Source organism: Amphibalanus amphitrite, unplaced genomic scaffold (assembly GCF_019059575.1).
Source record: "Amphibalanus amphitrite isolate SeventyFive unplaced genomic scaffold, NRLGWU_Aamphi_draft 000052F_arrow, whole genome shotgun sequence".
Classification (NCBI taxonomy): Eukaryota; Metazoa; Arthropoda; class Thecostraca; order Balanomorpha; family Balanidae; genus Amphibalanus; species Amphibalanus amphitrite.
The window spans coordinates 817,143-889,231 of NW_024881548.1; the positions used below are offsets into that span (position 1 = coordinate 817,143).

At 46.0% G+C, this 72,089-nt stretch overlaps 1 protein-coding gene across 1 annotated transcript; it reads right to left on the reverse strand.

Annotated features, from left to right (window-relative positions):
* Nucleotides 1-31,573: 31,573 nt before the first annotated feature.
* LOC122377864 (FMRFamide receptor-like) lies at nucleotides 31,574-32,918 on the reverse strand. Its single transcript, XM_043358379.1, has one exon. The coding sequence runs from the start codon at nucleotides 32,789-32,791 to the stop codon at nucleotides 31,574-31,576; it is 1,218 nt and encodes a 405-aa protein (XP_043214314.1). The 5' UTR covers nucleotides 32,792-32,918.
* Between the last annotated feature and the right edge of the window lie 39,171 nt (nucleotides 32,919-72,089).

The window sequence follows — 72,089 nt, forward strand, 5'->3', positions numbered from 1 at the left end:
GGGGGGTCCGTTCGACCCCCCCCCCCTATACGGGCGAGGGTTAAGGCTCGACATTGTGTTGTCTACAATTAGACAGCTGATAACTCATTCCCGTACGTCGTAACTCTATATTGACCTTTGTCTTCGCGATTGTTGCCGACGCCTGTTTGCAGGTCAGCCCACTACAGTTGTTATACATATCGAAAAACCGATAAACTTTTAGGCGAAAAAGGCACTATTCCTGGCCCATTTTTTGATTTTTTGCGATATTAGGTAAAAACAGAAGCTTCTTATCCTAGGAAAAATAAAATGGGAAATCTTTCAAAGGTGGCACACTACCTTTAAGCTATCGGGCGAAAACTTTCCAGAGTAAGTCATCGGTATGTGTTTATCCGTATATTCCGCTTGTTTGCAAAAAGTCAAAAACTATAGGGAAAAATTCACAAACATAATTTATGAGGTTATATTTATATGGCTTTCAATTTTTTTTTCTTTTAAATGAAGAAAATCCGAGATCGTGGTTTCATAGCCATATGTATTTTGAGTCCTCTTATGCAAATATATTGCATCTAGCTTAATTTATGCTGAGTTCTTGAGAGCGATTGCCGCAGTTCAATGTTCCGCATCAAAATTGGCCGAACATTAAGTCACGTCATTTCCGGCCGACCTGTGATAGCTACAAAATTTTGATTTGCACAGAAGTATCAAATTGATGAAACCGAAGGTACTAAAAGCTTTGTGTTGAATGTTGATTAGTCCAGCGGTTAAGTAGATATTGCAGAAAAACGGGAGGGGGCTCTGCAAGAAAGGCTAATACAGGCAAAAATAAAGAGAAAACGTCTCTAAGCAGACAAATCCAATGAGCAAAACAGCCAGTTTTCAATTTGGTTAGGTAAACCAAATGTATTGCTTGTTAACACGCGCACTGCAGCGGGTCTGAGCCGAACACGAACTGCAGGGGGGGGGGGTTGAAAACAACCCCCCCTGAGATCTCGAAAACGGCGCAACGTAGCGACAAGCGGTAAACGGCGTTGGATAGGTTAAGATGAGATCGACAAGAAATACTAAGATCATTTTTGGGTCAGGTCAAAAACGAGGTCACCAGAGGTCACCGAAGACAAAATGTTACGATTTTCACAACAGGAATTTCGCGGTAGTTTTTCTTGAATAACTTGTCTTGCACACAAGACAGAGGATCAATTCGAACGCCATCGTTCTTAGCTCGTCAAGGCGCATCGAATGATATATAATATGACCTCGAAAGGTCAAGTTGAAAATTTGACCTCAGGTCAAGGTCATGACCTGACCGAAATAGGTCATGTTGCATATCATTCGATCCGCATTGACGAGAAAAACACGATAAACGTCGAACGGAGTCTCTATCTCTACTCAATCTCAAGTTATTGAAGAAAAACCGCTGGTGACCTCAGGTGACCTAAGATGACCTGGAGATCACCTTCCAAAGGTCATAAGTGATATGTTTCGGTGAAATCACCAACAGGGACCTGGCTGCATCGAATCGATACCCATTTTATGCAAAAATATCAACTTTAAAATTTGACCTAATTTGACCTGACCTTGACCTGACCTTGACCTGACCTTGACCAAAACGTGACCTAAGCTGGCCCTAAAGTCTGTCTGACCCACATAATCGCATTTGTCATGTAAAATGGACCATAAAACATGTATCACACGACACTTTCATATTGTGACCCCCCAGTGACCTGACCTCTGTGACCTGACCTGGTATCAGTGACCTCAAATAGCAAAATATGTGTTTGAAGAACATTTCCCCATCGATGATTTTCAATGAAATGCATTTTACACGATTTTACAACGCATTTCTTGAAATGCCTGTAAACGGTGAAAATTCGACCTTTGACCTGACCTGTGACGTCATCAGTTTGACCGAGGTCAATGAAATTGGGTCACAAGGTAGTTCCCCGTTGGGGCTATCCAACACCGTTTACCGCTTGTCGCTATGTTGCGTGGTTCTCGAGATCTGAGGGGGGGGGCCAAAATGGCCCCCCCCCATCAGACCGCGTTGCTCGGCAGACCCCATCTGGGCGCGGGTTAACTGTAGGTAAAACATAAAACGAAAGACGCCGCAAGCTAAAGCTGATTCCAGAAGCCATGCGATGGGCTCATTCCAGCATTCGTACGTGATAGTTGTACACAAACAAGGCTAAGGCCGCATGACGACCAATATGAGCTATTCAGCATTTTATTTTGGTCACCAATAATCCCTCGCCCTGGCAGGGGGGGGGGGGTTGATGCAACCCCCTAAGGTTTTTCGAAGATAACGTAAAAACGGCGGCGCGCAGCACCGCCAAATTTGGCACAGCATATGTGGCAACCTTTTTACATATGACCTGAAAAGGTCAAGTCCGGGTGATTTTGGGTCAGGTCACCAGATCAGAAAAACCGGTACAAGGTCATGGTCAAATTTCAATTTTCTTTTTGCACCTGTCCAACTCACAGTTTTAGACTGATTTCCTTCAAACTTTCAGGATGTGCTAAGTTCACCGAGTTGTATAACGTATATAGTTCGGGTTTTTCGATGTCACTGACCTGAGGTCAGTTAGAGGTCATTACGTTGTAATGTTAAGGCTATGGGAAAATACTAAATTCGGATTATACTGGAGATATCCACTTCGTTCTATCACTTTTGTGCTTTGAAACCATAGTAATTAACAGCAGGTCACTTGGTGCTCCTTTGTTTGGTGTACTTATCCATGGGTCAGGTCAAATGAGGTCAACTGAGGTCAAATGACGTTTTTGCCAATAACTTGGCACATATGATGCTAGAGCTTAAAAAATGGTGTTATTGTGTTCCTGGTGATCAGTGGAATCGAAAGATATGTGATATAATGCAATTTTATTAACTTGAACTTAATTAGTTAATTAAAGTTTACTTAAAAATTAATAAAAACTTTCAGTACACTTAAGCAAGCAAAAAGTATATAATTCGACGTGCCTTGACGTGCTGAGTTCACTGGTGCTTTTTTTCTATCTTAATTAGATCAAAAGTTATAAGCGAAACACTTTTGACCTGTTTTTAGCAACATTTTTACTATTATGCCCCCCAAAGTCAAACCCCCCTAAATATTGACCTAGAACAACCAAATTTGCACAGGGGCGAGAACTCTAGGAGGCCCACCTACCTACTAAATTTGGTGTTTCTAGGTGCCATAGGAGCCAATCGCGAGGGGGGTCGCATCAACCCCCCCCCCCCCTGCCAGGCCGTGTTATGAAAAATGCCCTGCCAGGGCGAGGGTTAAATCATACCGGGTGGCCCAATAAAAAATAGCAGCGTAACACCCAAACCGGACGTATGTCAAGGACTGTACGACATAAGTACGTGTCTACGTATCTACCAAATCATTTCCTGCACATCTTCAAAACATCGACGAGCAATCCTAAATATAGCAAACCAACGATGGATCAGCTTTAGGACAATGCACGTCACAAGCCCTGCCACGTCAAGGACCTGAGCGCCATGACAACAGGCCCGGGTACGCCGCAGGGTCAAACATGTTATCGTGATAATATCCCAGGCCGGAGATGAATTTACGACTCAAAATCTTTTGTGTTGTCCCGAAGCCTTTACCGCAAAGACCGCAGCATGATGGACAAGCGGAACCGTTCCGTTCTTTACCAGAACATGGAAAACTTGCATTCCGTCCTCTGAGAGATCTCTGCGCTTTGCATGTTTCATCGTCGGATTTTTATCAGGCGGAACTTATTGTTTGTTGGAGTAAGCACGTTTGTAGTTTTTGCTTATCCGTGGCGATGTTTGTCCCTGAAATGCCGCCAAGTCATGACGCTGGGTTAAACACGATTCGGTGTCAGATTGGATTCGCGGCGGCTGACTCAAGTAAAGCATCAACGGTACCCACGCTGGCCTCCACCAACGGTGCGCTGAAAACCGGCTCAGTGCCGGGGCACTCGTATAGGTACTCTGTTTGACGTATCGTGCAGCGTTGATAGCATCTTTAACGCATTTAAATGACTTCAAAGCATAATCAGGCATAGGCTTGATGAAGCTGAAAACAAACATCCCTTTTTACTACAAGCCTATGATCCTATGGAAGTAATGCATATAATCCTTGTTCAGTTGCATGATTATATAATGTTATAATGTAAAACAGCTTCATTAGGCTTACATTTAAACCTCCTGGGATTTAGCAAATGCTTCTATAAATATTTGTTTTGATACTTTTCCTTGAATGGGAATCACTTCTTTTACCATTCTGTAAAAGCAGGCAGTAGCGGCGGAACACCTTCAACTAAGGGGGTGGGGGCATTGCCGACTTTTGGTCCCATTCTTTCCATGCAACGCCCATAGGCCTAATGTTAAAATGCCTAAATCAAAGGGGGATCCACGGTGCCCCGGTGCCCTCCCCGTTCCGCCGCCTATGAAAACAGGCTGCACTGTTGAAATTTGCAATAACCAATATTTGTGAAATGATTTGAATGAGTTATCTCAAATTGACGAGTAGACAAGTTTACGCACCTCTGTCTCGAAACATTCCAGATTTCGGTCAAGGTTGCATTTAACAAGTCAGCGTTCATTCCTCTTACCTAACGAGCGCGACATCGTAAGCTGAGGTCTACACGGGTAAATGATGATGCAATAGGGTTCACAGCTTCACTGGGCCACTGGTGAGGAATAAGCACCGCCTGGGCCTGAAATTAAGACCAATGACACTTGATGGTTATTGCATTGCTCTTTCGAACTGTCTGGAATAGTGCGTTAGTCCATCTTCATGGGCCGGTCTCAGTGGTAGGTCATTCTGTGTTTCTAGTTCATTCATCACTTCTTCGTTCTTCCTATCTTTTTGAACATATTATGTCATCAGGAAATTTGCTTAAACTTGTTGAGATTTCCGCAGTCACACCTTCCTTCAGGTCAAGGTCAGTGTAGTGACCGAGTTTTTGACAAGGGTAGTCGTCGTGCACGCTGCGACTGAAAAATACACGACCCCAGATAACGACCAACAATCGAACTTGCCCTGCCTTCTATCCAGCGTGGAGTTGGATCGCGAGATGCAAAGGCAGCTTAAACAGGCATTGATGCAAAACTCGGAGTTAACTTTCAAAACAAACTATCTTGTTTATTCCCCATTTTATTTAGCTATTTTTTGAAGAGCTCCGACAGTAGTCTTTTCGAATCTGGCACATAAAAACAACAATTCAGAATACCTATACCTGCAGTGCTTGTGGAAAAGTTAGTCAGCCCTCATATCGGGCCTGCTTGTTTATCATTCTAGCAACAGCAAAGCAAACCCACCAACATCAATAGTTTATTAGAAAAGTTTCATATTTCATTGGGGTTGTGGTTACTGAAGCTTTCAATAGCAAGACTTCGGTAAAAGCTTTTGACATAAGAGCACATAATAAAACAGTGAGCATTACGTCACTCCAAACAGCGAGGATTACATCACCCTCTACTGGATTGGATTTGCAGTGATGAGTGAACACTGAACAATGCTATGAGTCGGGGCCGTCTATAGCGACTCCCACAGAGGAGGAAAGTGGAAAGACAGCGAGAAATCTCATCAACCGGTCCGGTGACCGTGAAGATCGCATATCGGCATATCACTTGGCTGGTGGAGTTTCACGACCAGCGGGCGTATCGAGCCGATTAGAGATTTCCTAAATGCAACGGAAGCAATAGATGCTAACTTTATGATAAGCTGAACGTGTGCGCCATATGGGATGTGCACGGTGCAGCATTGTGACTACCACACCTTTAGCTGATGTAGGCTAGGTATATGCGAACATAGTTTCCGTGAGGGCGGAAGATCGATGAACGACCTAGTGTGGCGTCACTAGTGGCCAAGATGTTAACCCTTGGCGGCGGCGCGGCGACCGGCGCTAGCCGTTACGCGCCGCCCGCATTGATAGACTGAGCTGGGGCGGGACGGTTCCGTCTGGCGTCTTAACATCGCGCTCCCTACCGCTGATTATATTCGATTCGCGTCAAATTTTGTGAGAAGACTAAGAAATGTACAGGCAATCTTATGGTCAAAGTATTTGGATCAAAGAATTTGTTGTTTTTATCCACCCCTCAGGTGTTTTTTGGGGAATGTCTTCGAAACGGCTGGAGCTTGGATGCTGAATTTTTTTTTCTGACTTTTCCTAGAACTAAACTGGGCACATTCCCTGAAATTTTCAAGCTGATACCTTTATCAGGGGCGGTTCCAGGGTATCGGGAGGTCCTATTCGTGAAGTGAGTCATTTAGGTGAACATAGGCGCGGGAGCCGGGGGGGGGGGCAGTGGGGGCAGCTTGCCCTCCCCAACTCTGGGGCCGTGGGGGCGGTGCCCCCACAGCTTTGAGACGGAATGCCACACTTTTTCTGCAAATGTTTTCTTTTTTTGTTGAAAAAGCCGAGGGGTGAAAAATAAGTGGCCTAAAACCGGTGAGAAAACTAGATTTGGGGGTACCCTAGGTTAATCTCTATTATGGTGTGCCCCCCAGTCGGAAAGTAGTTCCCGCGCCCCTGTAGGTGAAGATCACGATGCTGGTGCATTATAGCTGTAGGTATTCATTCTGAAGGCAGATCAACATTATATACATAATTATATGTAGGTATTACAGGCTTACAATAGATGGATCACAGGCGGTTCCAGGAAAAAAGAAAGGGAGGTCGATTTCACCTCCTAACTTCGGTGACCTGACGCCGCCTGTGAATCTATTTTTTGTCATTTTATCACACATTTTGTAAAATCATAAGACCATTGCCAATCAGTTTTGGTAATGCCACAGCCCACAACGTACAAAAGCGAGTTATTAATGTATTTTAAGTACCGTTCAAATACATTTACCTGTATCCGCCTATGATTTTTTAAAAGGTCCATTTTTATGATGCATTTTAGTTGTTACTTTTCGGTTCATTCTGCATCGATTGGCAGTAGTTGCGTCAAAATTGGTTGAAAAACATGGCCGTGGTGAGCAGTTAAAACTGAAATTTGCAGTTTTTACCCCCCCTCCCCTACTGTCCCCCTATTTGCTTTTTTTTTTGGGACTTTTTCAAAGTGTCGATCACGTTGAGGGGAATCGAACGACGTTTGGGTTTAAAAATCGGCCAATTAGATCTCGAGATATCAAGGGAGGTGCTAAACAGCCCCCTGCCACTAACAGGGGTAGCCAGGAGCATGACACTTATTGGGTTAAAGAGGAAAAAAACGGTAAAACAGGATCAAAATAAGGTCGAATAGTCTGCAGCACTGCACGACTAACCCCACGTTCGGTGTCTCTCGGACGACAAAGATTCTACGGCGTCCGACCAATCACGTTCCATAACCGCAGCCGAGCCCCCGCTGACCTTGAACGGGATTGGCCGGACGACGTAGAATCTTCGTCGTCCGGGAGACATCGAACACGGGGGTATAAAGTCTGTTAAGTCTGCATGATAATAACACGCAGCTTAACAGCTACGCAGCATAAATGACACGCGGCTACTGCTACTGCAATGCTACTGCTGCTACTGCTACTGTTACGGCTACTGCAATTATTCGTTTGAAGGCATGATGTTTCAGAACATATGCGCGTTATATAGCGAGTGGGCACTGGGCAGTGGACCGGCGCTGCCGGAGCTCGGCGGCACAGCCAGCTCACAGGGGCAGCCGCCTGCAGCGCGGCGGCCATGGCCGGGCGGCCGCGGGCGGGCGGGCGCGCGGCGGCGCAGTGGGGATTCGCCAGCAGTGTGCTCAAAGGCCTGGACGTGCTGTTACAACCTATAGGTATGCCTGTACTTTTACTTTGAATTGTCAATTCGGATCTCTTGATCAGTTTTGTGTATCAGGCAATTTCTTCATAAGCGGCTGCTGACTGACGGTAAGCGATGCTGCACATATCGATATATAGTATGACAGAGGACGACAACACAGTTTGCACGTTCTCTACAATAGGTACCTATCTGCAAATTGCGACCCATTTTATTTATTTAACCATCGCCAAACCAAGGCCCCGCCAAACCAAAGGCGAAAATGGCCAAGCCTTGGCCAAACCGATCAGTTCTCTGTTGTCCTTCGAAGGTAGCTTGCATGTTTATTGTTTTTCTTATCATCCGTCAAAGCGCCTGTAAATGCGCCTGGGAAATTGTTATCGGTTGGTGAAGTACCTACGCTGCTAACAAAATATGCAATTATGCATGCATACCTTGCTAATAATCCATGCGACGGTGCATGCATATATGTGCTAGATAACGCTTCCTCAAATTATTTATGAAGCACTAAGCAGGCCTGAACCAAAAATTTTACTACACACTTCCGCCTGCCCTTCTCCGTAATCGTAATTATCTCTGTATAACAACCCTGGGTTTGGATGGCCAAGAACATCGTACGTATCCACTACAACACAAAATAGCCACCGTAAAACTATCCCGGGCTCACGGTCCGCTGCTGAGAATGGGTTTGGGCCGACCACAGCGGCCTCCGCCGTCACTGGGCGCTAATCTGCAGAGCGGCAGCTGGGCGGCTCGCTGCAGACCTGTCTGAAGAGATGCCGTCCTTCCGAGCGGAGAGCGGCGCCGCAGTCGGCTCTTGAGCCGGTCGCCGCCCGGGCCGCACCGCAAGGGGCAGCCACGTGACTCGGCGGCCGGCCCGCGGCGGCCCGCTGGACGGAGCCAGAGTCATCGCCTTGGGCCAGATACCGGCGGCCCCGTGCCAGTTCAATTGCAGGCGCCTCCAGTTGCACAATCACTGGTGATAATTCGGGGTAAAACGGGATGTAGGTACTCCCGCGACTGGACCGGCCTGAAGACATGGGTGTCGCAACACCAGCCGCGGGCTTATCAAAATGAACAATGTGGCCAAACATTTTAAACGCATGAGACTAGGTCATCAGCAGATAAAGCAGCTACATTTGAAATCAACAATGCATTTACACGCTATTTGACGCCCCAACGCACTAAGAATCGGGCGCACTTGGATACGTCTCGCAACATACATTAATCTTACATACTATTGCGCGAATGAGGGCAATGTTGCAACGATCAAAATAGCAAATTAATTTAAATTTGTGTACAAGTTGTGAAAAACATTTTAGGATTCAGACGAGACAACTTTAGTTCGTGCGCGACAGATCACCACCGATGCAATTTTTCAACACCATGCCTTATCTCCGACATTTTCACCGAATTCTCGCCGAATATGGAATGTATGAAATGGTCCCGTCATGCAGTCACGAACAATGCAATGAGCGCGCACGAGCAGCGTGTGGTCAGATTCCTTATTATTGTTTGACAGATAAGCTTGAACATCTCGTCAGTTTTGTTTCAGTTAGATGTTCCGTCCCGGTTGGTATAACCTATATATACGGCCTTGGGTATAACCATAGTGTAATAAACCAGTAAAACGCCTTTTGGGCGAAGAACGAGCGAGCGAGATAGTGAGCCCTGCACGTGCGGAAGGGCGAGAGGGTGCTTCCAACGGGCTTGCGCAAAGCACCCTTCTAACCGGTCGCTAGCGGTGTGCCAAATTTGAACGCAATCGGCCCAGCCGTTCCTGAGATCTGGAAGCGGCATTTTGCACGTGCGCACGTGCAAACGGGGTCCAAAATGACTTTTGCACGGCACCCTACTAACTGGTCCCCAACCGTGTACCAAATTTGAGCGCAATCGGCCCAGCCGTTCTCGAGATCTGGAAACGCCCCCTGCACGTGCGCACGTGCAGTAGCACCCTAACCGCAACACATGGGAATGCATTGCCTGGTGGGTGCCTACCTGTATGCCAAGTTTCAGCGAAATCGCCCCAGTAATTACCGAGTTACTGAAATGGGAACAAATTTGGCACCTCTTATTGTTGTATTTTGCACGTGCACTGGGGGTGACCCATATGCATCGAGACTATCCTATTTTGGGTAGAAGGGATGCTGCTACCCTACAAAAATTACCGCAAGTCAATCGCCCAAGCGGCTGCTGAGATATGAGCCTCTCAAAATCACTACTTTTGCAAAACAGCTTGAACACCCTTGACTTTTCACGTGGCACGTGCCACGACGGTCACTGAGATGTATCAAAAGTAGTCAATTACGGGGTAGAAGGGATGGGGCTACCCAACAAAAAAGACTGCAGGCCAATCGGTCCAGCGGTTGCTGAGATATAAGCCTCTCAAAAGCGTTACAGGCCGGGCCGGGCCGGGCCGGGCCGGGCCGGGCCGGGCCGGGCCGGGCCGGGCCGCTCATACTGAGATTTTTCCGTTATATTGAAAAGACTCACTTCGCTCGCTGCGCTCGCTCGCTCGTAATAAGCGTACTGTAATAAACAGTATGATAAGTTGAGTATAATACACATGAAATAGCCTAAGGGGACGGTGGATCCCTATTTAGTCAGAGCGTCACAGAAATGGCGACTGTTCGGGTCGCAGAGAAACAAAAATTGTTCCATTTTTTTAGGAATCGGGTCAACTGGTGACCTCAGAGATCATGGCACCTCTTGCCCTAGCCTGCAAGCTTTGTGAATGGCATGACTTTAAATGAAAACTACGAATGAAATAATAGCAAGCTATTACTAAAAAAAAAAAACAAGCACGGGCTGTAAACCTATTCTGCGAGCAACCAATTGCAACATTGTGATACGAAATTATACGGCAAGCAATAAAACAATGTTTGGCTACCACAGACATATGTAGATGGTCCACCTGTTCTGCCTCTATATAAACCAGTAAAACGCCTTTAGGGCGAAGAACAAGCGAGCGAGATAGTGGGCCCTGCACGTGCGGAAAGGCGAGAGGGTACTTCCAACGGGCTTGTGCAAAGCACCCTTCTAACCGGTCGCTAGCGGTGTGCCAAATTTGAACGGAATCGGCACAGCCGTTCCTGAGATCTGGAAGCGGCATTCTGCACGTGCGCACGTGCAAACGGGGTCCAAACTGACTTTTGCACGGCACCCTACTAACTGGTCCCCAACCGTGTACCAAATTTGAGCGCAATCGGCCCAGCCGTTCTCGAGATCTGGGAGCGCCCCCTGCACGTGCGCACGTGCGGTAGCACCCTAACCGCAACACATGGGAATACATTGCCTGGTGGGTGCCAACCTGTATTCCAAATTTCAGCGAAATTGCCCCAGTAATTACCGAGTTATTGAAATGGGAACAAATTTGGCACCTCTTCTTTTTGCATTTTGCACGTGCAGTGGGGGTCACTCACATAGATCAAGAGTATCCGAGCTTTGGTAGAAGGGATGCAGCTACCCTACAAAAATTACCGCAAGACAATCGCCCAAGCGGCTGCTGAGATATGGGCCTCTCAAAATCACTACTTTTGCAAAACAGCTTGAACACCCCTGACTTTTCACGTGGCACGTGCCACGACGGTCACTGACATGTATCAAAAGTAGTTAATTACGGGGTAGAAGGGATGGGGCTACCCAACAAAAAAGACCGCAGGCCAATCGGTCCAGCGGTTGCTGAGATATAAGCCTCTCAAAAGCGTTACAGGCCGGGCCGGGCCGGGCCGGGCCGGGCCGCTCATACTGAGATTTTTCCGTTATATTGAAAAGACTCGCTTCGCTCGCTGCGCTCGCTCGTAATAACCTGCTCTTCCCCTAAATAACCTGCTATGTTTCTGAATATCCTTTGACCTGTGTAGTTGAGCTACCACCGCCAGAGGGCCTCGGCTGCAGAGTGTAGATGACGCCACCATCGGGGGGAAGACGCGATCTCTGTAAGTACTGGCCTGCGACAGTGCCCCCTTCCAGTCTCGGGACTACCTGTCACATAATAATTCTGGGGCCGTATTCACGTCGATCATTTTCGTAAGAATTTTCTTAAGTTTGACCTACTTCTTAAGTAAATTTTTTAATCACGTGAATTCCGTCGATAAAAACTTTAGAAGTGTCGACGTGAATACCAAATTATACTTACGAAAGAAAATCGACTTACGAAGTCGACGTGAATACGGCCCCTGGCCTCCTATGTCATAAGCTCTGTCCGAGTGCTGCTATAAGGTAGGGGCCGGGAGGGGTGGGAACTGTGTACGTAACGCACCTGCTGTCTGATTACTGGGGTCAGTCAGGTCAGGTCAGATCAGGAGGCAGGTAGATGATCAATCTCGACAGCTGGAAACAAGCCCGCAGCTGCTCATTGTGGGATACACAGACCACATTCAGAAGTTTTCACTAAGCGTTTCATTACGTCGAACGCATTTTTATTCCACAAATCGTGGACAATCTCCCATAAGCTGTGTTGATTGCTGATACAGAGTCTTATGCAATGTGTGCGCTATCCCCTTGACGCAGGCTGCTAAAAGCCTGGGGTAAGAGATGCGAAGTTCACAAAGGGCTCCATGCTAATTGTTGTGTAACTTGGGAAGAAAAGTTTTACATGAAACGTAATGTGCGAGAAAACGACAACGAGGAACGTTAATGGCCGTATCCCTCACTGTGTTAGTTTTTGTTAGCTTGTGTCGGAGCGTTATCTCAATTCAATTTTAGCAGCATAGTTCGCCTACCTAAGTTAGCTACTGGCAAGATAAGCACTTTCATATTGGGAACATGAACATACCTGTCCCGTAGCTCAGTTGGTAGAGCAACGGACTTCCGGTTAGTGAAAGCCCGGGTTCGCGACGCTCCGGCGCTCGATATTTGAGTCTCCTAACGGGGATGATCTGCGGTTGGTGGGAGCAGCCGCAGCCAGTTGAAGTCAGCTGAGTGGGACAGGCCGTGTCCGACTTTGAAGGGCACGGTAAACTTTGGCATCTAAATTCTCCCGTTACCTGGAATTGCGCGATCGGACGGTAGGGGTCGGGGTCTACGCAACAAGCTCTGCTTAGCGTGGGCCCCGGCTCTGTCAGTTAGCGAGACAAAGTGGACACGAGTCCCAAGAACCTGACCCTTGATTTGGAGAACGCCGTTTAGTTGGAGAACGCTCCTAGATTTCCTCGGTATAGATAATCCACTATTCTTATCAGAATGCGCTTTTTTTGTCTCTTGAGCTTTCCATTCGACTTGATCCAACAACCTTAGCTTTATTTCTATCCGGAGCGATGCTTCCATTAGTTTACTGGGCTCACTTATACCCAATATTGTGACATGTTTACGTCCTCTGGAGGAAAACGCCACGTTCGCCGGTCTGCATCTTATGAAAGGCGAACGGTTTTGTCGATAAAGTCGCCAGACGGCAAAACACAGGATACAAGAGCATATTGAATCGATGAAGAGGAGAGAAGACCCTTGAGCAACGTTGGAAAAGAAATATATAGCTATTGGACTCGGTGTAACCTTCAGTTTATTAATACAGCGTAAGGCAATTCGATTCTTTCAAAGCGGTGCACACCCGCCGTTTAGATGCCATTATACACCAGCTTGGTGTCTTTGAGATAGCCACATAGCACACAACATCTGGCCGCGCTTCGTGTAAGTAGATATGTACTATAAGCTCCAATCATCTAATGGCTCTCGAACTGTTAATTTAAATTGGCACTTAACCCTCGCCGGACCTATTGGTTTTCTACATACACGCCGGCCGAGGGGGGGGGGGGCGGGTACGACCCCCCCCTCGCCGTTTCGCCCCTGGTGGAGCTAGCGCGTCGCGGAAAAAAACGAGCGTATGCGCCGTTACGAGACGCAGAGATTGGTACCCGATTTTAAGGTCCTAGGTCAACCGGTGACCTCTGAGGTCAGGTCAAGTGCCCCAGGGTACGGTTCAGTTTTTGGTGAATAACTTCGCAAAAAACGGCCGCAGAGCGCCGATTTTGGCAGCATCGTGTTCGCCTCGCTCAGGCGCGTCGAATGGTATACTTTTTGTCCGGGTCAGGTCAACTTGGGGTGTTGACCTCAGGTCAAGGTCAGGTCAGCACCCCCAGGTCACGAAGTTGGTCGAAAGAGGTCATGTCGCATATCATTCGATTCGGCAGGCCTTCCTGAGTCCATTGGCGGCTTTCCCGACTCGCTAGCTCAATTTGATCAAGAGTTATTGACGAAAAACTAATATGACCTTGATGACGTCATAAATGACGTCACGCAAGGTCAACATTGCAAAAGTGACGCATCTAACCTTGCAAGGAGTGCATCAAATCACGATTCTGTGTGCTTGAGATAGTTGGAGATCGTTCCCGGCGCCAGAATAGCAGTTTTCATTTTTCCCCATTGACTTATAATGGTGAGGTCACGAAAATGACCTGACCTCATATAACCTTTAGGAAAAATCCAAGATATACAAGTTGTGGGACTCATAATGCATACTAGATCCTGCAAGTTTCATTTCCCTGTGACATCTCCTCTGGCAGTGAGGGCGTTGCGAAGTTGCGACATCTGAAGACCGTGCAGAGGTTCACTTATGACGTCATAGGTCAGTGACCTGACCTGACCCAAAAATGCGGTTGGTGTCAAAAGATGCGGCTTGGATCAAAGGTCAGGTATGCCAAGTTTCAGCTCTCTATCGCCAGCGTGTTCGGAGCTATCGCGAAAAACCCCTATGGGGGGGCGGCACCCGCCCCCCCCCCTCGGCCGGCGAGGGTTAAAGAGCTAGTTGCCACGATAAGCAAATAGCATGACTCCTCTAATTTACATAAATGTCACTCGAATTGAGAACTGTGCTTTCAGCACCAAACCATTATCCACACGCTAACATTTGCGGATGGACACGTAATGGATTTAGGCCACTTCTAACTTTTATCGACTCGGCTGACATATTAATTGAGGCTATCATTCGACCCCAACGTATCTTCTGATAGGGGATTCGGATATTTAGCTGGCCACATTGTAGCATGAAAACATGATTTTGTGGATTCGAACAAGCAAATATTTATCGAGTTGTGGTTAGAAGGGAGGGCAACAAACGAGCGAGTGTTATGAACCTGCCAAGCTCAGAAAGCACCACTCAGAGCAGTAGAACTTCAGCAGCGAGAGCGCACGTGAAGTGAGTGGTTACTGGCTTTGGCGTGGTAAACAAACCAATGGAGGCGCAACTGAAATGAGACTCCCCGCCTTCGGGCACTGCCGGCCGCGCAGTTTTATTCTGTTTTCTCTACAGACTCGATGAGTTCGTGTCAGAATATGAGACCGGTGAAGAAGGCGGTGGACGCACAAACAGCGGCAAACCGCGAACTGGGGATTTACTCAGAACCTCTCATCCTCGTGGAGTGTGGAAATATTGCAACGCTCTATAAAAAAGTTAATTCCTAAGCCAATATCGTAAGTGCTTACATAGCTGCTAGTGGTGTCAATCGGAACTTTAATCTTCGGAATTCCGATTTTGTCCAATGTCCAATTCGGAATTCGGTTGGACAATGACAGCAGCCTTTGGACAACTTCGGACAATCGCTTGCTACACCTCAACATTTTTATAAAGTAATCGTGTTTAACATTGGTTGGCTATTACAAAGCTCAGCTTTCGATAAGATTAACACTTTTCAGCTGATAATGGTACGTACATTAAAAGCAAATTAAATAGCAGTAATGAGCGTAAACTGTTGCGTAGGTGTTGGACATGTTTGGACAAATGGCTGGCTTGGACATTTTTGGACGGACAGTCGACGTAAGTATTGGACATTGGACGGACATTGGACATACGTTTTCTGAAATTGACACCTCTAATAGCTGCTGAGAATCGCTAAATCCACCAATAGTTGTGTGCTTAAGGTCACTGCTGCAAGTCACGTCCGTATGCTCATTTATAATTATGATATCGCTTAAAGCAAGTTTTACTTGCTATATTAACCCGCGCCCCTAGGGCTACCGGCGGACCCTACCACCCGTAGGGGGGGGGGGGGCGTTTCGGCCCCCCCTAAGATCTCGGAAAGTTACCGGCCGATTTTCAAAATTCAAACGGCGTTCGATAGCCCCACCCGGGAACTACCTTGTGACCAAATTTCATTGACCTAGGTCAAACCGATGACGTCACAGGTCAGGTCAAAGGTCAGATTTTCACCGTTCACAGGCAATTCAAGAAATGTGCTGTGAAAGCGAGTAAATTGGTAATTTATTGAAAACCATCGATGGTACATTGTTCGTCAAACACATACTTTGCTATCTGAGGTCACTGATACCAGGTCAGGTCACCGGGGGTCACAATATGAATGTGTCGTGTGATACATGTTTTATGGTCCATTTTACATGACAAATGCGATTATGTGGGTTAGGCAGCCTTTGGGGCCAGCCTAGGTCACGTTTTTGTGAAGGTCAGGTCAAGGTCAGGTCAAATTAGGTCAAATTTCAAAGTTGATATTTTTGCATAAAATGGGTATCGATTCGATGCAGCTCGTCACGGGGAGTCTAATGGTGGTCTTCGTTTTGCTCTACGAGTTCTAGAATTGCCAAAAATTGAGTTTGAAAATTTGACGTCATCATTTTTGAACAGTTTTTTTCGCTATAACTTGGCCAAAAAACGAGGTATCAATCTGAAATTTGGTATGTAGATAGAAGACGGTAGGCACTATCACATATATTCCGGTTTTTTCGAAACTCAAAAACTTTTTGGATTTTTTGGCGAATATATCCAAAAAAATGCTTTTTTGATTTTTGGGGGTCAAAACTCAAAAATTTCAAAAATTCGAGATAGCAGTTTTGTAGCCCTGTTAATTCTACACCTTTTATGCTTTGATCATTTTTCTGTATCTTCAAAGCTGTAGTCCTGACAGGTCTTCTCGCGAAGGTCTTTTTTCGGTCGAAAATGACAGAACATGACGTCACTCTGACGTCATTTGTGGCCAACCTATCATAGCCTCTAGAAAAATTTTTGGTCACAATGTGTAAAATTGATGCCCAAAGGGGTCCTGAAAGTTTGGTGGCAATATCTCTACCCGTTTAGGAGATATCGACCGAAAAGGACAGGGGGGGGCCGTTTCGGCCCCCCCCCTACGGGGCGCGGGTTAAATAACATGAAGCGGACTATTGATCAGGCATAACTGGCATGATGGTGCATGAAGGTGCAAGGAGTGTTTAAGTGCATCGGGCTATCATTTCGTCATAGGCCATAGCTGCACTTATTCAAGTTTCGTTGCCGCTGAGAGGACCAGTAACACCCCAAACGCACGTTGATAGTCCATAAAGCGCACCCCGGCAGCTGAGCAGTATGAGTTACGTCCCATCTGGCTAGCAATGTCCTCGTAAGGTGTCTCATACTCCGAGACCCGAGCTGCATCTCACGGTCCACACAGTAAAGTACTCCTTCAAACACTTATATATTCTAGCTTAATAGTTGCAACAGTGTATGTAATGTTAGACTGGTGTCTGGTGTTCAACGAAAAATAGCAATAAAAATATGCAAAAACAAATGCAAAAGAATCGAGTTTCATGCGTCGTGACCTATGTGTGTCACCTTCCCAGGTTCCCGTGCCGCTCCCATGGAGACGGGTCCTTTGGTCTGTCGCTCCGGCCGGCCGATGGTCGGCAGACCGGCTCTGGAACGGCTCGGACTGTCCATCGGCGTCCGCCCTACATCTCACTGGAAGGTATGTATGTTCGTCCATTCTGGTAACTCGGTTTGGAATGTATCGAGGCTCCGACTGCCGCCGTGCAGGGCAAACGCCAAATGAGGGCTGCATCTCACCCCGCTGCAACACAGCGAGAGGCGGTCGACGCCATAGTTCCTCTCCAGAATAGGGCGATATAGCCGACATATGCAGCCCGGACATGGTAAATGCTGATGAGGCATGAGATCTATTAGAATCTTCTTAGGGTCAGGTAGACAAATTGTTTAATTATGTACTAAGAGCCACAGTACAGAAAAAGCTGGAATCATTCACTTGACGCTAACTATCCGTCCATCCGCCCAAGCCACATACATTCACCTTTACGTTTCCTAGCCTCCTATCGAGCGGCGATTTAAACGCCATCGCCCCTCAGCAAACACGCTCGCGAATCCTGGGAGTGCTGATTGTGAAGGCTTTCAACCGACGGTGAAAATATCTGCAGGGAGCGGCCGTCAAAGGTGCTGCGAAATGCGCACAATCCCATTCCAGTAGTCCCACGACCCGTTGCGGTCGATAGGTCCACTTCAGAGGGAGATCAAGTCATCCACCCCTGGAGTACATATATTGGAATTCGTGGCCGGCGATGGTTCCAGTTCCCGTAATGACGTCATAAATGATCGATAGCCAACGGATGGTTTAGGCTGCATGAGAAGATGTGCAGCCGCAGGCGGTCACATTTATCAGCTGACAGTGATAGTACTCCTTCGGATGGGTTACTGCTGGATGCCAGTTTGATTCCTGATATCAATACCCAATTTGTAATAGAAAAGAGTCGTAAACACAATAGTGACAAGGTGAAAAAGAAGTGACGATGCTGTTGAAGGCGCTGTGTCACTCGAAGCTCTTCATCTGACCGTTGGCATTCTTTCGACAATTCAAGCTTCGTTTTTCAAGGTTCGTTTTCTTTTCTGTATTTCCCATGGCTTCGGTTGGTATTTGATTTGATTTTGGTTTCCAAATCATCTCAAATTGACATCAATAATCTTACCCTTATAAGCGGTAACTTTGTTGAGCATGATCTGCGAGGTATCAAGGGAACATTTCCCTCCGACGAATGTTTTATATTGACCAGATTCCCGCCAGCCCGCTCGCTATATTTTTTTCCGAAGCCAATCTTAGCTCCGACGACGGCAGATTCGGCATTCAGTGATGGAGCGGGAAGAGGAACGGTGACTGTAAAACTGGAAACGCTGAAATGTTGAGGGTGAAAAGACATTACACATAGGTATTAGAATGAAGCTGCACTTGCTAGACTCGATAGAATGCTCTGAGAATAAGCGAATGCTCTAAAGAGTCGGAGCGACCAGCACGAGACAGGAATCAGGGAGCGACTGACATATGAAATGAGTGAGAGTGCACTGTGCATTGTGCAATGTGCAATTGCACATTTTGTGTGAATCGTGACTGCATGATATTTGCTTTTAAATTCACCCAGCATTGTTTTGTAAGACGTTAAGAGATCGAAAGATTTTGAGGTTTGCTGTGGAGTGATATACGCACTCACTAACGGCGATTTTGATTTACATACCTTCCGGAAAGTCAGGTTCTAAGAAAACGACTGTCTTTGTGCCGTCTCATAAACAAATTCGAACTTCGACCGATATCTCAGATGGTTGATACTCCGCCGTAGTCGAATCATTAGAAAGGGTTCAAAGTTCCGTGACGCTATTTTATCTTGATTTGCTGTACGAGTGGTGTTATATAAACATTGAAAGAGTGGGACTTTAAAGTTTCATCGCCTTCAGCGTCGAACAGTTGAGCGAGTGCACCTGTCAAACTGAGCAAAACGCTAATTAATCATTGCCGTTTAGGCCTTACCGTAGGTTGAAAAAGCTCCTAAAGAATCTTCACCGCTTATCATTGAGCAGGACACGTCAAAATATGATAATAATTTGGTAGATAGACAGACAAACTTGAGCAAATAGGGCAAAAATGTGATTTAAAAAGAAGAGACAGACTGCTCTTAAAGTGAGCAATTGATCATATTCACATCAAAATCATTGATGACATTGTATAAAGTTAAAAAATCGGTTATGCAGAAACAAATTTACAGCGCTACTACATTCTAACATTTCTATAGCTCCTTCCGACGTAAGGAGAGCGAAATATCTTAACACCAATTTGGACGGCTACATAACCAGCGCCTTGTGAGCACAATCCACAAATCTCTGTTGTGAAATTCAGCCGGGGTTTAATATTCCGCGCCGCTCAGCGAGCGGCCAGATTTGAGAGTGGACTCGTCTGATGGGTGAAGCACATATCACAGAAGTTATTGTAGCTAAAGTGGCTTGCGACCACCCCGGTACCGATGCTGCTCGAGCGAAACTGGGCACCGGCCCTAGTCGGAAGGAACACGGTTAGATCAAGACTCGACACAGAGGCTATAGGACGCCGGCCCTTAGGACAGAAACACGGTGCGCCAACCCTTAGGACAGAAACACGGGGCGCCGACCCTTAGGACAGAAACACGGGGCGCCGATCCTTAGGACAATGACCACAGAATGTCGCGTGTCAAGACAACTGTCGCAAGGTCAAGGCCATTGTAAAACTAGGACACAAATGATTATTGCAAACAAAGAGGATGTTTGTTTATGGTGCCATATGTACTATATGTTCAATTGTTCACACAAACGGAAAATAAAAGCACTCATTCTTCTCTGCGTCACATACGAGTATTACAGACACACAGCATCCTATATGTTGACTTGAACAGCATCCATGAAAGGTCAGCCTTGTGTGAATCGTGTCAGCCTAACATTCGGTCAGTTAGCAGGAAGAATTTGTGCGCGCACGACCTTACTATAATATTGTTTTTTTTTCAAGAGCCTTCGGGGATATTTGAATGACTTTTAAATAAAGCAAAGGAAGAAGTCATTTTTTGCGCCTAATTTTCACCAGACCCTGAATTGCGCTAGTTATGTAGCTTCAAACCAAATTGATGCGGAGAAGAGTGCTTATCAAAGCTGTGCTGACACTCAAATTTAAATTCAGGGGTGGCTCAGAATGGACACGGTGCAGTGGGAAGGTTGGAATTGATTGATTGCAATTAACCGCCAATTGATCAAATCACGCATAGTTATTCATCGGCCATCGCTCATGCCGAAGCGGAGTTAGTGATGACTGACGAAACTAGTGCGTTTAATACGAAAGTAGTAACTGAATCCAAACATGTGACTGTGGATGATAAAGTACTGGCTCCTTTAATATCAGGTTCAATAATGAAGGCTCCATTCATGAGATATTGACACGTCTGCAGGGCATAAATAAATGCAATTACTCTACTAACCCATGCAATTCCTGGAATGTTGGAACGACTTTTAGTAGGGACTGGTAAGTTGAAAAATGCCGAGCTGACTGACTGGCATAATTATATGTTGTCTATTTTCTGGTAGGTACATGTATGCATGTAATGCATCGATCATAAATTGCATATATCTACAGTCTACACCCAGTTGAGCTCGTCCTGCCTCAAAAGCTGATCGGCCTGCTTTTACGTGGCTGCTTTGTGCCACCACAATGCCTATACCCCGTCTATTTTTTTTCATGTCGGCTCTTTCTAAAAAAAGCGCAGCACGAAAGTACTTTGATCTCAATTGAATAGTGGCGTATGTGTTCCATCACGATGTAAGCGGAAGAAGTGAAAGGGACTTCTAAAATTGAATGACACGACATCAAACAGGTGTTTTTAGAGAGACCAAAGAGATCACAGAAAAAAAATACACCAGCTACTTGTAACTACTCTCAAACATAGCTGGTGTGCCTTTCGATATTTCACACTATCCATAAACAAGATGCTGTACTACAGCCTACAATATGCCAATCTATTCTGCTGCCTGCAGAAGCGAGACCGCGGAACTTCTTCGGGACAAGGCAGATGACCTTCTCTGCGCTGTAAACGTAGTTGGCGTTTCAGTCGGCTCGGGTAACGCTTTGTCCTGCCGTACCAGCCTGCACCCAATGCACCCAACTCAGCCGCCTCCGTGCACATCTCCCCCCCTCTCTCTCTCTCTCTCTCTCTCTCTCTCTCTCTCTCTCTCTCTCTCTCTCTCTCTCTCTCTCTCTCTCTCTCAAGGCGCTCTCGGTCCCCCGAGCTCCAGTTCGACAAACAGCAGGCAGGCATCGATGCCCACCCCCGGGGACATTGCGCTACACACAACAGACACAGACTACCTGGGTTCCTTGCAGGACATTCCCGGATCCAGCTAGATATTCGGTGGGTCCCTGTGTCAACCTGGAGCCGACCAGACACACACATAGCACGTTTGATGTCACCTCATATGACCATGAAGTGCAATATAAGACTTCTCGTCTTCTACAGAAATACACAACAAAGGAGGGGCTGTATGTTTTATTGGTCAATATACTCGTACCTACGAGATACAGCACACTGTCCTCTTCAAATTGCCTCCGGATAACGACCAATAAGAGGCTTTAATCACCACTTACCGTTTTTATAGCCCTGTTGTTTTATCACCAGCAGACGGATGCTATTTTTGGCGCCGTGATATGTCACCGTATGCTACATAAGTGAGATTAAGTCGGGAGTCGTTATGATGTTGGTGCTGTGGTATTTATACGGTGGCAGATAACGACGGCCCAGGGGACTGCAGGGTATCTACGGCCAGACGACAGCCAATACAGTGGCGCGTCTATCTACTGGGCGCCCACTTTCCATCTTCTATAGAAAAATCTGTATTCATTAACTTCATGTCAAAAAGACATGCATACTTGATACTTGTACGAAAAACTAATAAGTGAAAGAACACTTTGTGATGTTACATGCATGCAAAACACAATGCTTTATCACTGGGAAGCCCAGAAAACAGCCGGTCACCGCGTTGTTCATGATTGCATATGTTTTACATTGTCTGTCCCGTAAAGCTCGGTTTGGGTTGCAGAAAAATCATAATTTCTGACGAGAGCTCTTAGCGAGGATTCCGGGCAATCAGATTATTCAAGACATGCAGCCTGAATCAATCGGGGCAAAGTATCTCATAGAAATATTGAATATACTAGGCATTTGTCTTTATTTCTTCGATACGTTGCGTAAGAATTTCATACGCATGCAGGACGTGGGTAATCAATAAAATCAACTGGTTATGTAAGCATATAAACATAAACTAAAATAGAGCACCTCAGTGTAGAAGTAAGCCAGTAACCGTCATAATACATCACCGCATAAACGACATTGGGACGAAAGATGCTTCAAATATCAAGTTTTCCAGCACTTTCGCTTTAGTAGCTGCCATTCCAGTATCCAGTTTGACCCGTTTGACCTTTTCGCAAATCGGGTGTTCCGGACGGGCCGATCGCGTGACATGACAGCGTTGTTCAACCGCACAGAATGTATACGCCAAAGCGTATCGATTGATAAATGGTGTTTCTGGATACTAATTCCAGTTCGAGCAGGAAGTAAGTTTGGCGACTGCGGAAATGTATGCGCACTGACCGCCTGGATTTGTGACAGTTGCGGCCAACTTCCAGCTGTGCCGTCAGATATCATCCGACAAAATTTATGGCGAGATCGACGACACATATGACCGTAGTATCTCGACGCATTACTTTGGAGGCTAGCAGAGGGAAGTGAATGTTTCATAGAGCACTCAGAAACGATTTCAGAGGCTCAGTGAAATCGGTGTCATAACCCGCGACCGCCTGGGGGGGGGGGGGTCGGATCCGACCCCCCCCCCCTCCGTTTTTCTTGAATAACTCATGAACACTTTCGCTATCTACTTGAAACTAGGCATACCTTCTCCCCCATCAATTTGGCGTCTCCTGTGCAATTTTTAAGAAAAAATGTCCAATAAAATTTGAGATATATCGATTTTAGTGATGTAACTACATGGCGTTTTTAGTCAAAAAGTGGTAAATGTTTAAAAATCGCCAAAAATCAGAGTTTGAAGCAAATTGCAAATGAAGGACATGAAAAGACGCATCTCAACGAGTTCTTTAAAATGGCTATCTCGGATTTTCCATAAAATGCGTTTTTTACCCCTAAAAATTCAAAAAACTATTTTTTTGGAAAACAGCTAATTAAATCCAAAATTTTGGGAATTTCCAAAAAACCGGAATATATTTTGTAGAGCTCTATTAGAACATTAGTTGCCCCAAATTTCAACTTTCTATCTTGATTTTTGACCCCCAAATTGTAAAAAATAGCTCCAACATGCATAGGGCATGGTGACGTCACAAACATTTTCGTGAATTAGAGGCACTTCTGAACATCGCATGTGAAAACAAATGGCACCACTAGATTCCTGGGACAAAGCTCGTCTAGAAAAGTGCATTTTTATGTCAAAAATAAAAAGTTGAAAAATTGACTTTTTTTCTTAGACCTCGTTTAGTTATGTATAGTATAAACGATTTTTTATGCTTTCAATGCACACTTATCACCAGCACAGTGACTTGGGGTCATATATACCCATTACCATCGGATTCGGCGTGAAAAATAAGCCATAAAACATGTGTCGCACGCCCATGTAGCAGAAAGTGAAAACCGTGACCTTTCGTGACCTGACCTGACCTTGACCTGTACTTAGTATGACCCCTATACGCACATGGTACCTTCACTAGGCCTTTGAGGTCATTTTTGGTGAGTTTCGAGCAGCAGCTATCGATTCCGCTGTCCGTAAGCCGATTCATGCAAAACCCCTGAATTTGACCTTTGACCTGACCTTGACCCGACGACCTTGACGACGACCATTAAGTCACAACAACCAACAAATAACCCAATAGCCAAACATAGCCTACTAACTTTGCGGCTCCTGCATACCTAAAGACGCTGGAGAGAAACATAGGATTCCTAACATGTGACTGCTATTTTTTTATTATAAACAGAAGAAGGTAAATACAAATAATTATTTCTTTTTTCTCACATGCAGCACAAGAGAAAACAATGAAACTAGATGCTAGAATATATAGTTTGGCACGATTCTGATGGTCGTAAGTTTACTGAAAAACTTTACTCCACTGAAAAAGTGTAATGACGCCAAGAAGTAATGCTTAACTCAGAGCTGCTCAGAGCAGACACTTCTAGCCTTTCGAGAGTTTCTGCAACGTCTATGAGATAAGCAACAGATATATGTTTTTCAGCAGTTAACTATACCAGTAAAACGCCTTTTGGGCGAAGAACGAGCGAGCGAGATAGTGAGCCCTGCACGTGCGGAAGGGCGAGAGGGTACTTCCAAGGGGCTTGCGCAAAGCACCCTTCTAACCGGTCGCTAGCGGTGTACCAAATTTGAACGCAATCGGCCCAGCCGTTCCTGAGATCTGGAAGCGGCATTCTGCACGTGCGCACGTGCAAACGGGGTCCAAACTGACTTTTGCACGGCACCCTACTAACCGGTCTCCAACTGTGTACCAAATTTGAGCGCAATCGGCCCAGCCGTTCTCGAGATCTGGAAGCGCCCCTTGCACGTGCGCACGTGCAGTAGCACCTTAACTGCAACAGATGGGAATGCATTGCCTGGTGGGTGCCTACCTGTATGCCAAGTTTCAGCGAAATCGCCCCAGTAATTACCGAGTTATTAAAGTGGGAACAAATTTGACACCTCTTATTGTTGTATTTTGCACGTGCACTGGGGGTGACCCACATGCATGGAGAGTATCCTATTTTTGGTAGAAAGGATGCAGCTACCCTATAAAAATTACCGCAAGTCAATCGCCCAAGCGGCTGCTGAGATATGAACCTCTCAAAATCACTACTTTTGTAAAACAGCTTGAACACCCTTGACTTTTCACGTGGCACGTGCCACGACGGTCACTGAGATGTATCAAAAGTAGTCAATTACGGGGTAGAAGGGATGGGGCTACCCAGCAAAAAAGACCGCAGGCCAATTGGTCCAGCGGTTGCTGAGATATAAGCCTCTCAAAAGCGTTACAGGCCGGGCCGGGCCGGGCCGCTCATACTGAGAATTTTCCGTTATATTGAAAAGACTCGCTTCGCTCGCTGCGCTCGCTCGCTCGTAATAATCCGGCGTTTCCCTTACTTTTAACACCATACCGTCTCTGTTATGGCATTATCAACTTCTTTTTTTTTAGAAGCAGCGTATCACTTTATCTTCGGGATTGAAAGTGGCACCTTTCATGCTCTGATCCATGAAGAACGTTCTATGTACTAACAAATACCAAGGCAAACACGGACGCGTGCTGTTATTTAGGGAAAGGTTTGTCCGGGTCGGTATGAATAGTCCCTGTGGATGCGTTTTAGGCACAATACATACTCCAGTGGACATATATGTAGGTATTGCAATCTGAGGATCCAGCATGCGGATGCGGATGGCATGCGGATGGCAGATTCGTTTCATCAGTCTTATAGCTGTCTCACTCAGAGTGGCGGATCCAGGGGGGGCAAAATGGGCATTTGCCCTCCCCCAAAAAACGGCATAATTTTAACATTACGCCATGGACGATGCATGGTAAGAATCGATAAATTGTTATGGTTGCCCCCCCCCAAAAAAAAAACTCTGAGCTGGATCCGCCTCTGCACTCAGTAGCTAACGGGTGTCTACTAATTAATGAGAAAAAGTTCAGGTAGTAAATACGAACCTTTAAAGGTAATACATAATCTGCATATCTCACATGCTGAAAGACATGTCTGTTGCGAATGTCAATCACGCAAAACGAAAACTTTAAATACCATGGTCAGTCGCCATGAGAACGTTAAGCAAACAACGGTTCTAAGCAATCTTCGCCAATTTTAAGAAAAATTACCTTTCTACAACGGAAATGGCACTTATGGCTCTCCAAGTGCAAGTTAAAGGTTTTTAGCCAGGTGCCAATAGCATGCTTATAATATTTGAGATAAGAGGAAACGTTCAGCATGCTGGAAAAGGTTTGAAGTGGCTGCAACTCTGCGAGTTTCGCTACAGAAACAAGGTCCCCTTCGATGGGGTGCGAAGGGCAAGGTGAGGGGTGTCAATGTGCCTGCTGGTGTGACGCCACTATATTTGCCACTATTATGTCGTAATTTTTGCTGTAGAAAATGTGCAATTGAGTACCGGAGGTGCATACAGGCACCTGAGGTCACTCAAGCGCAGCAACGCAGAGAATAACAGCGTTTGCGTCGGCTAATCAGGGACAAGCTGTCAACTGGTGAGAACGCATTGATATGATAATGGGTGACGAGAGCTGTTTGACTTACCCAGGAACAGATATGTCATATATTGCCAGTTTGTATGATACAGTGAGGGGGGATACAACTGCAACCTGTGGACACGTCTCCTTACCGGTTTCCAGCTTACTGATGCGGCTAAACGGCCTCTCCGGAAGGGGAGGTGCTGCCAGTCATGTGTCCAAAATGAGTTATCATTGGGAGGATGTTCTGGAGTGCGAGGGACGGCAAATAAACGCGTTGATTTCTTATCTTTTAGGGCACCAAGGTAAAAAAGACGAATACTACCCAAATGGCAACTATGCACTCTGATTTGACCTAGTTTTCGTCCATTATGCAATTAAAACCATCGCAATGTTGGAGGGGGTCGGCGTACCCATGAAAGATCGAGAAGACAATCCACCCTGCGTGTCGCAGCTGTGGCCGATTGAATCTTGTGAGGCTTTGTCAAGAAAGAAATATATCCAGGGGACAAGACTGTAGCTTTGGACCGACATCTGAAGACGGGAAGGCGGGAATTATCGGTCTCGTTTGACGTGGAGGTGCCGCGACGTTCGACCACGGGGGTCGGGTGGCGCGTGCGGCGTGACGTGAAACATGGTGTGATCAGTGCGCTGCGCTGAAGGTATTTGATAACCAATAGAAGGATGCATAAGCATGAGAATTTTCGATTATCTAAGTTACAAAATACACGAGATATAAGCCTTTAAACTTTTTCTCATTAATTAGTAGACACCCGTTATCATGCATTCATTATGGTTTCGGGCAGGTCGTGTTGTAGGCTGTGCAGCTTTGTACAGGTCAACGATATCCCTTCCTTAGATTTTGGCGAGAGCAATAGGGCAGTGTCAACATGTAACCTGCAGCCCAGCTATACTTCGTGTGTTCGGTTCACACTGCAGATAGTTAAATGCTGTTGATTGTTGTCGAGCTCACCAGCGTTTCGACCTATTTGTCAATGTGCTTGGCTATCGCTGCTGACCACGCAGCGTACCTACACAAATCCCGCCAGCAGCTCGGGGTCAGTGTAGGTTAGCGTTCTCTGACGGTGATAATATCGGCTGAGTCAGTAGGTACTTTCAAACAGCTTTTCACAAGAAGCCGACACAGTGAACCGAACTTCTGTTCATTAGATGAGTAAATTAGCATTCGACCAACTCTTAACGAAGAAGCCGATTAATTCTTAGAAACTACTCGCATTAGTGTAAACTAATTAGCTCAGGCATTACGAGAGCTCGTGGTACTCACGATTCATGCCTGTCAGTCGTCGAGTGGCAGGTCACGTGCTCACTCCCAGCCTCTGTGTCACGATGTGCTAACGTTAACCCGCGCCCTGGTGGGGTCTGTTTATAACCCGAGATGGTGGAGGGGGGGCTATTTTTGCCCCCCCCCCCCACGTATCTTCGAAACTGCTGGACGGATCCGCAAAATTGAAACGGCGTTCGATAGTCCTGTCAACTTTGTCAAGGGAACTCCAATTTCATTGACCTAGGGGTCACCGATGACGTCACAGGTCAGATCAAAGATAAATATTTTACCGTTCACGGGGCTTCTAGGGAATGCGCTATAACATCGAGTAAAACGCATTTTATCGAAAATCAGCGCTAGGGCGTCAGTTGCCTATAAGTACTTTGTTGCGGTCACTGATAATACCAGGCCAGGTCACAGAGCAGGTCACCAACGGTCAGCAGCTCAGCACATGAACCCAATTTTGCTAGGGCTGGGCGATGCATGTCCTATCACCAATTTTCATTTCTAATTCAATGGTGTTGGTTATAAAACCATCAGGAACGGTTTAAGTCACTTCCTGGTCACTTCCTTCCTGGTAAGTCACTGACGTCACTCTGACGTCATTTGAGGCCAACCTATCATAGCATTTGTAAAATTTTGGTCACAATGTGTAAAATTGATGCCCGGGAGGGTACTGAAACTTTGGTGACGATCGGTGCTTCGGTTCTGGAGATATATTGAAGTCTAGAGGTGGGGGGGGGGGGGGGGGGGGCAAGGAGAAGCCCCCCAGGTCGCGGGTTAACGTGCTGCTCATCGATCCCGCATTCGAAGAAATGATGAGTAGAATCTAATGCCGTTACCTTTTTATTAGATACAAATAGAAAAAAATCATTAAACATTTTTGTATCGCAAAAAATTGAAACATTTCTCGTTATCAAGTAATAGCAAATAACGAAGCTATATATAGCCTCAGGGTGATAGGAGAGGGTTGCGAGATTCAATATGCTATGTTCAAGAGAATGACAGATGAGGTGCTCGAGGCCACTGACGTAAATGAAAGCAAAACTCAACGATATACCTACATACTGAAAAGGCATAATGCTCATCATGATGTAAAAAACTGCAGCAAAAAAAAAAAGAAACGACAAAGAAGATTGCATTAGATACAGGAAGAAGCATCTCCAGCACCGGAAATGAGTGATTCCTCGAATGACCCAACGCCATTGTTCTGATACGCACTAGCTTGACCAGTCGGGATTAAAGTTTTTTTTCTAAATAATTAAGTTACACTCGAGAAAGTCTTGAGCTTGACCGCCGGCTTCTGAACAGTATTAATTCAGCACTTAATCAAAGAATGCGGCAAAGCCATGTGCACAAAGCAAACAGTATGCAATGATATAAACTACGTGAGCATACATGTTGCATACAATTCATTCTCGAAAATATGTAATCTAAAATAATTGCGTTTTAGGCAAGCTCAATTTACTTTTCGTGAAGTGTTTTTTTTTTGGTAAAAGCTTCACCCCATGTGCGTTCAGGATGGGAAAATGGCATGTGCGGGCGAGGAATATTGGGCCATTTCGACGCATTTTAGTGAGAAAAAAAACAGGTGGTTGATTGTTCCCCCCATTGACTTATAATGGGAAGGTCAAGAAATTGACCTGACCTTAGGTCATCGATATCAAAATTCCGAGATATAACAATTGTAGCTATCAATGATCTCATTACATCCACGACTTTCAAAGGCATCCGTCATCTACTGTAGCTCTGACACGATGACAAAGTTGCAAAAAGTTATTTGAGGTAGGGTCATTCGAAGTGACCTGGTGATCTGGCCTTGAAAGGTAGGAGGTTCAAACCTGCACACCATGTGTAAAATTGATGAGCGAAAAGTCATACCAAATGTCGTGGCGCTACGCCCGCCGCGGTTTTCCCACTATTCACGAAAACCTCAGGGGGGGGGGGGGGGGCGGTTACACGCCCCCCCGTCGGTGCGCGGCTTAATTAACTTTATGCTTAGCATGACTTGTGCCTTGAGTGCATTGTTTAATGGTAAAGGTGCGCGCTCATCGGTCCATATATTCTCGTCACCCATGTGTGGGCATGCAGTCAGTGAGGGCAGAGCAGCGTCGGCCCCCGAAGGACTCGGTGCCACCATCTATTTACGGATATGCTGACTTTCCATCTGCGACCGGATGCGGCGAATGAAGTCGGATGGTGGGTCGCAATGCTGCACAATAGCGGCTGCTTAGCAGGGATACGGTACCTGCGACGGCTTATTCAACATTCGGAAATGGCTGAGTTTTCCTATGCCTGAATAAGAAAAAAGCAAATAGTTGCAAAACAGCGCAACCAGGCTTGACTATATTGACACAGGGATGAGACGGATGCAAAACAGTGGTGTATGTGGCAAGTGTATGAAAATATGCCAATTATTGTCTTAATCTATTTCCCCATTCTGTCAACGAATACACTTATTATAATGCCGCCAACGAGGTAATTAATTTAGTTAGGCCTCTGCGTGGTCCACCCCCGTTCCCTATATTACCGTGGACACCGTATGGGAGGCGTCTTTGACGCAGCTGGCTGGCCCTGCTGTCCAGTCAGCTCCTCCTATATACGGTATTGGGTTGGACGTGTTCTGTCGTTCTGTCGTTGGTAACCAGGAGGAGGGCAATAACGGCGAACGACGGCAACAACGTACGACTGACAGCCTGACGCTTGGCACCGGAAAAGAGTGCAAGAAAGTCACTTACTTGAGAAGCAGAGGCTTCCTTTTCTTTCAAACCTAGTACCCAAGATATTAAAATGCAAGTGACGTTAGATAAAGGCTGTAAATGATATCAAGGCTAAATGATGTTTTATCCGTTCAATTCACCAAAGCACGTAACATCAAGTGATGATGATAAATATATATTTCTGGTAGTCCATTCATGAATCATCCACATGTCTACGTGGACGTTGACGTCTGTTGTTGAATTTGCTGAACAACATCCAAATGCTGCTGAGAGTGGATCCGTTAGCTGCCAATGTCTGTAAAAGTTATGAGACCGTAACCAGTTGAACACTTAAAACTCACTGAAGTATTCAAAAGTGCATTTGGGTGCCACGATACATTGAGCTCTCGGGAGACATTTGAAATGGTCCCACCCACACCACATGCTTACGTCAATAAATAGGTATACATTGAGCGCCTCGCCATTGCGAAATTATACTAGAAAGCACAGGAAGCAGCAAACATCATCACAGCTATCACCGCCACACCAATGACAAAATATTCCTAACATTAGGAAACTGGCGCAATAGTTGAGGAAAATGCGTACCAAAATATGACTTGTTAACTTCTCAGCATTAATACATTGTGTCAAAATTCAATGGATGAGCTACGTTTATGGAAACATGCTCGTTGCTAATTATCTCACGGGCCAGGCAGTTCAGTACCAAACGAACACTGCTGTATTTAGCTACTGGTGCACTCTGGCACATCGACGCTCCATTCGTTGCGAAAATTGCTTGCCCATGATCCGGAGCTCGGCACCAGAGCCGTGAACTTATCTAATGAAATCCAATCTACGACCACATATTTCTAACAGGGTAACATATCGCACACAGAAAGCATCTACACAGAAAATATAAACACACTTCTCGCTGAGCCATCTGAGCTAGGACCGGCGCGACAGAACGAGGAACATGAAGAACAAAAGGCCAATCTGTGTTGCGCCAACACCAGACATCTATCTCTAAGTCCACATAATTGCGATGTCTCTTCAATCCATGCCACCACCACAACAATTCACTCTGGGAGGGGTAGGGGTGCGCGGTGGGGCGACACTCAGCGTTGTCCGTTACGCATTACCCTGTGCGGCCCGGCCGCGGCCATGGTCACGGCACCGTCTGCTTCACCTGTCCGCGTCACAGCCGTGACACGGCTGTTTCTCTGGGCCATTGGCAGCAGCACCTCCACACCCGCTGCAGTGCCCTCGGCCGCCGTCGTCGTCAGCTCGCCGTTCGCGGCGCGCCACTGACGAATTTTACGCCGCACCGCGCCACAGAAGATGCGCAGGAACAGGCGGCGGAACTTGCGTCCAAAGATGCAGTAGAGGAAGAAGTTGCTGGCCGAGCTGATGTTAACCAGCAGGGTGCTGACGTCTGTGAGTACAGCGAGGGTAGCCCCGTCCAGATCGAAGCTGCTGGTGCTCCGAGCCAGCTCGATGATGTTGATGACGAACGCCAGGCTGTTGCACGTCAGGAAGAGCAGCACGATGGCGAAGAGCAGCGTGGCCAGGCCGATCTCGCGCTGCTGCTGGCGGCTGAGCAGCTGGCGCGTCCGGTTGGCCACCTGCACGTGGCGGTAGATGAGCGTGTTGAGCACGAGCAGGGTGCCGAAGGGCAGGCAGTACATGACCAGCAGGTACAGCCACACCACGTACACGGCGATGTAGACTGGGTGGGCACGCAGCGCGCTGGCACACACGGTGTACCCGTCCGGAGCGCCGTCCTGTGCCGGCAGCGGCCGCAGCTCCGCCTCCAGGAAACGGGGCACGTTGTAGAGCACCACCAGCGCGCTGATGATCAGCATATAGAGCCTGGCGCGGCCGTACGTACAGACACTGCGTGACCGGAGTGGATGACACACTGCCACATAACGCTCCACGGTGACAGCCACCGTCACATACGTGCTACCCGTGTGAGCGATGTTGGCCAGCGGAAAAAGCCAGGGCGTGGCCGCCGGGATGGCTCCCTCGGTGAGCGACCTCCAGTAGCCTGTGTACCCGGTGATAGCCGGCACACCCCAGATGAAAACAGAGCTGGCCAGAAGCAGCATGTCGTAAACTGCCAGTCCGATCAGACAGCAACTGGTAGATGAGCGCATCGGCGGACGCGACAGGATGTACACGGACGTGCTGTTGCACACCAGACCGACCAGGTTCACAGAGTTGAGCAGCACGCCGCGCAGGAGGAACTCGGAGAGACTGGCGGTCCGCGTGCATCGCTCGGTGCACGGGTCGCAGTGCGAGAGAGTCTCGTTTGTCGCCGGCTCAGACGTCATTACGATGACGACTCCTCACTTCCTCGTCACCGGAGTCACTCTCACCGAGACCACATCACCACGGCGCTGCTAAAAAGAGTCCCACGGGGCGACCACCGACTTGCAGATGGTCAGGTCTGTCAATCCCTGCACTAGTCCGTCGGGCAGCAGAAAGGTTATCAGCCCAACTGTGCACAGCTGATTCAGCAGGTACTCAGAGTGTAGGCGGGGGAAACTCTGAGCGTTGGCGACGATTACGAATAAGCGCTGTGAGGTCAGTGAGGTCGCAGTGTGGTGGCGACGAACGATACTTCTGAACCGGGCCGGAGCGTTCACCTCACGAACTTGCCGCAGGAGAGTCGAACTTGGATGGCACTCGCTGACAAATGCAGACGTACCGTTAAACTGTAAAAAAATAAACGTGTATAGTTAGTGGCTGAATGATTTACAATGTTTTGCATAAGGATGCATATACAAATCTTATGCTGGATACAAAAAAAAAAAACAGATAAAACAACAGTAGTGAAATTTGGTTGTTGCGTTATTGTGTATATTGCGATATTTTCTAGCAACGAAATAAGGATAAAAAATAATTTCCCAGGTGTGTTCTCATTTCAAATAGTCCCAGTGTGTGTTCTCAGGAAAGAACACACGAACAAACGCTAAATTATCCGGTCTAATTTATCTATGTAGTCTAAATTATCCGGGTCAATAGATTTATCGTCGGGTTCACTAAGCCACGCCATTCGTTAAAGATGGTTGATGGCTTGTTTTTGCAGAGAAACGCAGTTCAAAAACATATTCTTAGCCTGGCTATCACTTACACGTCATCTCTAATGCCTCACAAATGAAAGACGAAGCTGAATTTGAATTGGTGGAAAAATATACCTTCTAGGCATGACGGCGAAATAAACATGAGCTTATCCTAATTTGTAACGGAACATTTGGCTACGATTCATCTGACTATCTGTCATTTATAATTATAATTTCTGCTGCTTACTACCTACTTCATATAGTGCACGCGTTTTGTTGAACGATGCTATAATGAAAATTGTGTTCTGTTTATGTGGAGCGCATTTTTATTCTTGTTTGTGCGTACCAGCTAACATATTTTGGACTAGAACTACATAGCTAATAGCTATGCTCGTATATCCAGGTGATATCATCCGCTTCTGATATATCACGAAATGCTTTCTATGCTGATTAAGTACGATGGTGTTGTATAGTGCTGCACTTCAATGAAATTGGGTTGTTGGAGTTCTCTTGAGCCTAAAAGAAGTGGCCTTTTAAAGGGACACTCCCACCTTAACATTAGTTTTGAGTTGAGATAGCCAAATTGGTGGCCATGGCCTGCAAATACCGGTTTGGGCACTCACAACATCGACAAATGCTTTAATTCGGAGATATGGAATTTCAAACTTGCAGTTTTCGGATTCTAAGGGGCTATTGCATTGGTATGCCCCCTTAGAATTTGTGACGTCAGCGGAGATCTAACGATTTTTAAATCTTTTACTAAAACGTTTGGTAGCACGCGGTGGTATATGCTGCTTTGCGCGCAACAAATGCCGCACTTTCAAATAAAGTCGCTAGGAACAGCGGAGATCCCAAAAAGTAAACAAAAGTAAAAGTCTAATATCTTGAAAACCGGTGAATATTTTTCGATGAAATTTGGTAGATATTCGTTTTCGCTCTTTCTGAACCGAGCGACATCACTTTCGTGCCAATTCATTAACTTTTTTGAAGGTGGGAGGGTCCCTTTAAAACACGTTAGTTCAGGACAACGCCCGCGACTAATGGTGTTCAAATCTCTTTATTGTAAGTGATGCCCTATAGCTAGCAAGATATACTGACCATCTATCGCCCCAGGGAACAGAGACTGCATTTGCAGGAAAACACCTCGGACGCAAACGTCGGAGAGCGGCGGCCGAGTAGGTCGTTGGGCCGGGAGACGGAGCTCGTTTGTCGCCGGACGTGGCCCCCATACGGCTGTATGATGACCCGACTGGGCCCCCATCAGCGGCCAGAGCCAATATGGGCCGCAATCGCCGCCAGCACGGGCGTGCCTACGACAGCGGCTCTTATTAGGTCGGAGCGCGTTGACGCACTTCGCGCAGCGTCCTCCGCACCACGGCTCTGTTGCCGCATGTGACTGAATTGGGTGGCTTTGGTACATACCCGGCCGCGTGGGCTGAGGGAGGCGGCCGTTCCGCTACGCGCCGACTGCACGGTCATAAGGACTTTGTAAGCTCATTGGTTTTCAATAGAGTGCCTACTCTCAAACTCTTTCTTATTTGCGCTCGCATTCATTGTTTGCATTGCATACAATTGATTTTTCAATATGGGGGCATTCCAGGACAGCTCAACCACAGCCGAACACCCTCATATTTTTAAAAATTCTGAAACTTTGTGAATAGGGTAATATGACACGCTGGAGACGGCTCTGCCAATATTAGACCTCTCCGACTAAAGGTCACAGAGTTATAGCCTCCGGCATTTTGGAGAGGTCACCCTAAAGACCAATCTTTGAGGGCATATATCTCAAAGAAAAAATATTTTATATATGAAAAATATGTACCGATGGACTCAAAATTGATCAAAAAAGATTTTGGCTATCTCGAATTTTTTTTGGAAAATTTTTCAAAATTTTTGATTTTGTGACCAATTTTTCAAAGACCTGGCTCGACCTTTTCCTCATCGAAATTGTACTTTTCGTCTATAGACAAAATGTTTCTTGATCAATTTTCTTTCGATAGAAAAAATAAAAAAAATGGGTTCTGCCTTTAAAATATATTTTTCGCCACACATAGATGGCGCTGCTGACGCTGTTTTTCCTGAATTATTACTCAATTGAGATAATAAGATGCAGATGATGATCGAAGTGTATTTCCCAACAACAGCTGAGTCACTGTGACCTAATGAAGAGTAATTAAGAGGTTTTTCAGCAGGGAAAACTGAACCCTTGACAGTGGGGGGTGGGAGGTTGAGGGGACAAAATTACTTCTTATGCTTGTTTTGCGTATTTAATGTTACTTGCGTGGTTATTGTATGCAATATCAACATTTGCAGCGTGAGATTTTCCACACTACGCTATAAGCTTTCCACGCTACGCTAAGCTACGCTACGCTACGACCCTATGCTCAAAAGCCGGCGCTAAAGCTACGCTACGTCGATAGTGTAAAACTGCCTGCAGGAATGTATTTCATCTGTGAAATACATTCCTGGGAAACGACCGTCAGTTTTTGTACTCGAAACTTCGCCGATTATCTATTCAGTGATTTAGTGACATTATAGAGCTTTTGACCCTCGCCAGTGCATGGCCTGCTTACTACCTCGCCAACGCGAGGAGGGAAAAACGACCCTTTCGACGTTCAGGCCATGATACCAATTGAAACTTTCATGGGAATCGACCGGTTAACACGCGAGATATTGGCGAAATAAAAACAGAGGGGTCATTTTGACCCCTCCCCCTTTCAAGGGTTCAGTTTTTTTCCTGATGAAAACACATAAATCCGCGCACCGACGGGGGGGGGGGCGGATATCAGCCCCCCCCCCTGAAGTTTTTCGCAGATAGCAGAAAAACCGCGGCGCGTAGCGCCGCGAAATTTGGTACGACTATTCTGTCATCAATTTTACACATGGTGTGCAAGTTTGAACCTCCTAACTTTTAAGGTCAGGTCACCAGGTCACTTTGAATGACCCAACCTCAAGTCACTTTTTTGCAACTTTGTCACCGTGCCAGAGCTACAGTAGATGTCGGAGGCCTTTGAAAGTCGCAGGGTGTTATAAGGTCATTAGTAGCTACAATTTGTAGATCTCGGAATTTTGATATCGATGACCTAAGGTCAGGTCAATTTCTCGACCTCCCCATTATAAGTCAATGGGGGAAAAATCAACTCCCTGTTTTTACCACTAAAACGAGTCGGAATGGCCCCATAAACCATACATGAATTCATATACGATCAACCTTCACTACCTTGAGGTCTGTTTTGCTGTTGGGCAGCTGTAAGGTCATGTGACGTCATCAAAGGTCACCAAAGGTTTTTTGCCAATAACTCCGTACAGGAACAAGATACAGCCGCGCGGATGGTCTCATTGTGTTCAGCTCGTCAAGGCGCATCGAATGATATACATGATGACCTCGAGGTCACGTGACCTGAGGTCAACCTTTGACCTTGACCTTTCGAGGTCAACATATACATATATCATTCGATGCGGATTGACGAGAGGATCACGATGATGCCCTTAGTTTGTTCCTATCTTGATTAGTTCGAAAGTTATTCGAGAAAAACTCCATATCTAGCGCCGTCATTTTGACTTTTTTGACCTCTGTGACGTCATCTTTGACCTGACCTGAAAATGACCTTGGTAAAAATTGTAGACCTTGTCCGTGCGTATCCCATGCCCTTTACCGCTTGTCGCTATCTTGCTTCGTTCTCGAGATCTCAGGGGGGGGGGCGGTCATCCGCCCCCCCCCCCCCCCCCGTCGGTACGAAGTTGGCGCAGACCCCCGTCGGTGCGCGGGTTAAATAGCCACTCAAAAGGGTCACAGTGTCTTATTTGTTGTTAGAAAACACGTATCTGTCATGAACTGTAGCTTATCATCTAAATTCCGTAATAATATAGGAAAACAGCGTCAGCAGCGCCATCTATGTGTGGCGAAAAATATATTTTAAAGGCAGAACCCATTTTTTTTTATTTTTTCTATCGAAAGAAAATTGATCAAAAAACATTTTGTCTATAGACGAAAAGTACAATTTCGATGAGGAAAAGGTCGAGCCAGGTCTTTAAAAAATTGGTCACAAAATCAAAAATTTTGAAAATTTTCAAAAAAAAATTCGAGATAGCCAAAGTCTTTTTTGATCAATTTTGAGTCCATCGGTACATATTTTTCATATATAAAATATTTTTTCTTTGAGATATATGCCCTCAAAGATTGGTCTTTAGGGTGACCTCTCCAAAATGCCGGAGGCTATAACTCTGTGACCTTTAGTCGGAGAGGTCTAATATTGGCAGAGCCGTCTCCAGCGTGTCAGATTACCCTATACACAAAGTTTCAGAATTTTTAAAAATATGAGGGTGTCATTTTTTAAAAAAATTGGTCGTTTTGTCCTGGAATGCCCCTATGTTGACTGTTGGCTCACTATGCGCGATGTAAAGCGCAATATTTTCTTAGGAAAACACGCAACGCTTCAGCGAAGACAAACGTAGACCAAAGGTCGCGACTCATGACATCTCTCCTCACGGTCATAGTTCGTGGACCGTGATTTAATGATTTAACCCTCGCCGGGCGGGGGGGGGGGGGGGGCGGCGGGTGCCGCCCCACTCATAGGTTTTTTCGCGATAGCTCCGAACACGCTGGCGATAGAGAGCTGAAACTTGGCATACCTGACCTTTGATTCAAGCCCGATCTTTCGACACCAACCGCATTATCGGGTCAGGTCAGGTCACTGACCTGACGTCATAAGTGAACCTCTGCACGGTCTTCAAATGTCGCAACTTCACAACGCCCTCACTGCCAGAGTAGCTGTCACAGGGAAATGAAACTTGCAGGATCTAGTATCCATTACGAGCCTCACAACTTGTATATCTCGGATTTTCCTAAAGGTCATATGAAGACTGGTCATTTTCGTGACCTCACCATTATAAGTCAACGGGGAAAACTAAGAACTGCTATTCTGGCGCCGGGAACAATCTCAACTCTCTCAAGCACACATAATCGTAATTTGATGCACTCATTGCAAGGTAAGATGCGTCACTTTTGCAATGTTGACCTTGCGCGACGTCATTTATGACGTCATCAAGGTCATATTAGTTTTTCGTCAATAACTCCCGATCAAATTGAGCTAGCGAGTCGGGAAAGCCACCAATGGACTCAGGTAGACCTGCAGAATCGAATGATATGCGACATGACCTCTTTCGACCAGCTTCGTGACCTGGGGGCGCTGATCTGACCGTGACCTGAGGTCAACACCCTAAGTTGACCTGACCCAAACAAAAAGTGTATCATTCGACGCGTCTGAGCGAGGCAAACACGATCCTGCCAAAATTGCGGCTCTGTGGTCATTTTTGCGAAGTTATTCACCAAAAACTGAACCGTACCTTGGGGTACTTGACCTGACCTCAGAGGTCACCAGTTGACCTAGGACCTTAAAATAGGATACCAATCTATGCGTCTCGTAACGGCGCACACGCTCGTTTTTTTTCCGCGACGCGCTAGCTCCACCAGGGGCGAAACGGTGAGGGTGGATTCGTACCCGCCCCCCCCCCCCCTCGGCCGGCGCGTATGTAGAAAACCAATAGGTCCGGCGAGGGTTAAAGTAGGACCGAGTGTATAATTGCACACTAGGGGAAGGTGGGGTAAGACGGCCCAGCGGGGCAAGACGGACCACCAGCCCTCCCGGCTGAACCGCTGCTGGTATCTACTGCTTTATGCACTCACTGTGTTTGTCTTCCTTCGTAACAATGGCCACCTTGAGCTCATGCTGCTAGGATGCATAGCTTTTGAGTTATTGAGAAAAATGTTGCTTTTCGTCAAACCGATCTAATATAGGTAAGAGGTCTACGGGTGATTCAATTACGGCGCCTTTCTTGCATGATTAGTTTCTATTTTGCACTTAACTGTGAAGAACAAAGTTATAAACTTAGTTATAGTCACACTTTAGGAAAGGCAAGGTTTTGCAATGTTGGGCTATTTGACATATACGTCATGATAATGACAGAATTTAGATTTGGGGCAAGACGGACCACTGTGGTCCATCTTACCCTGTGGTGGTCCAGATTGTACCCTGCATATGGAAAGTTCTTTTCCAAAACATTGACACAAGTTTAAGTAAGCTATTTTTTCAGGAAGGAGTCTTTGTTGCATGTGAGCCATGCATGCAAGTGCTCAGTTAGCATGCATTCATGCCAAACGACAATCAACACATATGTTCCCAGCTTTTAGCTGCACTTCCATCACACACGAGTAAAGAATAAAGGCTCATTTTGTTATTTTACCATTCTGGTTACTTTTTCTTACAAGAGTACAGAGCAGAAGTGCAACACACATGAACGGATAGCAGGCACTGCTGGGTGGTCCGTCTTACCCCACGTTTTTTCTTGTCTGAGTTTTTGACGTGTCCCTCTTTAAGAGCATCCACCACCTAGATGTCTTTAATTTGAAATTTAGTCTTTACACATATCAACAGAGGAAGGATTGAGCATTCCGAAGACTATAAATGATATGAATTACGAGAGCAGTGTAGCAAGATATGCGGCCTCAAACCTTAGCTGGTCCGTCTTACCCCACCTTCCCCTACATAGTACTTCCAGGTCCAGCGTTCACGGCTGCAGCACTGTCAGCTGCCTCGTGACCGTGCTAAAAACTTAAGCTCGCTGATAGAACGCAACCACAAAACACGCAGCCAATCGGCGTGAATAGGAATGCTCTTAGGATTTATGAAAGAGAATATCTACATGTAACATCTTTTTTCCTTTACGATATGTTGGCGCTTAGTGTGGTGAAATACATGAGCCATTTTTCACATAATATCTTGATGAAATCAACATACGATGCGTCTAGGATCATACCAGTCTGGGTGGAAAGCTTCCTGCGTTGACATATGTAAATGAATAAGTTTCTTTTTGAAAAGTGAATATAGGTACTACATAGTTAATGATTCTATCATACTTTCAAGAAAAATCCCTAACCAGCTGGATCTGTTGATATTACCCTTCCAGTGCTTGGGAATGGCTCTTCCAATGCTATACCGTCTGTAAAGCAGGTCTAGGTATATCAAGCCATTCCAGTGGGTAATCTGAAAGGACGTTTTTCCGAATTGCGCATCTATCTTTCCGGCAGCGGTGATGCATAAGTGATGCCGCGATCGTTTTCTCTCTCCAATCTAACTGCAGGTGCAGCCAAGCTTCTGCACAAGTTAGATTGCAGACACACAAACACACTTAGTGGCGCCGTCCTGCAGTATGACTTCCCGAAACGAAGTCTGCACAGCACCTAGTCAGCTCCAACAGTGGCGCAAAGCTCGGGAATCTCGGGCAAAGAATGTCTAAATCCTAAATCGGGGGATGGTAAATTTTGGAACTGACGATTTGGAAATAAAATACTGGTGGCGATGAAAATATTTGATTTAATCAAGCATGGTTGTCTTCAAAGTCGCACATTTGTCAGTAAATCGATGCGATCGAGCCAGTTGATAATTCTTCAGCCAAATTGATTACAGCATAAGTTTGGTGTCAGAAGACTACATTTCCTTTCAAACTTCTGATGCCACAACAGGACACTACGTATGAAGAGAGCTTATCGTGTTCCATTTGTTTCAGTAATTGTGTCCTGCTTCACGCCAAAGCAGCCACGGCAAAGTTCAGCCATTCGGTAAAATCATTTTCCCGAATTCGCGGGCTCATGTCCGCCACGGCCTGGTCGTCTGTTCCTATAGCACTGTGGGCCAGCGTCTGGCTACGACAGGCTCTCCCGCGCTACCCCCACGGACATATTCTTAGTTACCCGCGGCGCTATCTTTCGGACAAGTTCAGTCGGTTACCTAACTTCCCTCCACGGCCGGCGGCGGCAGGTGACAATGGCTCCGGACGTTTTCTCTCAATGAAATTCAATATCAAACCCCATGGAAATCCCCATGATATTACACCGGAAACATAGCAAGGCTAGGCGATGTTCTGAGGACATCTCTGATGAAATGAAGCCAGCCTGCAATACCGATAACTGAGGTTCTGGCCAGTGGGAAACGGACGGGAGACCGGCGCAGCGACATCGTGGGTTGGAGGAGGGCTGGGGCGGGGAGGGGACGGGAGAGGAGAACGGGGCAGTAAAGTACACACGGCGGGGCCGCCGGCAGTGATAACACCCTAGAGTGACAAACAGGGGAGGTGAGCCGACCGCGGCGCCTCACAGACAGTCAGTCGCCGCGCGGGGGCGAGAGGAGACGACGCTGTGCGGTGAGGCGTGGACGGACGATACTCTGTGGTGAGGCGAGGGGTACCAGGATACCAGCGTCCAACAGACGGAAATGGAGCCACCTCCAAGTAAGTCCCGGGTTATGACGACGCCCGACGGGACGCCCCGGTCCGCTACGCCACCATTACCAGCCTCGCGTCAGAAGACCCAGCGGCACACACGTCGCACTCAGTGGCCGCCATACCGCGCCACCACTGCCGTACTAGCGGGCCGGGAGCCACCCGAGACGGCGTCAGTCGTCCCCGGGCACATTTCTGGGTGTGAACAGTGTCGCTACTAAATGCATGCGCTAGACCCCACGGGTCCGCCAGCCGCGTGCATGGGTCTCAGGGATCACCGGCCGCGCGCAAGGCCCCACGGGCCGGCCTGACGCACACAGGGGCCCCATGGGCCTCTGGATGCATTCATTAGGCCCGACGGGCTTGACAGCCGCACGCACGGGCCCCATGGGCCACCGACACATCATCAGGTCCCACGGGCCCGCCAGTTCCGCACACGGGTCTTACGGGTCACCGGCTGCATACATTAGGCCCACGGGCCCGCCAGTCGCACACACGGGTCCCACGGGCCGCCGACTGCATACATTAGGCTCCAAGGGCCCGCCAGCCGCCACCCGGGTCTCACGGGACTCCGTTTTGGCGGTTTTTGGCGTGTTTGAGGACGTGAGGACAGGAGCCGCCTCCCGGCACCGGGCAGGCGGCGCCGAGGGCAGGCCTCAAATGGCCAAATGGATGACATGCATCGCTGGGAGGTAAGCACGGGAGTGAGCGCTAAGGCCAGAACGGTTAGTTATCGCACAAAGATAACTGAGGTTCTGGCCAGTGGGAAACGGACGGGAGACCGGCGCAGCGACATCGTGGGTTGGAGGAGGGCTGGGGCGGGGAGGGGACGGGAGAGGAGAACGGGGCAGTAAAGTACACACGGCGGGGCCGCCGGCAGTGATAACACCCTAGAGTGACAAACAGGGGAGGTGAGCCGACCGCGGCGCCTCACAGACAGTCAGTCGCCGCGCGGGGGCGAGAGGAGACGACGCTGTGCGGTGAGGCGACCCGCCCCCATCCCCATCATGCCACCTAACCTCGTCTCACATTCCTTTCCTCGCCCTTTACCGTCTGCCCTCGGCACTGCCTCGTGTTTGAGGACGTGAGGACAGGAGCCGCCGCCCGGCACCGGGCAGGCGGCGCCGAGGGCAGGCCTCAAATGGCCAAATGGATGACATGCATCGCTGGGAGGTAAGCACGGGAGTGAGCGCTAAGGCAAGAACATGAAATTTAACTGTTGTTAAATTAATCACAGGTATCCCTCATGCGACAACTTCTACTGAATTTGTCCTTGGGCTGACCGCTGCAAGCTCTCAACCACTTCGTTAAAGTTCCTTATGGGTAGCATCGTCACGAGCAGTTTCTTGGTTTCCAGCTTAGTCATGCTTCAAGTATTGGATACCTGTCAAGCGCTTGTCCCTCTCTCTCTCCCTCCCTCTCTCCCCTCTCTCTTTTTCTTTTCCTTCTCTCTCTCTTTCTTTTCCTTTTCTCTTTCTCTCTCTCTCTCTCTCTCTCTCTCTCTCTCTCTCTCTCTCTCTCTCTCTCTCTCTCTTCCTTCTCTCTTTCTCACACTCTTGACTCTCCCTCCCTCTTCGCCCCTAAATAAGCGATCACACCAGGCCGGAAGGAGGGCCAATTTCCTGGCTCATTTCTGCCCACTCAGCGGGCCGATATAGTTGTCGCCCGATTCGGCTACCAGATGGTCCTCCATCCCTCCACGACAACATTGATTAGCATCCAGGTTCCGGAAAGTCAGAGGCATCCAATTAATCGCAGCAAAATACAAAATGTTGCCTTGAAGCTGTCGCTGTGCCACACGAGTGGCTACTTCCTGCACCATTGAACTTTCATTGGAAAATCTCATCAAGACTGTAGAAGAGCTTCAGCTGTTGTCGTGTAATCTATGTGCATATTCGCACCCTCAATAACAGTGGCATTTAAATGCTAAGCGGCGCAGACATTCGTAATTAAAACAGGACAATGAAATGACAAGCTTCCACGCTAAGGAGCATCACTGCATGCTGAAGGTGAGCGCACCTGGTCTAATGTGCTCGCAAATAATCAATAGCTATTTGTTGTTGATATCGGTCAGCACACCTATGGGAACAGTCAATGTCCCACAGGGAAAGAATTAGTGGTGTCAATCGGTTACCAAAATTTCGGTATACCGATACCGAACCAAAACCGATTCGGTATTCGGTATGATATACCAAAAGCATTTGGTATTTTGTCGGTATCATGAAAATCAACTACTGCCATAAAAGATTTGAAAGCATTTTTGATAAACCTTCTGAACTCAAAATTGATTTGCTAAATGACACTGGATGAAGAAAAAATGGCAATCATGACACATTTCTCCCAAATGCATGATGTCCTAACAAATGGGCAAACACATGAGCTGCAATATCAAATACATCAGACCACCAATGTTAAATGGCAACTTATCAGTTATCAGTGTTAGCAAATTCCAATACCATGAGGATAATTATCTTACAAAGAAAGCCAATGTGCAAGACATGAACATGAATTAATGTTTTACTCACTGTATGCTGGAAAACATACTGTAACTGCCTTTCTCAAAATTTCCAAAGCATTTATTAGCAACAAATTTGACTTTGTTTTGAGGAGTCTGTGATTGATCTTGACCTTGTCTTGCTCTCCATTTCACTGCAATGCAATTACATTATCCAAAACCCTGTTTAATACAGCACTAGATTCACCATTATCATCTAATATTGAAGGCAGCATTTGTCACTTCATCATCATCCCACAAATCTTCAACTTCGCTCAACTTCAAAAGCCTCTGTAGTGAGCGATCCTGTCATGATCCTGTGGATAATTTATTTTTCAATTAGTGTTCTCTTTCCTGCTCACCTCAACAGATACAGATCGCTAGCAATGTTATCATAAGCATTAATAAAATATAATTGGTTTTTGGCTTGATTCGCACACAGCAGTTTCAAAACTGAACACATCTAAAAACATTTCAATGTCGCAGCTGCGCCAAGTACCGATGTAGCTCAATAGCTAATTGAAAATAATTGAACAACTTTGTTTTTCTGGTACTTCATTTTTCAGCTAAAACGGCCTACAAGCTTTTTTGAATTAATTTTAAGATGTCAAAATGTATACAAGGAATTTTGATTTAAGTGGACTTAAGGAAAATAAAAGAAAAACTTTATTTTATACAGCTTAATGCAAATGGCCGCCGCCTCTAAGGCCGCCATTATGGAAGAGATGACACGTGACGTGTGTCAATGCTTCCGTAAAATTATGGACATTTTACTTAGATTTCATCGCGATATCATTACAGTGGTGTCTGCTATCTATCAGTGTGCCTCGTAAGTAATCATTTATCAAGTTTTGTTGTGTTAAACATTTGTTTATGAAGAAAAATTGGCTGCGTCAGTATCGTCACCAATCACCATGCTACTTGGGTTGAACGGTTGAACTGTAGGTATCATGGGTTTTGTTTACATTAATGGTGTAGCCCAAGGTGTAGCTCATCATTGTCAATGGGGTCACCACTTTTGGATCATGATAACACACTTAACCCTGTCTTGACCGGACTCGAAATGAATGACTGGAATTGAAAGAACGTTTGTTGGTTCAGGCATGGACAAGTTATTGTTCTAACACCTTATGCAGATGACTTGAATCCACATTCCAGTTAAATAACTGACCTGAATATTAATAGTTACAAAATACAGTTATGAATGTTTTTTGCAGTGCAAATAGTTAAGAGGTTGCCTGATTTGTTTTTGTTCCCTTATTTTAAAGTATTAGATACCTTTCAAGGCTAATCATATGTCTTGAGAAAGTTTGAAGCACATGTCTGATAATTCCCTGATATCGGTATCTAGTCGGTATTTCCCCCCTATTTCTGAAAATCGGTTCGGTTTTGGTATACTCTCAGTGGGTTTGGTCGGTATCGGTTTGGTATTGGTTTCCAAAATTTCTGAAATTGACATCACTAGAAAGAATCATCCACAAACAGAGCCAAACCACACTAAGGAGACACGGTTACCACACACACTGGAAACAAGACCATAGTTACAGACATAATAAACACGACCGCCATATCGACCCAATACAGGTCACATGGAAGAGGCAAACACGCAGAAACAGCACGCTACAATGTAAAATGTAACGGACTAGAATGTTTGACACTCCCGTCGCCCATACACAATATCGTATCACTTATTTCGCTCGTATATCAACTTCACGATCTGGGCTGTAGACTTGCGCGCCTCAAGTCATTGCTAATCCCTCCTCCCCATTGCACAGCACCCCATCACCCTTTCTTTGACGGATCAATATTTCCTCTGCAGGATGGACATACACATCACACAGCAACCCATCACGCGCAAACTGCGTCAGTGCTCGTCCCATTGGAAGTTCAAATTTCTCGGTCGATGAAGCGCGTCTTCGGTGACGAACGGGACGGCGGTGGAGCCCGTGGCACTTTCAGCTGAGATATAATCCCACTTGTCCTGGACAGGGATTTCATATTGAAATTTGAATTGTTTGCAATGATATTTCCTTCGCATTATTATTGCCAGAATAGCTCAAAGCGGCATCCGCCCAACCATGATATATCGATGATGTCACTCGTATACGAGTGACACACATCGTATCGATGGCACACATCGTATCGATGTGTGCCTCTGAGCTCCAAATGTGCGTGCCTTTGGAGCTCAGAGGCACGCACATTTATGGTTATAAAAGCGCTAAAAATATTTAACAAGGGATTTGAGGCTTGATGCGAGGAACAATTGACGTTGAGGATCAAATAAAGAATAAAGATGACATTTTCCATTCATCTCAGGATACATATTTGCTTGCATTTATGCGTTCGATGATGTAAAACAGACTATAGATCTTCCTCAAATTCACTTTTTTGCAAAAACACATGATTTTGCTATACTATAAGACAGATGAAACTCCTTCAGCCATTTTGAGGGTCCTTACAGCTACTTTGCATTTTGTTCGGTCATAACCCTCTGTACGAGGTGGCGATTGAGTGGGCTCGGGACTTTCCCGTATGGTTATGAAACAGGGTAAGCATAACCAGCGTGCTAACAAGTTTCCCTTTTCATTAGTATTTATTGGTTTTGGAATGTAATTATGGCAAGTTGCAAGAAAAAGCCCTGACTTCATTTGCTGAAAATACTTAGGGCATGGTTAACATTCCAAACGCGCAATTTCAAACTTGGGAAGAGAACCATTTTCTTGCTACTTCTAACGGCCAAGATAACACAAAATCGCAACATAATTAACATACGCAAAAAAGCAACAAAAAAAACAACATTGGAAGCCTTTTCAGATAGCAGCAATGACAGTAATGTTGAGAAATGCCCTGGAGGCAGACTGGGGTAAGTTTTTCACCTATCACATGAAAGAATGCTTTATAATGTGTACGAGTATACTAAATTCAACTTCGGCGAAATGTATGGAAAAAAGAGGTTCGCATAAGCCTGCCTGCAGCGCACGGTGAATGGGTATGCCCACTGCCATACGAATGTCGAGACCCTGGTTCGTTACGCCCGTCAGACCTTAAGTTTCCTGATTATCAATTTACCTGATTATCAGTCACATTTTGCAAGCAAAAAAGCCCGCAATATGGGACGTGCTATTTATGACAGAATCGGCCTTTTTCCCTCACCTCCACACTCACTGGTTCGATAAGCGCGGGCAATGGCGCGAGACGCAAGCCTCGAGTGGGTTAAGGGCAAATAACCTGCAGCCCATGCATACTGCATTAGAATGGAAATGAGAAGAAGTATGGAAATCCATCTTAGCTTTCGGAACTAGCGTATTTTTAGCCCGCTCATTTGTGAGAGACATATATCTCGTATAGGAGGAAGATGAGGTTTAGCTTGAGTTGATATTTATAAGTTGGGTATTCCAATAATATTTACAGTTATTTCATCTTACAGCCGAAAATATCCTTTTGTCTTTCACATTTCAGTTCATAGTGATGACATGCCAGCGTAGTCATATTCTGCAACTGCACACATTATGTCAGTTCTCTTCCTAAACCGACTCTCAACACCAACAGTTCTCTTCCATCACCAAATTTATCGATGCTGATGTTAGGAACTAGATCGGTTTCTCACTTCTCACGCTAATATTTATATATCGAACTTGTACATATTAACGATAAAAGACGCTGAACAATGAGAGCAGCTAGCCCTCGAAGCGAATCAGGAGGCTACTCGAGCTCGAGATGGTGGACGAACGAGTGCACCGCTTCATCCAAGTGTCATGGGCTGTTTAAACTGGCTGACTGCCGATCATTTATGTTTATCGAACGATTTTCACATGAACCGGAGCGTACTGAAACGTATGGAAGCATGCGAGGTCGTAGTCTGAATCAATGACCAATGAGATTGGATTTTTACGCTCTTCTGTCAGACGAAACTCTGGTTATTTACTTGTCAAACTATTTATTTTGAACAGATGGTTGTCTTTCTCATGCACCATTGGAGAACCCATTAACCTAGAGTTCTGTCCAACGTACAAAACAGATGTATTATTTCCTAGCGAAAAGAGTTCCCTAAAATGTAAATGACACAAACGTGATTTCGCTACATGACACTACTCTCAAATATCCATGCTGCTGTAACGTACGCAACGGCCCTCGTATACAGGGTGATTCATAGCCATGTGACCGAAAATAAATGAAAACTACAGGAAATGCATTCGTCTGACATGCCATTGCCAAGTACCATATTAAACAGCCAAATCTGAAGTTTTGATCCATGTATAGCATCAGTCACAAATACTTTTCCTTCGACTCTCACACTCCTTTTAGACAAGATATTCAAAATGGCAACCTCGGCGACGGATGCACTCCAGCGCCAGAGCCTATTGGCGATGGCGAGGACGCACAACATTTCTAAGGAAACAGAACCAAAGCAGCTTCCAATGGCATCCTTCAGCCCCAGAATATCCTGAGGACTCTCATCATAGACCTCGGACTTTGCATAGCCCCAGAGGAAGAATTCCACGACGTTGAGCTCCGGCGAGTGTGGCGCCCACCTGACCTCAGCGCCCTTTGAAATCAACTTTCCGGGGTTCGCTTACCAATTCTTTTGTGCCGTGTTTATCACTGAACCGTGCTCTCTGCTTTGAATTGATTAACGATTCTATGAATTGTTGTCTTCTTTGGAGTTTCCCTTGGTTGCAAGCCCTCAGACGTGCAGAAACATCTTTGTGTTTGCTTGACGGACTGCGTTAACCTATACAAATAACACATTTTTACTTTTTGCTGCGCTGTGTACATCTTGAGCGATACACACAGACCAGACTAAGATAGAACAAAACTTCATAAAATTTTCTACTAGCACGTGAAATTTCACGCGGAAATATGCAATCCTCTTCTCAAGAGAGATCAACCAAATAGGTCACATGGCTATGAATCACCCTGTACAACATGCTAGTCGAAAGCTTTTCCTGGCATGACGACACTCTAATCATTTCTGTCAAAATGGATTGAAAACCAAATTAGCCAGGAAGATACAGAAGAGACATGGGGTCATATGAGTCAAGTTCGGATTTTCATGGCGTCACTCCTTACGGAGCATGTATTTCCCTGGGGGCGTGGAATGGGCCAGTAAGCCTTGGACAAATCGATGAATCCCATGGACTAGTCACAACGGGAGCAGAGAACGCGGGGCTGCACTGGGTGCAACGCAACACACTTTCAATGCTTGTCTTGGCACAGTGTGAGATCTTACGAGGTGCTCAAATTATTACAGCAAAATTTGTACGATCTATGTGATAATTTTCATCTAAAAAAGATTAAAAATTTTGATTTTCAACCACAGCTGCAGGTTAAGAGAAATCTCTGTCAAGAAGATCCTGATCAAATATTCCATAGCTCGTCTCTGTAATCATATTCCATCTCGACAACTGCAGTGGTACCGGGTACGGATATTTCTGGATGAAGTCCGATCAATTGCTAAAGCTATTCATCGCTCTCAATTTCGTTTTGAAGGTCTTCTCTGCAGCATGCATAACGTACCTCTAGGGCCAGAGAGCTATCAGCAACGTTTTACCGCATTTCTGTAACAGGTCATGCATGTCAAGCCAGCACAGGTAGCAAATTGTGCAATGGGCAGAATGATGGACAAACCACAGACGGAATTAACCATACATAGACTCCAGGATGCTGATCGATTGTGCTAACCAGCACTCCAGCGGGAAATATCGAAGCGATGTTGACAGACAAAGACGGTAGGCTTGTTTACAATTAAAACGACTTTGTCGGTTTTATGAACTCATGCTACTCACAAAGAAAAATTAAAAGCAGTTGCAGCAGCAGTTGCAGTTGTGAACAAAAGCAACGCTTAAAAGTGTTATGCATCTTTCTTATTCAGAACCCATAATTACGCGATCATAAGTTCGGATGACTGCTAATTGCGAAGCAGTCATCTTTAAAAACAAGAGCAAGGAGTTTTTTTATTAGTCGATCACGGAGTGTCCTGCCCGCCGTCACTGCCGTGATCGTTACTGAAAAGGCCATTCCAGAACGGCCACCGTGGCGCGGACATACATACAGTGAGCCAATCTGACACATATTTCAGAGGCGGTCCACAATTCAGCGCTACCAGCCGACGGCAATGTTCCGAGCTCGCGCTTCGCAGCGTTATCGACACGGCCGGCTCGTCGATCGTGGAACAGTTCCATGGGCCCTCGCGTCCCGGATAGGCCCAGACGGAGCGGCCGGAGGGGGCCCTTTTGACAGAAAACGACAGGGCCCATTTAGAAGGGATGCTAAGAAAGGTCTTTACATATGTAGTTAGTGATTGACTTCCCCTTCAGACAGCTTCTTAAGAATACATGACAAAGAGGGTGTTTTGCGAAGGACCGATTGAATGGGCCCCAGATGAAGGAGCATTCTGACGAGGGTCATTTCAGTTTCCTGTCGACATCAGTCCACATCGTGGGGTCATCTGATCGCTCGAAGCCGCATCATGGCGTTGTCGTTGGCACGCCATTGAAGCTCCCAGTTCTCTGAATGCAGCGCTGGTTATCAAACGAGCTTCATGAACACGGCTTGTTAGCACCAGTTTGGAGCTCCGGCGGACTCAATGAAATCAAAGGAACGTTACATGTATTCAATATTCGTCTTTGAACACATAAGGTGTGCAATGTGCATCATACAATGTGACTGATGTATATGAAGTAAAACTAACGAATTCATCGTGTTGGCTGAAGGTGAAGCTATTTGTCAACCATATAAATAACATGCTGGCTGGAAGGAAAATTGTGGTCTCAAGAGTGGTGACAATTTATGGTAATGGTCACAGCAGCCACCCCACAACCTTTGTTTGATGGTCTATTGACTGACCGGATGCAGTGTAATGGCCATTCCGTGCCGTAAGACGACACCATCGATCTCTGAAGAGACCATGTTCTGTCGATGGCTATATCAAGATCACCTAATCGATCAATCGGCTCCATCGATATCGATCTCATCGATATACTATCACACAACTCAACTGCCCACACGTCCATCACTGAGCACTGTGGTACGAATAATTACAACATGTACCGTGTGCATATGCTTTGAGCAATGTGTCATGAATCATGATGGTATTTCAGTTACGATTTAAACCTAAGGTTTTCAGTCACTTGTCGACCAAGAGTTGACCTTTCACGGCGACCAAAAATGTTTAATATTGAGCACTTAACCGGCCCCTAACAGGCTACGAGCAAACTTAGAGCCATATCTATCAAACATTGATGTAAACTTCTCAATCACAACGTGAATGGATCCTCAAACTCAGCAACGTGTAGGTGGTCGCCAGAAGTCAAATGCCTCCATACTTCAGCATCAGCATCAGAAAGTTTGTCAACCGTCCTGAAAACATAAAATTGTCAGTAACACCAAGCACGCGTGTTTCAGCGCTCTGCTCAGTACCCACTTTTGCGTGTGATTTTCAGAGATACTCGTATCATCAAACCCCAGAGTGCTGGGAAGGAGCTTGCTTCTTTTAGATTGATTATTCGAAACTAAAGCACAAAATTTAATTGATATTGATATATTCATGTAACTTTCCAACCGAGTACTACGGCCATGAATAATGTTTAATCACCTGGATCGCTCAAGGGCTAGGAGCCCGTGGCATCGCCCGGCCAGTCTTCCGCCACAAGTTATACGACTCTCGAGTTCATGAGGCGGGGGTCGTTCCAGGGACCGGCTCGCGGCGGTGAAGCTGAGCCCGTGTGATTTGACGGTGAGGCACGTAACACCGTACCACAAAGCTGGGTTTCGAGCAGGAGCACCGGCTTAACGAATAGAGCGTGCCGTCTGCTGTGTTGGCTGTTGGGCCAGCGCGGTTCGCCACTGTAAATCACCGTACCGACCACGGGGCAATGTGTCTGAAATGATCCCTCAGCCCGACACCTCCTAGGGAGAGGATATAGCAAATTTTGGAACAAAGGCAATTTTCTATCAGGCGCATGAAGAGGATGTGCACAGCTCATGTGAGATGGGTTAAGTTGCATCAGCGTATAGCTCGCGGAATCCATATCCTTGGGAAGGGCTTATTCGGCTCGCCAATGGAGAAAAGTCATACACGGCAGGGGGAGTGCTTGAAGTGCATACCTAGAGTTTATATGAAGTGAAGTGAGGTTATCAGATCATGCAAAGAGGCTAACTTCGTAACCCTTTTCAGCTCTCTTTTTACTTTTTTATGCCCGAACTGCTGCGAGCCGAACCCAAATCAAAGTATTTCGGCTCTGTGGTGCTCCCATAGCATTTTCTTGCGGTCGTTGCCTGCATATTTTTTTTTTCTGTCACCTAGCGTTAAACCATTCATGGCTGATACCCTTCCGATTGTCTGAGTTATAGCATGTCTAAAAACCCGTCACATATGCAGTGTATGGAGCTTTACATAATTCAAAAACTGTGTCTGTAGCTTCATAGATGGGCGTGCAATTCGGCGCTCTTTAATTTAATTACATTTTGAGCGTTTAACCCGCGCCCTGGTGGGGGAGGGCTATTTTTTGCCCCCCTCCAGACTTTTCCATATATCTCCAGAACCGCTGCGCCGATCGTCACCAAACTTTCAGTACCCTCTCGGACATCAATTTTACACACTGTGAACAAAAAATTTTCCAAAGGCTATGATAGGTTGGCCGGAAATGACGTCAGAGTGACGTAATGTTCTGCCGTTTTCGACCCAAAAAAGGGTTTCGCGGGAAGAGCTGTCAGGCCTATAGCTTTGCAAATATAGAAAAAAGATAAAGACTTAAAAGCTGTAAAATTAACAGGGCTACAAAACTTCTATCTCGGATTTTTGAAATTGTTGGATTTTAACCCCCAAAAATCAAAAAATAGATTTTTTGAATATAATAGCTAAAAAATCCAAAACGTTTTTGGAATTTCGCAACAAAACGGAACATAGGTGATAGTTCTTACCGCCTTCTATCCACATACCAAATTTGAGATTGATACCTCTTTTTTGGGCGAAGTTATAGCGAAAAAACTGTTCAAAATTGATGACGTCAAATTTTCAAACTCAATTTTTAGCAATTCTAGACCCCGTAGCACAAAACAAAGACCACCATTAGACTCCCCTTGACGAGCTGCATCGAATCAATACCAATTTTATGCAAAGCTATCAACTTTAAAATTTGACCTTTCTAGACCTGACCTTGACCTGACCTTCACAAGAAAGTGACCTAAGCCGTACCTGATAGTCTTATAACCAACACCATTGAGTTGAAAATGAAAAATTGGCCATAAAACATGCATCGCACAACCTTAGTACCTAAAGTTAGGTTCATGTGACCTGACCTGTGACCCTTGGTGACCTGACCTGTGACCTGACCTGGTATTGTCAGTGACCTCCTATAGCACATATGTACTAGGCAACTGACGCCCTATCGCTGATTCTCGACAAAATGCGTTTTCTTCGGTGTTATAGCGCATTCCCTAGATGACCCGTGAACGGTGAAACATTTCATCTTTGACCTGACCTGTGACGTCATCAGTGACCCCGAGGTGAATGAAATTTGGTTTCCTTCGACAAATGTGACAGGCCTTTCGAACGCCGTTTGAATTTTGCGGATCCGTCCAGTAGTTTCGGAGATACGAGGGGGGGGGCAAAAAATAGCCCCCCCCCCCCCACCAGGTCGCGTTATAAACAGATCTCACCAGGGCGCGGGTTAATACACATCAACGCTACTTAGACATACATCGATAGCCTAGATAATAATATGCTGATAAAAAGACACAAATTATTCAGATGCCTTCGGCATTAAACTTATGATAGCACAATCCCAAAAGTTCCTGAAAAATATTATTAATTCTGAGGTCATTTTAAGACCATTAGGGTTAGATTATTATTTCACTCAGTAATCAGTGGTAGCATTTCACAGTTATACCACCCGTCGGTGTATTTATCTCTCCAGCGACCTCAAAACCTTCGACGCCTTCCTTTTCAGCTGACAGGTGAGTGGCGCCTGACCTCTGCACAGTCGCTTTAGCTCATCAGCCAGAGTGACCCAGTCCTCCCAAATGCAGCCCTACGTGCCGATCTTCGCGGGAATATAGAGACGGCAAAACTAGGGACCGCCGCCCGCCTAACTACGCGAATAGCTCCAAATGGCCAGAGAAGTCACTCTGCTATTTTCACAAACGAGCGCTAATGGTCTTGTGTGGAACGAAGAAAGGAAAACGGCTGGTCAGATATTGTGATTCTCAACAGAAATGACCTGTATTTGGTAAGGCTAATCCAAAATGTGAAGCAGGATGTCGTTAAATGGACATGTCATAGGGTATTATAAAACTCCACGCAGGAATATCACACTGTACCCATCATTAAGGTTCTGGCTGCAATAATATTCACACATCGATCTTACGTTGAGGAATCCGGGTTTAATTTCCGGTGCTGCTTCTGTGTTAAATGTTGTCCCTATTCTGTCATGGGTTGTGTTTGTGCCCCATATTTGCCCCATATCCACCCATACCCCTCAAGTACCTAGGTATGCCCAATCTGCCCATGGAAAACCTCAGCCCAGCGAGAATTAGCATGTGAAAAAAATGAAGCATCTACTATTGTCTGTTGAGGCAAAATGTACCTATGACCTGTTCTGTTCACATGTACAAGTATGTAAAACAGGACGTTGTATTTCAGCCTGAAAATGAGCGAGGGCTAACATGGGCACTTCAGAGCACCATTGCTCATGACCCTCTCAAAACGGACTCTTATATCAACAGTCTCTTGCCCGCATTTGCCGCCACATTCAGCGCTGCATTTAAGAGAAAGTCTGTCCAAGTAACGAAATTGCACGCCACAAGTAACAAATTGAGCCTGTGGCACGCAGGTAAGTACATGAGGAATAGATCAACCTAAATATTTTGTGTCATTAATTTATGACCTAGGAAGTTGTTCAATTAATATTTAAATTAAGAATGTAACAAAAAGCATGCTGCATCAAATGACCAATTCCGTGCAACCACAACAGACTACGGGACTTCGGGCAATATAACGGAGCAAATGGGGAGCAAGTACAGCTGCTGAATAACAAGGTACTGAAAGTCATATAGCCCATTAATAACAAAATTACACGCAAATAGTGTGATTAAATCCCGTAAGATTAAGCCTATAAACCTCTAAGTATACCCCTCACTGACATTATTGCAACTCCTACTATGAAAATGACGTCATTAATCATATAAATGTACATCCGGTGGGTATTCTGGTTCTTCACGCACAGCGGGGGCTCGACCGGCACCATTATGGCTTAGCGGCTTGGAAACGCAGCGACAGATGTCGCCCTTAATTCATAATATTTCACAGATTATTTCTAAAATACCGTCAAGAAGGTGAACAAGTTAAGTCACTAGGCGCGGCCCAAGTCAAAAAATTCATTTTGCTTGGTTGACTTTTGCAAATTTGTCAAAAGTTGTTGTCAATTTCATAATTTTGCAGGCTAGCGACCGTCAAAGCTTTCCTGACAGCACGTATCAGCCGACATTTGGTTTCATGAATTCTGAGTAAGCATAAACCAGCCGTAATTAGTTTTCAGGCCGCTGTGATAGCATGGAAGCCACCTAGTGCCCGACGGCTGGAGGCCACTTCCAGCTACTCGTCAATGCACGGAGGTGGGAGACTCAGGGTCCGGCGATCGTGTGCAGCGGCCATTTTAGGGAGGATATACTGTGGCGATGAGACGCTTGTAGGCTCCGTTCGTCGGTCCAGAACTGCAGCATTAGTCGTGTGTCAGGGACACTCTCTTAGACACTCTGTCCTGCCATAGCGTCACACGCATTCGTAGTGGGCGATGATCGGTTCCCAGACTGACAGTGCACTACCTACATACAGTAACATTGGTCCCGAACTGACAGTACAGTAGCATGATCGGTCCCCGGACTGAAACAGTACTGTGGCACGATTGATCCCGAACTGACAGTGCAATGACACATGATCGGTCCCGAGACTGAACTGATCGGCCCCCGAGGTGGACACAAAACAGTGTCGTGACTGGTCTCGTACTGACACAGTACAGTGTCACGATCGGTCCGGGACTGACACAATACAGTGTCACGATCGGTCCCGAACTGACACAGTTTAGTGTCACGATCGGTCCGGGACTGACACAGTATAGTAACAAGTCAGCTCTATCTGCTCTCGGACCGTTGCCGGAGCCCCGGCTAGCCGGACGGCCGCCCCAGGCGCCCCACCCCGGCTCCAGGCATGATCAAAGGCCCATCCATCACATGAGCTCACTTATCAGTTCCTGAACTAGCGTGGGCCCACGCGAGTTCAGCAACTGAACCTGGAAATTTAGTCAAATTTATATCCCAGCTCATCTTACATACGTCGTATTCTGAATATATGAAAGCGGCGTGTTAGCTCAAAAGCTTGAAAATCTAAAGTAGGTGTATATGATTCTTGAATTTTTCTTGAAGGTTCTTGAAATTGCATATGAAAAGATTAAAGGAATTCATGAATGTCGATTTGACTTTAACCTGCGGCGACATCTAACATCAGAATGAGGTCATGTAAGTACCATGGTTAAATCACGGAATATATAGTCTACGACATGTCGTTCGTAGACTATATATTCCGTGGTTAAATGTCAACTTATGATCTTAAAGATGACAGCTTCTATGTATCGCTTACACATAGCTGAAAACAGAGGCGGATCCAGCTCAGAGTTTTTTTTTTGGGGGGGGGGGGCAAACCATAACAATTTATCGATTCTTTCGCCTCGTCCGGCCATAGGCGTAATGTTAAAATTATGCCGTTGGGGGGGGGGGCAAATGCCCATTTTGCCCCCCCTGGATCCGCCACTGGCTGAAAATGTTTGGCGTTTCACAATTCTAAGATCTAAATCTTTGTAAATCTTCACAAGTTAAAGAATGAGAACAGAGAAACCATCGTAAGTACAACATTGTAACTATTAAACCATTGAAAGAATATTTTACATAAGTTGAAAAATCAATTAATAAATAATGCACAGAAGCTAAACAAGGTAGAAAAGTGGCAAAATCATAACGACGATCAGTTAAAAACGGTTGTCAAATTTTGCTTGATTGCGAAAAAATAGCGCTGGCCTGCAGCTATCGAGCAGAGCTGCAGACCCGCGACATCAGAACTGCATCTGATCACCTGCAGATGTGGTAGCTGCTTGTGCTAAGGAGTAAATAAAAGTTAAAACGAAATAGCATATGAATTGCTCAATATCATAGTAATGAGCCAATAAGCAGGTGATTTCTCGAATCCTGATGCCGATGAAGGTGAGAGTGTGGCTAAGCTGATTTGTGTGTGTGATTGGGTGATGGTAAAAAAGGACTTATTAATTTGATTTCAGGTTCCAAAGCTGTGTAAAGGCTAATAACTCAAGACTTGCAACACGTCATGCTTAAAAGCACACTATTCTTATTTTTACGTGTCGGAATCGGAAGAGCATATTCAAAGAAGCCATTTAAATCTCATCATTTCATTAAGAATAGTGTTTTTATCAAATGTTTACATCATTTCGTAACATCAAAACGGATCGCTTTACTAAAGCTGTGAAATCCATTTTAAGATCGCCATTTTTACATGAGCAGGCAAGAGTTTATGTAGTTTTTTTGCGTGCTGATCGACACAATGAAACGTAATTTCAGAGGACAACAATTAAGTCGTCAAATTAAGTTTTCAACCCAATCCTTCCGAATCATAATCGCCTGAGACCGCGTTCCGATTCAAATTAATCTAGCCTACACGACGATAGACAAATACAAATTACAAAGGCAAAGCGACATTTTTCATCTGTCCATCAACGCCAGTTCGAACCCAATGCACCAACCTTGCGTTAAATATGGCCTCTCCTGAGGTAACAACTCGTCCACAGCGGAGCCCACCGGTCCCGACACCACCGGTGTGACTTGCGACCCTGCGGACGGCAGTCGTCGGCTGGAACTGCAGCTCGCTGCGGTCACAGGCTCGGCGCCGGAGGGCAGAGAGGGCACAGCTCCGGGCACCGCCTGCGCGCCCCCTCTGTCCGCGTGACGTCACCGATCGGCAGGACCAATCAGCAGCGGCCCAGGCCCGGCTAGCGGTGGCAGCGCCTGGACCTGAGCAATTCATCTGGAATTGTCTGTGGGCGTGCCACATAAGCAGGGGCGGCGCTGACCTATTGAAAGTAGGTAGGCACTTGGTAGGTAAGGCAGAAAAGCTGAATACGGAATAGGTAAACTAGGGGGGAAAAGACAGCCTTATTGCTCAGTCGGGATGCGTCAAGCAGCGACAGCAGCGTCATCTACAAAAACCATTAACTTAACTAGAGCTTACACGTCTGCCGCCAGAGGCAAGCTAGTCTCCCAGTAGGAGTCTAGTTCGTCCAATATAATCTTTAACAAACAATAGAATAACACAACAGATATAACAACGCTAGGTACCCTAAACTAATGATAAAAATTGATAACGTTAAATGTGTTTTATTTTATGATTAATGAACTTAATAAAAAGTTAAGTTTGAAAGTTAGAAGGTAGCACCTAGTCGATGTGCCGACCATCTAAACTTTTTCTACCAAAAGACTCAATAGCCTCAACATGGCAATAGTCGATAATCTAGTAGGACGAGGTAGGCACAATTAGGCAAAGGATTTTGTCAAGTTGTTGTTATAACACGATCTTTGTTTGACATTTTTTGAAAAGTTTAGGCAATTCTCTTTCGTTTCAACCCATTTTGAAAAACGAAAAGAAAAAGATCTTTAACAAAAGCAATCAAACAATCAAAAGCCACAGTCTAGTGAGGGTGTAGACACAGGGGAGACGACAAATGACGTAGGCACTGCCTACCTTGCCTATATGGGAGAACCGCCCCTGCACATAAGTCCAGCACGACAGAAGTAAGGGCCATTACTTACCGTGAGGATACCGAGCGGACATTTCCTGACCTATCAGGCACCCAACTGTTGACCTGTTAGCGGTTGAAGTTCAAACAAATTACGTCCAAATTACGTACCTCATAATTCAGGTCACATTTTGGTATGAAAATAAAGGGGAAAATATTTAGTATATTATGTTAACTAGCGTCAACACCAGCTGGATTGGTCTGGAGGCACTTCCTTGCGACAATTACTTTCCCAACACCAAAGCTACAGAGACTACCTACTCGTCAACTTGGAGCAAGGCATTTAGTCCCGGGAGTCACAAACCGTATCTCTGGTCAAGGGACGTTTCGATGTACTTACGGCAGTCGGGCTTTCGAAATATCGTCAATATGGATACATGAATATATGTCAATAGTACACATCACCGTTGACTCAAAGAAGTTGAAAGATTTTAATCAAAAGGAATTTAACCCGCGCGGGGCTGGGGGGGTAAATTTTACCCCCCCTCGCGAATTTTTGCAATATCTCAAAAACGGCGGCGCGCAGCGCCGCCAAACTTTCAGTACCTTTTCTTACATCAATTTGACACGTTCCCTGAAAATTTGAGCGAAATCCGTCGGAAAATTTTTGAGAAATTGACGTTTTAGTGACGTCATGTTCGCCATTTTCGCCTCAAAAACGGCAAAAGTTCAAACGCCGCTAACATCTTCATTTTTAAAGGAATCAAGACGTAACAAAAAAGGATATACGTAATTCTACTTTGTCTATCAAACTGCTATCTCGGTTTTTTGAAAATTTTGGATTTTGTCCCAATTTTTTTCTCAAAAAACTGATTTTTTTTGGAAAATAACTATAAAATCCAAAATTTTGAGTGTATCGAAAAAACCGGAATATATGTCAGAGAAGTGGTCTATGTGCACCTACATACCAAGTTTTAGAAGAATCGGTTCAAAAATGTGGGAGTTATTCAAAATTGTATGACGTCACGACACACAAAAAATTTGAAAGATGACTTTTTTGGAAGTTCTAGACCTCGTACGGAAACAAAAATAGCACCATTCGAATCGCCGTGAAAAACTGCATCAGATAGACACCTTTTTAAGCCTTAACAACCAACTTCAAAATTTGACCTCACTTGACCTGACCTTGACCTGACCTCGACCTGAAATTCATCCAGAGGTGGTCCATATCACTTATTGAGTGTGACTATTGAATTCTATGAGTAAAATGACCCATAAAACATGTGTCGCACATGCCCTTTTCCATATTTTGTTTTTGGTGACCTGACCTGACCTGACCTGACCTTGACCTTGACCTCTGAATGATATTGTATGCAACGAATATTGTCTTGGTAGCCTAAGAACACGTTTTGGGCGATCAGTCTCAGTCCATGACTCCATTCTTCGGCAACTACGGTGCAAGGCCGATACTGTAGGAACTTGCAATTTGTACCCTTGACCTGACCTTGACCTTGACCTCAAACTTAAAATTAAGTACATGTTTTTAGTTGTTCGTGATGAGATCTTTCGATTGGCGTTTGAATTTTCTAAATCGGACCATTAGTTCGGGAGATAACAGGGGGGTAAAATTTACCCCCCCCCCCAGCCCCGCGCGTTCGGCTGGAGACCCCAGCCCCGCGCGGGTTAATGCAAAGTTCCTGGCGAACGAACGTAAAGGCAACAAAAAATCATAACACATTGATCCTGCGTTGCGGTTTAATTGTAAATCGCCTCACCACGAGAAAGCTGCATGCATATAGCGGATGCATATAGCGATGGTGTGGATGGATCGGATAGGGAGTACTGATCGGATCGGATCGGCTCGGAGAGACAGCTTAGTACTCGAGCAGACCCCATCTCATTTATGGCGACCACTGATGGTGCAGCTAATGGATTGGCAACATTGGAAGACTGGATTATGGGCAATCTGGTTACTGGTGGCCATAAAATAAATATCGCTCTAAATCAGCACTCGATCTCTGCGTTTCTCCTGGCGGCAGCAGTAGACTTCAGGAAACTACCGCACGCACAGTATAGCGTCATCGTCATACCAGAAGCACAGGGTATATTGAATTAGCCAGGAGCGCACCCACGAACTTAACCCGCGCGGGGCTGGGGTCTCCAGCCGAACGCGCGGGGCTGGGGGGGGGGGTAAATTTTACCCCCCCCCCCTGTTATCTCCCGAACTAATGGTCCGATTTGGAAAATTCAAACGCCAATCGAAAGCTCTCATCACGAACTACTAAAAACATGTACTTAATTTAAAGTTTGAGGTCAAGGTCAAGGTCAGGTCAAGGGAACAAATTGCAAGTTTCTACAGTATCGGCCTTGCACCGTAGTTGCCGAAGAATGGAGTCATGGACTGAGACTGATCGCCCAAAACGTGTTCTTAGGCTACCAAGACAATATTAGTTGCATACAATATCATTCAGAGGTCAAGGTCAAGGTCAGGTCAGGTCAGGTCAGGTCACCAAAAAACAAAATATAGAAAAGGGCATGTGCGACACATGTTTTATGGGTCATTTTACTCATAGAATTCAATAGGCACACTCAATAAGTGATATGGACCACCTCTGGATGAATTTCAGGTCGAGGTCAGGTCAAGGTCAGGTCAAGTGAGGTCAAATTTTGAAGTTGGTTGTTAAGGCCTAAAAAGGTGTCTATCTGATGCAGTTTTTCACGGCGAATCGAATGGTGCTATTTTTGTTTCCGTACGAGGTCTAGAACTTCCAAAAAAGTCATTTTTCAAAAATTTTGTGTGTCGTGACGTCATAAAATTTTGAATAACTCCCACATTTTTGAACCGATTCTTCTAAAATTTGGTATGTAGGTGCGCATAGACCACTTCTCTGACATATATTCCGGTTTTTTCGATAGACTCAAAATTTTGGATTTTATAATGATTTTCCCAAAAAAATCAGTTTTTTGAAAAAATTTAGGCCAAAATCCAAAATTTTCAAAAAACCGAGATAGCCATTTGATAGACAAAGTAAAATTACGTATAACCTTTTTTGTTACGTCTTGATTCCTTTAAAAATGAAGATGTTAGCGGCGTTTGAACTTTTGCCGTTTTTGAGGCGAAAATGGCGAACATGACGTCATTAAAACGTCAATTTCTCAAAAATTTTCCGACGGATTTCGCTCAAATTTTCAGGGAAGGTGTCAAATTGATGGAAGAAAAGGTACTGAAAGTTTGGCGGCGCTGCGCGCCGCCGTTTTTTAGATATCGCAAAAATTCGCGAGGGGGGGGGTAAAATTTACCCCCCCCCCCAGCCCCGCGCGGGTTAACTTAAGTGTTTGCTGACTATCCATTTCAGTTGACAGCTTGGATAATCAAGTGAACTAATCCGTCAGTATTACGCTGGCACTAAATTAAATATTGCAAAATGTTTCGGATCGGATCGGCTATATTCCCTGTATTTTACATTTCCGGCATATGTAAATTGGTTCATACACATTGCACATGGTTCAGGGGAATCGCCGCAAGACGCCAGACTTTTCCGAACGGAAAAGGCATCACTTTTCAGCCTCGACTCTCACCACAGCTGCATTGCATTTATGAACGAAATTTTAGCATCACAATGGTTCCATATCCCAGGCGCGTTGGTTCAGCGTCTTTATGCCCGAATAGGCAATAAGCATTTATGAAGACTTGAGCCGTACCGCAAACGTGGCGAATGCACGTCGGTGCCATGCGGAACAGCATAAAATCAGGCGCTTCATACCAGCGACATCTAGGTGACAGGGTAGGAACTGCAGTTTCACGCCTCACGTCCAGGGGAACTCACAGTAGTGCCCACTGCCCAATAACATTTCGACTGAAAATTTGAAAAACAGCACACGAATCCGAACGATAATTCAAGTTTAGTTGTTTGAATGAGCACATGCATTCCATGCATTTATTTATTGAGCCGGATAACAGTTACGCTGAATATCTTGCCCCACTGCACTTACTCCTGTCACTGGTATCCCTACCTCAGTGTCTCGGATGCCTCTTCATTGGTCCGACCAATGCAAGTGGTCCAAGTGCAGTGGCCCCTCCAATGGTCTCCGCCGTGACGCAGACTGTGGCTACCACTGACCCCTCACTGATCGATGGCCCCAAGAATGAGCACGTTACGGGTATTGGCCGGCACGCCATCTGCCTCGATGGATGGCGAGTACGGAGATCACAATCTGGCCGCAGAGTTCCGCGGCCGGCGGACGGCCTGGTTGTGCTCAGACTACCAAGAGTCAGCTGCTCGTAACGGCAACAATATACAGCATGACCAGCAGCAGCATAATTTGTGGTGGCCAGCATGTACAGCTAGTTTGAGTTGCAGTCTTGTCGATCGATATGTGCTGCCGACATCGATCACTGTCGCTGAAATATGGTTTAAATTTGCGTGTCGAGGGCTTCAGGATGTCGTCAATTTTTCTCACTTCATCATAACCAAAGTAATTGTTTAAGATGCATGGACCGGAGCCTTCACTGGACGATCAATACTGCGGCAATTAATATACAAATAAACTAAGAAAATGCGTTTAATTTATCCCAGCATTGACTGGTATTCGTGTATAATTTGGCCGTTATTGCTTATATCGGCATATCTGATTAACATAAATCAAGAACAACGTTTGCATGGGGAAAGGCAGTAAAATTAATTGCCGCCACATGACCTTGTTGATCATTGATTGTGGTTGTTGTGATTAACAGAAAACCTTTAGAAACCAGCCAACCATTAAATTATTTTCCCGAAATCAGTCTCGCCAGTGACTCAGTCGCAGATGAGCTGACTGCGTTCGCGGAAGACGAGCGATGGGAGACCGGCCCAGTCCACCTCGGGCACTGCCATTTGAGCGGCTCACTGTTATGACCATTGCTCAGTACTCAGTAGCACTCGCCATACTAAAGGCCAAATATGACGCCGTGAGGGCTGGACTGTATCCGGCGGCGTGGACAGATCTCATGACGGTCAGCTCAGCCGTCACTCCCAACTTGAGCAGCACATGACTAAGGTCAAATCCTCCATTATTAGCCATTGTGTGGTCGAGTTCAAACAAATTCCGATTCATGAATACAATTTAAAGGCACACGAACTATGAAAACATTGTAAAGTTGCAGCCTTTCAGCAAAACTTACCAAAGTATCTTGAAACGTTTCTTCTTGCCCAATGCCTCCAGCTGCCACCGAGATCCCTTTATGTCTTGTGGTAAGTTCAGTGAACAAAACAAAAGACTATCTCTAACGTCACATAAAATTGCGAATACTATACAATCGCATTTTTACAGTAGGTACTAAACGCTTATGTTGATAGAAAATGTAAGATAATAAAAGTGGCTTGGCGCCGCCGCAAAGTCATGTCGCCCGCTGGTTGATGCCTTGTCGCACAGGCCACACGGACTGAAGGGTTGCTCAGCCTTTCCTCAGCCTAGATGCCGCACAAAACCATTAAACAAATCAGTCCAAGATAGCGCCAGGACAATGAGATGTGCGCCTATGACTGAGGACAAATGGCCCTATTTGCTCAACGCTGGTACTTATTTATAGAAGAAACATTCACTGATCGCCGTGGTGTCGTGTTGCATCACCCATAAACAATTATTCGACATATATTCATGTCGTACTCACCCGTCTAGTTTGTGCAGATTTCAGTGCAGATCACTCACTATTACTTGATATCACAGGAGCTCCTGCCACCGGAAACTGCATTGATAGAGGCTGCGCCTTCCTTTTTCCAGTCGATCTGAGAAGCGAGAGCTAGGTTCTGGGGCACAAGGACAGTCAGACACCCAAAACTCATCAGAAAAGTCCCTCTCCGACCCGGCCGTCGGTCGGCCGCCGCAGCCTTTTGACGCTGATTGGTTCACTTATGGTCAGCCGAAGTGCCTGTGCTGCTTGATCCTCACAAAGCACACAACACGTGCTGCAGCCCAATCTCGTAGGAAGTCCAGTTGGCGCCAGAAGCCACCATCAGTCACAGACGACGGAGGTCCCTTCCTGGAGTGGCTGAGCTACGACGCAGAGATGCTCGCACGCAAACCACACAGTGAGGTTCACCGCACCAACTGACAGTAAACATGCGACACCATTCTCCTGTTACACACCAGCGGCCTGTGAGCCCCCCCCCCCCCCTATCACCATCCCCACCCGACCACCCCCTCTGCTCTCAACAGCCGACGCTACCAGTGCCCGGGGCTGCCCGTGACATTTGACCCCGCCAGACGAGCCTCAGCCGGCACCGACGTCCACTGGTGAGCAGCCGGGCGGACGCCGCCGGCTCCCGCCCCTCCCCCTGCCCACATCTCGTCTGAACTGACGAGTGACGATGATAAGACCAGAAGTCGCACAGGGCTCCTTCGGCATTCTTGAATTATTGCGAATCCATTTGACCAAGGAGAGAAGCTAGACCAGCATGAACCCTGAGCGGCGATTCACGCAGCTCTGGGGATTTTCTGAAGTCTGTTCGGCAGGTATAACCGGACGCCCACAGGTCCCAGAAACGATTCGTAGCCGGCCGGTAGTCGACAACCTCCGTCTCAGACAGGGCGGAGACGTGACGGGGGACAGTGATCGGCTCTCAGTGGAATGAAAGGCGACGACCGCACGCGCTCAAAGGAGACGGAAGCGCAGGCGTTCGCGTATGTAGTCGAGTAAAAGTTATCCAACAACGTGGGCGAGCTCACCTCAATACACCGTGGTTATGGACGTTTTAGCACCGACGCCTATAAAGAGACGTGAGTTGGCAAGTTAACATCAAGTAAAATTATTGTACGATCGAAACTTTTCGTTTCAGGTGCTCAACTCTGCCGAGTTTCGGCTGTTGCCGCACGTGGAGCCTGGCCTGGCTATTTTCACTGACCTCTCGGCGCCACTCGGCGTCCTTCGTTGATCCCACGGCGGAAAACGGTGATCATCAGCACCATACACCCCCACTCTCCAGTTCTTCATCCATCCCTCTGTCTTCCTCTCCGCCCCTCCCACTTCCTGGTCGTTTGCGGAGGAGAATGGCCCTCCAGCCCTTCCCTTCCTCACAGGCCCCTCCCCCCTCACTAACCCCAAATCGCAGCGGCTCTCAGCGTTGGGGCTGCACTGGTAGTGGCAGGGGCTGTCTGTGTGCTGAGTTACTGCTCCGTCGACCGGCTGACCCAGAGCGGTACCGGCTGAGAGCGTGACTGGCACGTCCCTCCCATCTGTCCCGGCAAGTGACGACAGAGCTGTAACTCCCGTAAGCTAGTCTGAGGTGATTGGTATGTGGTCACCGTCTGTTAAAAGGAATAGTCCCCAAAGAAATTCAGGTTTGAAATATTATTATGATTCTTTTCCGTTTCAAGGCAAACAAAAGTGATCACTTTTGCAGATCTATTTATATATTTTCAGGTTGACAGCGACTGAAAAAGTTTAATGACTGGCTTGCCACGCCTTTCTCTGGAAATCCACCACTGATGAAGTGTCCAACAATCAAGTCTGTGACGCTGAGAGCTGGAGGAAGGCCAGCAGTCCGCTACGCCTTTCCCGTGTACGTACCTGTCGCTGGCGAGTGTCACACAATCGAGCGGCGACCAGTGATGGTGGCTGGTCGAGCCATCTGCTGTGGCGCGCGCTAAATTGGCGCGGGAAAGACAAATAATGTTGCCCTAGGAGTTCATTCACTTACCCCGCAGCAATTGCGGTAAAGTGCATTGCTGAATGTGGTGGTGAAACTTCCGGGACCGAGGAACGCAATACACAAATATCTACAAACATGTTCCTTATCGTGCTATCTATTTATGTCTATCTATTTATCTATCTATTTATCGTGTTATTTATTACACTATGGTGCTATGTAGCAGTTTTTGGTAAGTGGTTGCAATAATTACAAATGCTTCGCTATATAGCATTGCGTGCTTGAACACCATAACCATTTAAAAAAATAAAAACTTACAGATACATTGAAAATATCCTACCTAGCACCACACCTATCGCCATATTGGGATGCCACCCCTCCATTCGTTGTTCTGAATCAACCTCGAGATGCGATATATTCGAAAACGCTCTCTAAAGGGCTATGTACAGAGTACGTAGTGCTGCAACCAGACGGCGTCGCTCCCAGGCTGATACAATACCCTCTGCGAGAACCCAACCAGCCGTCAACCGTTCCAATAGAGACAGTCTAAATAAAGAGTACCTACCTTCAATCTATACCCATGCCTGTCAAGTAGCAATTGCTTATCATGCGAATACTGGGTGTATTCATGCTAGTGGTTTACTGGTATGGGCTGCGAGTGGCTGGGGGTTAACAATACCTACACTGTAAACCAAATCTACAAGTTGGCTCCTTGTTACAAGTTTGGTTCCAATTCGCATAGGCGTCACCTTGTCGATAACTTGTCGATTCACCAACCCCAAGCTTGTTGGCCAGCAAACTAACAGTTTGTCTACAAGTTTGGTTCCAATTCGCATAGGCGTCACCTTGTCGATACCTTGTCGATTCACCAACCCCAGGCTTGTTGGCCAACAAACTAACAGTTTGTCTACAAGTTTGGTTCCAATTCGCTACGTCTATTCAGAACTTTAACACCGGCAGCCATTATTGTAAATTGTAATGTGTGTGTGTGTGGAGAACTTTTATGTAGATCTCTCTTCAGCATGTGATATTATCGCGACACCTACCATTTCGCATTATTGTAATTAGTCACTGTTAAATTCCTTTGAAGGCTGGGCTATTTCAACCTTTCATGTTAATGTACCATATCACGGTGGAAATCCGAATGCTGATATTTGGAACTTTATCAACAAGGCAAACAAACTTCGAAGGACACGTTACTATAAGTAACGTGTTACTATAAGCTACTATAAGTACTATATGTTACTATAAGTACTAAGGACACGTTATTATAGCATTCAAATTAAGTTGATCGCTTCACAATGTCCTTTGACTAAAACATAATAAGCCCAACTCAGTAGAATAGAACAGTCTGTTGGTAGATATACGATAATAGGTACCACTAATTATGTTGGAGCTCAAAGCTTTATAAACTTTTTTAAGAAATTTAATGATGCTGTTCCTTAATCGCTAGAAAACAAACGCACAGAAAAATCACTTGTCCATCCGGTTTGCCAAATGATCACGATGCTCCGCATTGTGACATATTGTGACAATGTAGCTGTAGTAAAAATGAGGCTACAGGTATTCCCCAGAAACTGCTATCAAGCGCATCAGATTTAGTGGAGAGTGGCGAGAACACATGCAAAATATAAAGGGAGTAGGCTGGGCTACTGGGTAGCTATTCTGCACCTCAAAAGGATTGAATATAACTAGTTGTGGCTTGCCTGCCTACCAGGCGGTTTTATTTGTTCCGGTAGGTATGTAATTAACATTAATGTAAATGTAATTACCTATGTCAATGTGATCTATGTAATACCTAACCCATGCAAATATAACTAAATATGTTATTTTTATCCGGTCAAATTTGCTTGGTTCGAAAAAATAGTATCGTGTAAACTAAATTTGTTCAACCTAAAATTCAAATACCGATGTATATTTTACGAAGCTAGATACCAAGTTCATGCGGCAGCTGAAAACCGGGGGACAGAATGGCGTCTTGCGATATCGGTGAATCTCGCGGGCAATGTCACCGTAGTCGACCCTGCGCTGACCTCTGATATAGATAAGTGTTCACTGTCAGCCGCGGTCTCCAAGAGCTGCTGTTTTGGTAAATAATGGCAGTCATAAAGACCTGAAAATGGCGACATTAAAAGCAGCCATTCACGCTCGGTCGGCTGACATATTTTACCTTACGTTCAGACAGTGTGGATATTGCTCATCACAGTATACCTGGTAAGTGAGCTCTGAAGAAGTCCGTACTTATTTAAAGATCAATATGTTTTGGTTAGATGAAATTCGTTCCACTTTGTCAATGTGGCTAATATTAGCAGGAGCTCGGTTAGATGGGAAAGGGTATGTGTCATGTCATCCACTTATCATGGACATGCCATAGCCCATAGGTATGTACCTCCTTCGACCGGCTACGTAACCTGGGTGATTCAGACCTTATTTTGACCTGAGGTCAACACCAAGATGGCCATTTCCAAACAAAAAAGATATCACATACGACGTGACTGAGAAAGGATGATTACCATACTGATTTTGAATATGGCGTGAAAATCGCGAGCCTGTGACTATTCTTGACATAGCTGCTCATTTTTTTCTCGGCAAGGCTCTAGCTCAAACGGACGAAACGGCACGACCGAAGACCTTTGCAGTGCAGTTTTGCAGAAATGGACAGATCCGGCCAGGGTTTAGTCCGAGTTCAATATCGACTCCATCACTCAACCGTCTCAACCGAAAACATCAAACGAACACAGGCTACGGCTGCCTGTATTCGCAGGCTTAGGCTACAGCTAGCAGCCACCAGCCAGCGGAGGTCAGCATCCGACCTCCGCTGCCATTTGGCTATAGCGACAGACACGACAAGCACAGGTTCCAGGCCTGCCCTGTAGGTGGCAGTGTAGTAGTATTTGGTACCGTCTGTTGCTACATCCATGCCGAGCTCCTCGCTGCAGGGGGCGTTGAAGAATGTTGGATAATCAGAATAACAGTAACGCATGATGACTAGCAAGTGGCCAGAGGCAGCCAAACCTTAACCCGCGCACCGACGGGGTCCGCGCCAACTTATTTCCGACGGGGGGGGGGGGATAACCGCCCCCCCCCCCTTAGATACCGAGAACGATGCAAGATAGCGACAAGCGGTAAACGGCGTGGGATACACACGGACGAGGTCTACAATTTTTACTGAGCTAATTTTCAAGTCAGGTCAAAGATGACGTCACAGGGGTCAAAAAGGTTAAAATAGCGGCGCTGGATATGCAGTTTTTTCTCGACAACTTTCGAAGCAGCCAGGCTAGGAACAAACTAATAGTACCATCGCGACCCTCTCGTCAATCCGCATCGAAATATGAATTGTTGACCTGGAAAGGTCAAGGACAAAGGTTGACCTCACTCCTCAGATCATGTGACCTCAAAGTCATCATGTATATCATTTCATGCGCCTTGACGAGCTGAACACAATGAGACCATCCGCGCGGTTGTATCTAGTTCCTGTAAGAAGTTATTATCAACTAAAAAAATGGTGAGCTTTGATTACGTCACATGACCTTACAGCCGCCCAAGAGCAAAACAGGCCTCGAGAGTCGAGGTAGTCAAGTTTGATCGTATATGAAATCATTCATGGTAGGTATATTAGGCTGCATTCCGACGCGATTTAGTGAAACAATCAGGCACCTGATTTTCCCTATTGACTTATAATGGGAGGCCAAAAAATTGACCTGACCTTAGGTCATTGATATCAAAATTCCGAGATACACGAATTGTAGCTGCCAATGACCTCATATAACATCCGGAAAATTTCAAAGGACTCCGCCATCTACATACTATAGCTCTGACACGCTGACAAATTTCCAAAAAAGTGATTTGAGGTCGGGTCATTCGAAGTGATCTGGTGACTTGACCTTAACCCTAATTTTGGTGGGCTCTCTGAACTACGCTAACTGGTGGAGGGGGGGGGGGGCGAGTCGGCTCCCCTTGATATCTCGAAAACTAAATGTCCGATCTTAATGGGACAAACACCATTCGATTGCTTTCATCGCAAGCTTTCCGATTGACTCAAAAAAGTCAAAGAAAGTTCAACATTGGGGGTCCTGGAAGCAAAAATTTTCGAAAAAATCGCGTTATACACCTCATCAATAAAAATGCTATAACTTCTTTCTTTTTTGACCGATTTTGATGAAACTTCAAGGGACCCTTCTTCATGAACTGGGCCATCATATATATTCGGGTATTTTGGAAAGTTCAAAAATCATAGGCGGATTGAGGTGTTCGTGAGTTGTTGTTGGGGGGGGGGGGAGGGGGACCACTATAGCTTCTGCACTTTTTCGCCGCACTATAGCTTATGACGAAACAGATTTGCTTTTATAGGGGATATGTGCTTACCTGAGCCCTGTTCAAGTGCTCTGCGGCCGCCGCGGCTCCCGCGGCCGGGAGGCGGAGCCTAATTTCGGTTAGGTTGAACACCCTCGCGGCTGCGGCCGCTGCGGCCGGCGACGAGAATGGCACGGTTGTTTTGAAAGGAGATGCTGATCAAAATTTTGTGCGTAATTGCTTTATAATGGCATTATTACTTCAATTAGTACCTTTTTGAAGCAATTATTCCTTAGCAACATAATAAAATCAACCGAAACAAAGAGTGAAATCCGCAATGTTTTGTCTCACGCGCGCAGTTTGTGTCGAAGTTTCCCTGCGGTCGCTCCCGAGCGACCGCGGGAGCCGCAGGAAGAGCTACGCATTACCCAGAATGCTGCTCTCACCTGATTGGCCGCCAGCTAAGCTCCGCCTTTTTGGCCGCGGGAGCCGCGGCGGCCGCAGACACTTGAACAGGGCCCTGATTGACCTGACCCAGACCTTGACCTATACTTGACTGACTCTTACATGGATCTGCCACTCGTATAGGTATGGCTTTTATGAAGGATTGTGCACAGTGTTGACAGAGTTTATGACGGGAAACGCCCAGTACGAGGTTCTAAAGTACATGCTTCTTAACCCTCGCCCGCACATGGGGGAGGGGGGCACCCCCCAGGTAGTCTTCCTGCTCTGCACTCAACATTTTTAGAGCTAGAAACCTGATTTTTCGTATAGCTGCTCCTCTATCCTTTCTTGATGTCCACTGAAAAGTGAAAATTTCAAATTTCTGTGGTTTTTGGTTTCGGAGATAGGTATGACCTTGTTTTCGGGCCATGTCATGACCCAAAGAACCATTATTCTCAACATCTTGCGTTGGCTATAGGCCTTGTGAGCTTTTGACACCTTGATTTCGGCCTTTTTTGCCAGTCTTGCCTCTCACCTATCGTCAGAGGTCGATAAAATGCTTGGAGTTGCTCCAACGAACATCTTAGTCCCACCACTGTCTCCAACTTAGCCCTCGCCTGGCGGGGGGGGGGGGGGGG

What these genes read in the sequence shown, in the direction of transcription:
- LOC122377864 (XM_043358379.1), bottom strand. Translation starts at nt 32,791, where the DNA reads ATGACGTCTGAGCCGGCGACAAACGAGACTCTCTCGCACTGCGACCCG.